At 48.2% G+C, this 72,089-nt stretch overlaps 1 protein-coding gene across 1 annotated transcript; it reads left to right on the forward strand.

Annotated features, from left to right (window-relative positions):
- The first annotated feature begins 8,183 nt into the window (after positions 1–8,183).
- On the forward strand, positions 8,184–45,982 carry LOC137419015 (uncharacterized). Its single transcript, XM_078769369.1, has 3 exons — positions 8,184–8,635; positions 23,212–23,348; positions 45,268–45,982. Exons 1-3 carry the CDS (start codon positions 8,191–8,193, stop codon positions 45,295–45,297), a joined length of 612 nt encoding a protein of 203 aa, XP_078625495.1. The 5' UTR covers positions 8,184–8,190; the 3' UTR covers positions 45,298–45,982.
- The last annotated feature ends 26,107 nt before the right edge of the window (positions 45,983–72,089 follow it).

Consider the following 72,089-nt stretch of genomic DNA (forward strand, 5'->3'; position numbering starts at 1 on the left):
CACACATATATCCACACAAACGCACATCCCCTTCCACACCACCCCCCTCCCCCACATACACACACACACACACACACACACACACACACACACAAACACACGCACACATCTCTACACCCCCCCCCCCCCCCACCCCAACACACACACACACATGCACACACAAATCCCCCCACCCCTAACACACACAAACACACGCACACATCCCCCCCTACCCCCACCACACCCCTCCCCCCATATGCACACCCCTCTAAACGCACACACACACACACACACACCAACCCCCCCCCCCCCCCCCCCCCTACACACACACACACACACACACACACACACACACACATCCCCCCCTACCCCCTACCCCCTCCCACACACACACACACACATGCACACACACATCCCCCCTACCCCCACCCACACCCCTCCCCCCAAACACACACACACACACACAACAACCCCCCCCCCCCCCCCCATCTACACACACACATCCCTCCACCCCCACACCCCCTCCCCCCACACGAACACCCCTCCACACATACACCCCCCCCCCACACACACACACACACACACACACACACACACACCCCTCCCCCCCCCCCCCCCCCACACCCACACACACATCCACACATGTCAATCCATGCACTGATTGCAGAAAAAGCCATTTAAAAAAGAAAATTAACCTGAAATTGCAGACAGAATTATTTATTTTATCTGAGAAGCTAAACGCTTCTTCTTCTTCTTCAGGCGCTCATAACTTTGAGTGAAATACGATCGAGTTAAAAATAGTCAGAATTGGAGCAAATCTGTTTCATTTGTTTGTTAATATGCCTTACCTATTGATAATTCTGCAATTGGAATTTCATTTGTTGTTGAAATGACCGCGGGAGATCGCGTTATCGTGAGCACGTTCTGGCAGGGACAAATTGGGGTGTTTCTTCTTCTTTCAACAATAAAGACATAGCTTCGCGACCGTACATCCAATCATCTTGAAATTTTGCACACTTATTACTCTTCATGACTTCTACTACAGTATGAAGTTTCACGTCGATCAATAAAGCGATTCAAGAGATATCCATTTTTTTAAAAAAAAATCGTTTAATTAACGATATCTGCCAAACCACGTGACCTATCGCAAATTCTAAAACGACATTTTAGTAGACTGACATGCTGAACAGACCTGTGAAGTTTCTCCTCGATTGGATCAAAAATGAGGGAGGAGCTACGTTTTAAAGGTTCATGCTTTAAACCATCATAACTCTGCAACCATGTGTCGGATGACGTCGCCCTCGCTGACTTTTTTGTTCGTCATGGGCATGCGATTCTGCTTGCAAAGTCTGGCCTCGATCTGTTCAGCCGTTGCAGAGAAAAATGGATTTTCGTGTTTTCACGAAAAACAAGATGGCGGCCGAACCACGTGACCTGCGACGTCATAATTACCATTAAAATATTCTACAGACCGAGTCCCTCCTATGGTGAAAATTTTATCTCAATCGGCCCTATTATTGCAGAGAAAATGTTTTTTAAAGGAAATTAAAACTGAAAATGGCAAAAGCACTGGGAGATGTGGCCTGGCAGGACAAAATGGTGTGTTTGTTCCTCTTTTTTTTTTTTTTTTTTTTTTTTTTTTTTTTTTTTTATACAAGATCGAGGCTCGTGAAAGAGCGAACATTAATTACACAGAAAGACAAACCGACACATAAAACATATAACATAGGGAGCGGTAGACAAGATGGGGAGAGAGGGGGAAGGACACAAACACAACATTTGAGAGCAGGGACCGAGAGACATGGAGACATCGAGAGATCTGAGAGAGGGCGAGGGCTTTGGGGGGGGGGGGGGAAGGGGGCAGTGGGAGAGGTATAAAACATATGGACACTGCCAGGACTTCCAGGAAAGAAGTTGGAATTTCAAACAAGGTGGATCTGGGGTGAATTAGCGGGGGTAGAAAAGATCAAGGTTTTGGATGGGGGAAGATAAGAGATGGTGGTGAACAGCTGTTTTAAAGACCTGGAGGGAGGAGTGGGATTGAAGGGAGTGAGGGAGTTTGTTCCAGAGGCGGGAGAAAAGAGGAATGAAAGAGTGAAGGTGAGCGGAGAGCCGAGATTTCGGCAGTTTAACCATCAGAGGGTTGCTGGCAGATCTTGTGCGACCTGTAGGAATATTTGGGGGACAGAGCACAGAGAGAGCTGGGGGTGCAAGGCCGGAGAGGAGTCGGTAGAAGACAGAAAGACCACCTACCTGCCTGCGGTGAGTGAGTGAAAGGCCCTCAGAGATAGCTTCATCGCGGGAGATTCCAATAATTCTGAAAGCTTTGGTTTCAACAGCGTGAAGCCGAGCTAGGTGTGAGGCAGGAGCACCGGCCCATAGGGGAGAACAGTATTCCATTGAGCTGCGGATGAAAGCCTTGTATGTGGTGAGGAGCTCAGGTGTGCCGAGGAAGGACTTCGCACGACGGAGGATGCCCAGTCGGCGACTGGCTTTGGAGGCCAGCTTGGAAATGTGGTTTTCCCAAGAAAGATCATGGCAGATAGTGAGACCCAAAATCTTGAGCGACAGAACTTCTTGGAGAGGATTGTTGAGAAAGTAGATGGGAGGGTTGTCCAGTCGATCTTTTCGGAGAGACATAGTAAGAGTGTGAGATTTGTCAGGATTGAAAGACATGTTCCACTTGTTTGACCAGTCTGTGATTTTGTCCAGGTCTTCAGAGAGTGAGGAGGCAGCAGACTGCCGATCTGAGGGAAGAGGAATGGAGCGGCAGAGAGTGGAGTCATCAGCAAAGAGATAGAGAGGATTTTCGAGAGAGTCAGAGAGATCATTGATGAAGACCAGAAAAAGCACGGGGCCCAGAACACTGCCTTGGGGAACTCCAGCCTGAACAGGAAGAGGAGATGAGAGAAACCCATTCAGGGCCACACGTTGACGACGACTAGAGAGGAAGTCCGCCAGCCATGCGTGGAGATTTCCATGGATACCAAAGGAGGAGAGTTTGGTGAGCAGAGCGGGGTGCCAGACCGTGTCGAAGGCACGTGATATGTCGAGGGAGACAGCTCTAATTTCCTGTTTGGCATTGAGGACCTCCATCCATTGTTGAGACAGCAGAAGCAGCATGTCCAGAGTAGAGTGACCTGGTCTGAAACCAAATTGATGATCAGAGATCAAGCCATTGGAGAAGAGGAAAGATTTCATATCAGAAGCAATGATGGATTCCATGACTTTGCTGATAATTGGGAGAAGGCTGATTGGTCTGTAGTTGCTAGGATCTGTTTTTGCACCTTTTTTGTGCAAAGCGGTGATGTTGGCTGATTTCCAAGCAGATGGCAGTTGACCTTGAGCAAAAGAGAGGGTGAAGAGAACAGAGAGAGGGTGAGATAGAGCAGCAGAGCAGGATTTTAGGACCCGTGGGCTGATGCCGTCGGGTCCAGTTGCAGAATCAGAGTCGAGGGTTGACAGAAACTTTTCCACCTTGTCAGGAGGAAAGGACACGGAGTCCAGGAGCAGCAGGGTACGACTGGGTATGGTGGGTACAGAGAGGGATGGGTTTGGGACACAAGATTTAGAGGCAAACACAGAGTTGAGGCATTCAGCTTTTTCACGTGCGGAGTCAGCTGTGTAGCCGTTTGAGGTAAGGGAGGGGATGGAGGGGGAACAAACACCAGAAACGGATTTGACCAGACGCCACCAGGATTTGGAAGAGGGAGACAGATAAGAGAGTTCGGTCTTGAGAATGGAGAGATATTGTTTCCTGGCTCTCCTGAGGGTGGACACACACTTGTTTCGGGCTTTGTGAAAGGAAATGAGATTTCCTTCCGTTGGATTTGCTTTCCAGGAGACGAAGGCAAGTTGTTTCTGGGCAACAGCCTCACCACAAGATTCCGTGTACCATGGACGGGAGGAAGGGTATGACAACTGAAGACGAGATGGGATAAATCTGTGCATGAGAGAGAGCAATTTACTTTGGAAGAATTCCCAGGATGAGTTGATGTCAGAGGTGGTAGAGATGGGAGACCAGTCCAGATGATTGATGGCTGCTTGAAGACCGTGCCAGTTGGCCTGAGTGAAATGCCAGACTCGTCGACGCTGAGCAGGCTCCCTGAGGATGGTCAGAGAGATGTCCACTTTAACAAGGACATGATCAGATGATCCGATCGGAGCAGAAGAAGAGCAGCAGACATTTTCAGGGAAGTTAGTCATAACCAAGTCCAGAAGAGAAGATGTTCCGTTGACTGAGATCCGGGTCGGGAAATTGACAGATTGTGTCAGTCCCAGTGAGTCGCAGAAGTCCTTTGCTGAGGAGCCATGGCTGGTGAGAGAGGTACCCACACCCAGCCAACTGGCATGATGACAGTTGAAATCACCACATATGAGGAAGAGAGAGTTGGGATGAGTAGTTAGAAGTTGGTCCATATCATCAGACAGCGAGATGTAGATGGAGTCATCACTGTTTGGTGGACGGTACAACACACATATGAACAAGAGGTGGGAGCGAAGGGGAAGCCGTAGCCAGAGGTATTCCTGGGGGTGAGGTGGAGAGAGTGCAGTGCAGGGCGAGTGAGGAAGAGAGTTTTTGATAAAGATAGCAACCCCGCCTCCAGGACGAGGCTCAGGTCTATCATACCGGAGGAGGGAGTAGCCCGGGAGAGATACTATGGAATCAGAGACATCATAAAGGAGGAAAGTTTCTGTTAAGCAGATCACGTCTGGTTCGACAGAAGCAACCTGTATGGAGAGATCAGTTAAGTTTGAACGAAGGCCCCGAATGTTTGAGGTCCATACCGTTAATGAAGAGGAAGGGGGAGCATCAGATACAGAACAGGGGGGAGGAGGGGTAGGGTAAGATGTGGAAGAGGTGGAAGAGGTAGGGAGAGCTGTTGAAGGTGTGTCAGAGATTTCAGAATAGCTCGGAGAAAGGGAAGGATGGGGCGGACAAAAGGTTTGATGGTGATTGGGTGAGCCACAATGAGGTGTTATTTGAGGAGGGGGAAGAGCGAGGCAGAAGGTTGGGGGAGATGGAGGTGAGAGTTTGAAGGGGGAAGAAGTGGGGAGGACGCTTTGAGGAGGGGGAGTGAGAGGGGGGAAATTGAGAAGCAATGAGGGTGGGGAGATTTGAAGGGGAGGGGTGAGGGGGGAGTTTGGGAGGGAAGGGACAAGGGGAGGGATTTGAAAGGGATGGGATATGGGGGAGATTTGGAGGGGAGGGGTGAGGCAGGAGTCTAGGAGGGGAGGGGCGAGGGGGCGTCTTGGCGGGGAGGGGTGAGGGGGTAGTTTAGGAGGGAGGGGGCAAGGGGGGAGATTTGAAAGGGATGGGTGATGGGGAAGATTTGGAGGGGAGGGGTGATGGGGAAGATTTGGAGGGGAGGAGTTATGGGGAAGATTTGGAGGGGAGGGGTGAGATTGGATTTTTGAAAGTGTACGATTTATGGGAAACGAACATTTATTGCAAAATGAGTTTCTTGTGACCTTCGAGTTAAAAATACGTTTAAGGACGCTGGATGGAGGATGGAGTGCAGGAGAGTTTAGGGAATGTAGAAAAAAGGCACTATAGGAGATGGATATTTTTTTTGGGATGAATTGATTTGGTGAGCAAGTCGAAAGCAGCCTTTTAAAGAAGAAGAAGAAAAAGGTGTTATAAAATATGACGGAATACATAACTTGAGGGGAAAGTGTAAACATTGAAGGTTAATGAGTGAAAACTATCTGGGGAAATGGGGGAGAAACACGTGGTCGAAGAACGAACGAACGAATAAGAATGAATAAACGAATGAGAACAGAGAAGGAAATGTTTTTTTTTTGTTTGTTTGTTTTTTTTGAGTTGAGATTTACACAAGGAAGTAGGCTATGGGTGAAAAGCCTGGGAATACAGAGAACGAAAGTTATTGGATCACAAACGACGGACCACTGAGAGAAAAACAAAGCCTCAAGGTTGTACAGTGCACACTGTACAAGGCCTTGCACGCGACACGGCAAACAGACGATCAATTTATGAAAGATAAACACCGAGAAACAACCAAAGTTGCACACAATAACTTCACACACCGAAAGATAAATACAGTTTCGACAAAATACAATTGTGAACAGACTTAACTTCGAAAAACGTGGAGACCGTGTGGAGCTTCGAAAATCCCTGCCGCCGTCTCCAAGATCTCGCGAGATCAAGATCAAGATCAAGATCTTCAAGATCTCTTTCAACAATAAAGACTTTAGCTTCGCGACCGTACATCCAATCATCTTGAAATTCTGCACACTTGTTCCACCCGATGAGAGCTACATTGTATTAAAAATTCAAGTCGATCCATGCAGTGGTTCAAGAGTTACAAGCTTTTTAAAATTTAACTTCCATTATTTATTGCGGCCAAACCATGCGACTTAAAAAAACATCTCAAGTAACGATTAAACATCCCCCCATGAGGAACACTTGTGTAAAGTTTCCACTCGATACCTCCACAAATTATGGAGGTGATTCCATTTCTAGTTTGAGATTTGAAAACGTCATAACTCTGAAACCACGTGTCGGATGACGTCGTGCTCGCTGACTTTTTTGTTTGTCATGGGTATCCGAATACGCATGCCAAGTTTGGGCTCGATCCGTTCAGCCGTTGCGGAGAAAAAGGGTTTTTTGTGTTTTTTCACGGAAAACAAGATGGCGGCCGAACCATGTGACGTATGACTTCGAAAATTTTCGCATTCTGAGTTTTTTTTAACTAAGCATCTGGGGGAAAAATCTCTTTTTCGGGGGAGAAAAACTGTGTTTGACGAATTCTAACCTCTTAACGTTAGCATTTTTGATATACTCGATACACATGTTTTTTGTTCCCATTGCAGAGTTCTTTAGAATGAGCCATTCCTCAAATTTTTCCATTGAGCCGTTTCGGAGATACAGAGGGGCAAAGTTGAAGGTGTTTTACAAGATGGCGCCCATACCACGTGACCTATGACGTCATCATTAGCATTAAAAAATTCTACGAGCCTAGACGATCATTTGATGAAAATTTCCTGTCAATCCGTCCTGCGGTTGCTGAGAAACTTAATTATGAAGTTTTCGGAGGTGCAAAATAGGGTGGAAGAATAATAATAATAATAAGAAAAACTCTAGCAGTAATAATAGGTTACTCTCCATTTCATGGAGAGTAAACCTAATAATGAGCGCCAATGCTTTGTTCACATTGTTTCTCCATATTCTGTTTGTTTACAATCACAATAATTGAATTATGACAAATGGGAATGAAGATGAACTTGAAACATTTTGCAACATGAAAAAACACCCCATCCTATGGAGGTGTGAATTACAATGCTTTTAACTTCCGTACCAAACTCCAAAAGTTTTTCACATTCATTGTTGATGCACCGACGAACGGGCAGCGACTGCATTTTGTCCTTTGTCAAAAATTTGGTTGCCCTCTCTGTCGTGTCTGATATTGATGCTATCTGGAAATATTTCTCCACAACCCTACTCTCAGCTGGTTAATCCCATCCCATTTTCAGCTATCCTTCTGCTGGCAGGATGGCCAAGAAGAGCCTGTGATCAAATGCAGACCCAGCTATAAACTGTCATCCTGGTGTTTGACAGGGAGGGTGATTAATAAATGTGTGTGCGCTGTCCCTCGGATAGATTTTCAACTGGGCGTGCTGTCTCCTGGCAATACCGTAGTTGGTGGATGTTAAAATATACCATAAGTGTTTGTCAAAAGTATGTGAGCTATCGCCAGAACCCTGAACAAATTCCAAATTCTGCCCTGACCTGCAGAGGGCATCACATCAGTGGCAAAGCCGTGCCCTCAGCTAATGTTGCTTCACGTGTTTTAATTCAACCTCTTTGTTCATGGAGAAAATGGTTCATCCGGCTGATGAGGGCATTCATTCTTCATGTCGAACACCAAAGCACAATGCAAGATACTTGAAGTAGGCTCAGAAATGGCAAAAAAAAATTTCAACATACAAGAGTTACTGATGAATAATATACAAATATAGCCCATTTTTGTTTGTTTGATTGATGTCTCTTGTGCCTTTTTATTTTTTTATCATTTTAATGTATTTGACTATTGTGCGGATCATATCCTGTTCATATAATTTATTTAATGCCCCATGTACATTTCGACTGAGGTGTTAAGTATTTTGGTTTTGAAGAACACAGGTTAAGATGCCATGTGGAACCTTTGTTTTGTTGGTGGAATTTTGTGTCTCCAACAGGTCATGACTGAAATGGAGACCTTCCCAGAATGGCTACAAACACAGGGCCTGACACCAGAAACTGCTCAAGCCGTAGTCACGCAGCTGGGTATTGAGAACCGTAAGGTGCTAAAAGCCTGCACAGAGTCGCATGCATTGAGAGCTGAGCTCCTCTCAAATGCACAGCAAAAGTTTCCTTTTGCAATGTATGAAGAGTTCCACCGATTTATGGAGTCTTATGTGAAGCCAGGAGTTATCCAGTCTGCAAGGTCTTCATCGGCACACATTTTCTGCTCGATGCTTGACCGAGTAGGTGACCAGCTTTCTGCATGTGCCCAGACGGTGCGCTCGTCGAAATCCTTTCCAAGTTCTGGAGTTACAATTGCTGAACTTGAAGACACTCGTGGTTTGCATGGGATCACGATACATAATGTCCACAGCCTCCAGCGTGACGTTTCCACGTTGAACCCCAAATCTGGTACGTGATCAAACGTTTTCTTTCCAATGTTTGCCTTCCAAAATTTTTATCAAAATAAATTAAGTTTTTTTTAAATCTTGTGCTGTTGGACATCCATGGTTTGAAGTTCAATGTTAATTTTTCATGAAACTCACCTCAATGCACCATTTATTGCTGTTATGTTTTTTTATGGCTGTCACTGCGGAGCGAAATATTTTCTTAATCAATTGGCTAATAGCATAACTAAACCACTAGTGCTTCATCCGAAGATGTATCGTTTAGAAATTTAATTAAATAAGTCATTAATAAAAATTAAATTATTAATTGATTCATCAATAAATAATTAATCGATTAATCAATAAATAATTAATCGATTAAATGATTAATCAATAAATCAAAAATATCCTTGATAGCCACATCACTTGGTCACTCATGTCCAAATATTAGCTTCCCAGCTCAAAAGGTGCCTGAGATATTGGCCAAATGAGAAAGAAAATAAATAAATGATTAATAATGAAAATAAATAAATAATAATCATTAAAAAAATTAATTATTAATAAATTCGGTCATAGAACACATAAACCACCAGGTTCAGGAGATTATTTATTTACCTTCACTAAAGGATTTCAATGGATATTTTTTTTCATTCAAAATAATAATGTTTTGTCATTAGTTGTAGTTGTTGGTCCTGTTGATGGATGAAATGTACAAGTCGGACCCCGCTATTTGCGATTTCGCTATTCGTGGGTTCTGCGTATTCTCATGGGTGATGAAATGCGACCTGTTTCTCTATTTGTGGAAAAGTGTTCTGTGAAATCGCGGGATTTTTTTTTCCTATCCGCGGCCGTGTTCCGCGAATTTGTGGTTTTTCAGGGGGCAAAAAAAAAAATTTCGCGAGGCGTTAGCTTGACATACGGTATTTATAAAACCCATCTTTCACCAGTCGTGCAAAAATCAGCTGGACATATGCAAAAAAACCTCTACGAGCCACGAGCATGACCTGCTTATACATTCATTGCTGTGGTTTGCGTTTTAATGGCTTTGTGTTTTTCGTGGCCGCAAATTTTAGCCGCACTATAAGCGAGCTTCGTGGGATATCCCACCAGATCTGTGAACAAGTCAACCCCACAAATTATAGAATGCAAACACTTCATAAAATCTATTATTGAAATTAGCAGAAAGGCTCAATACGGCATCATCCGATAACATCTCCCGCAAAAAATGACCAGGGCATTCACCCCTCCCGCAGCTACCCACAATGCTCGCATTCCTACATATACAGACTGTCCTGGATCTCGATCATTCTTTGCGTCCCGTTGCTTTGATCTGCGTTTTTGACTCTCGCTCTGCTCATCATTTAATCATGGCTCCCAAGCTTTAAGACCAGTGCCGGGGATGTCGACTATCAAGAGGAGAAGAAAGTGCAGCTGCTCGACTGGCTTTCGAGAGGAGAGAGTGCAGTCTCTGTGGGCAGGCATTATGGCGTCCACGAATCCACTGTTCACTACATATGGAAGAACGAGAAGGCGATTTGTGAGTTTCAGCGAGTGCTGTATCGAGTACGCAGGTGGTCACCCATGTCCGGAATGTCCACATGGAAAGGATGGAGAAGGCTCTCAGCATATGGATCGAGGACAACATGCAGAAGAATATGTCTGAGTGGATCTCTCATTCACTAAAAGGCCAAACAAATTTACGGTCATCTGTCTGGTGCGGGTGGTGCCAGCACGAGTGATGCACTGAGCGATGATGGTACAAGCAGTGCGACTTCTTTCACTGCAAGCAGGGGGTGGTTCCATCGTTTCAAGGAGCAGTACTGCCTGAAAAATGTGAGGCTCACAGAGGAGTGTGCCTCCGCGGACCACGAGGAGGCAAAAGTGTTCCATGCTCAACTCGCGAGGCTGATCGAAGCGAAGGGATACCTCCCAGAGCATGTGTTCAATGCTGACGAGACTGGCCTCAACTGGAAAAAAGATGCCCACGAGAACTTTCATCTCGAAGCGTGAGGAGACCTCATCGGGATTCAAGGCTGCCAAGGACCGGGTATCTCTTCTCTGGAAACGCAAAAGGGGACTTCATGCAAAAACCCATGATGTTGTACTGTTCCCTGAACCCGCGTGCTCTCAAAGGCAAGAACAAGCAAACTCTGGACAACGCTCCTAGCCACCCTGCAAACGTGGGTGTGGCTCACCCGAACGTCGAGGTGATCTTCCTGCCGCCCAACACCACCTCCATCATCCAGCCACTCGACAAAGGTGTTCTTTCAACATTTAAAACATATCACACACGTTGCACATTTCGCCGCATTTTGGATGCGATGGATTCCGACCCAGGGCTCACCGTCAGGCAGTGTTGGAAGGATTTCAACATTGCCCACTGCATTGGTGCCATCAAGGAGTCGCTGGATGAGGTGAGAGCCTCCACCATCAACGTGTGCTGGCACAACTTGTGGCCACAGGCAGACAAACTTTACTGGCTTTCCAGATAACACTGAGGAGAGGCATGTGATTGTCAGGTTGGCACGGCAGTTGGGAGGGGAAGGATTTGATGACATGCAGCCTGAGGAGTTGTAGGATCTCATTGCCTCACATGGTGACGACCTCACCGAGGAGTTGGAGACCATTATAATGGTTTCCGAGGTGGAGGAGGCGGGCAGTGAGGAGGAAGAGGTGCCGAGGTCTAACCTCACAGTCCAGTTCCTGGGCGAGTTGCTGCTTGACATGCGAGCGCTTGTCAACAGGTTGGAAGATGCAGACCCAGTCATGGAGAAGTACCTCAAGTTTAAGAGGAGCTTCGATGATTTGCTTCTCCCCTAAAAAGAGCTGCATCGAAACCTGCGGCATTGAATCCTTGCTTTTCTCGAATGGACTGATCTCAGGTCATCAATTAGGATTAAGACCAGGTCACGCTATCTTGGACATGCTGCTGGTACTCTCCCAACAATGGATGGATGCTTTCAATGTCAGACATGAGATCAGGGCTGTCTCTCTGGACATATCTTGAGCTTTCAATACAGTTTGGCACCCCAGCTTGCTCTTCAAATTACTGACTTTGGTGTTAGAGAATGTAATATCTCTACTATATTAAGATAACAGAGAGACAGAGACTATCACTTTCTGGTGAACGATTTAATCAAACTTGCTGGAACAAACTCTCCTGGTAGAACAAACTCTCCTCCTGGTTTGCAGTTAATAAAAATAAATTCCAGGTCGGGAGCACACGATTTGGATAGCAGAGTAAGTCATTACACAAGCCATGATTAATGGAGAAGCACACGACACCCCCTCCCGCATTACCGGAGAGATTACGAGACCGGTCCACTTTGTATTGGTGATATCCAGTCGGTTCCACAGCCGCGTCGGGGATAGAGCGATTTAGCCGTTTAGGTTTCCGCGAAACAGAATGCAGAAGTGAGGGAATAGTCCTTCGTTGTCACCAAAAGATTCAGCCTTTTTTTATTTTTATTTTTATTTTTTTCTCTTTTTTAACTCAACTGGACTACTGTCCAGTTGAGTTCGTCACGTACTGAACCTTCCGGCCTCCGGCGTCTGTCGTCCGTCATCTCGTCGTCGTCGTCTGTCTGTCGTCCGTTAACTTTTCGACGTTAGCACTCCAGCGTCCACAAATATCAACTGATTCTGATCAAACTTGACAGGCAGCATCCTTACCCCAAGGACCAGGTTGGTATTACATTTCAGCCCGATCCGTTGAAAAATGGCGGGGAGGGGGATGGGAGAAGGGGAGGGGGTAGGGTGGAGGGGGAAGGGAGGGGAGGATGGAGGGGGAAGGGGGAGGGCCAGTCAACAATGACGTTGCAGTTCTCATGGTCGGAGAGCAGCACAACAATCGTGACATCGTCCTGCATCTTCGCAACAGCACGAAGCGGATTTTGGAGACTCACCGATCCTGTGACGCCCTCCAGTACCGGCGTTGCCGGGCGGGGGAAGGGAGACCCGTACATTCCCAATCCGTACATTCGCCCTCTCGACTCAAGCTCACTCGGACAAAAGCCTCGCACAAATTACACCGTGAAGGCCCAATGGCCATGTCTATGCCACAAATCAAGTATGTGAGCGAGTCGGGCGCACTGAATTGAAAATATATAGAACGCTCATACTCCGTGAAAAGTGAAGCCGCCGTGTCGCCATCTTGGTTAGCACGACTCGACCAACCCGCTTCGCGGATCTCGTTTGTTTTGAACGTGTGAATTACGTGCGAACGCGTAACTGTGAGTTTATGGCGGCAAGGAACATCACGTGATCACTCTGAGTGAATCAGCGCGCTGCTCTGCCACCTGCTCAGATTCCGTGTATAATATTCCTCGCTGAAATGCGCTGAGGTAAATATGAATAAAAAATATGGATCTCGTAAAGATGAAAGAAAAAAAAAACCTATGTGGTGTAAATGGCAATGTTCCTCGCTGAAATGTGAAAAAACGCAATCGCTTTTCGCTCTGAAATACGTGCGAACACGTAACTGAGTTTATGGCGGCAAGGAACATCACGTGATCGCTCTGAGCGAATCAGCGCGCTGCTCTGCCACCGCCTCAGATTCCGTGCATAATATTCCTCCCTGAAATGCGCTGAGGTAAAAATATGGTAAAAAAATATTATGAAGTAATTTTTTTTAGGCCGGCCATGTTCTTCCCAGGCTCAATGGCCATGTCTATGCCAAATATCAAGCACGTGAGCCTCTCCGTTTAGGAGTCTATCGGTAACATTACACACACACACACACACACACACACACACACACACACACACACACACACACACACACACACACAAACTGTGTTTTATATATATAGATATATAGATACAACACAACAACAACAACATGCATTTTAAAGGCCATTTTCCCTGCTAGAGCGGGGGCTAGCCAACACACAACAACAACAATATGGAATATTTTTTTTGTGGGGGTGAACTTACTTTTCAAGATGACCTAGAACCAAAGGTTCATTGGAATTATGTTGAAATTATTCTAGATTTTGTTAATGTGACCTTTAAAAGAAACAAAAAGCACATTTGACATTTCGAAACAAATAAATTGATCCTTGAAAGTGATGTAAACTGATATCGAACTCAATTCACAGACAGAACTGGATTAAACTTCTGTGCGTTTTCCAGAAGTATCTCTTTATTTTGAACATTAGCCAAAAAAATCTTTTTTAACAAAAACAAAAGTTAAATTACGACTGGGATTACGGACAGTAAAATTACAGTTCAGTACTTCGTGTAACCCCCACGAGCATTCAGGAGAGCACGTACATGTTGAGGCATGCTGTTCATGAGATTTGCCAAGGTTTGGACAGGAATCGCTTGCCATACAGTGACAATAGCCTGCTGCAATTCACGCACAGAGGTCGGCTGCTGGTCCAAGTGGTCGATTTGACGCGTTAATTCTGCCCACAAGTTCTCTATCGGATTCATATCCGGGGACATGGCAGACCACTCCATATGCTCTACACCACGGTCAGCAAGAAAGTGTTGGATCATGCGAGCATGATGAGGCCATGCATTGTCATCTTGGAAGACAAAGTTTCCTCGAAAGGTTGCACGAACAAATGGAAGCAATGCTTCTTCCAGAATGGCCCTGTGCTTGAACTGGTTCAAGTTTCCATTCAGAACAACCAGGTCAGTTTTGCCCCCTGCATGAAAAGCAGCCCAAACGGTCACCCCACCACCTCCAGCTTGCACTCTTGGCACTATACAATCTTCGTTGTGGGCTTCATGCACTTGTCTGCGCACTCGGACGCGGTCATATTGACGATAGACCAGAAATCTAGACTTGTCACTGAAGATCACGTGATTCCAGTGTCCTGGCTGCCATTGACGGTGCTCTCTGTCCCACTGCAATCGTCGCTGGCGGTGTTGTCTGGTCAGACGTGGCTTTCTCAGGGGACGCCTGGCACGATAGCCTGCTGGAACCAGTCGTTGGTTGACTCGCCTTCTGGATACAGGCACATTTGTCAGTTGCTGCCACTCAGCCCGAAGCCGATTAGTTGACTTGGTATGGCCATTGCGGACTAACCGGTGCAGCTGGTGATCATCCCTCCTTGTGGTTCTGCAGGGACGTCCTGACCTTGGTATTGGAGTAGGGACACCCCTCTGAGCATTTCGTTTCAGGATCTTTGACACCTGACCTTGATTGATGCCATGCTGCCGAGCAATAGCACGCTGTTTCATGCCGGAATTTCGTAAAGCCACCACTAAATGACAAACAGCATTGTCGAGTTGATGGACCATCTCCAGGGGAAGCGGCAATAACTTTTGTAGACGTGCAGCAGTTGTTTTCCACTAATACCGAATGCAACAACCCTTATATACCCGATTGTGAAGCCAATCGTCAAATGTACCTGTCCGTACATTTTGCCACGCCACCTGTGATATAATCCTGTTATTGACTTCTTGCTGCGACAGACAATCAGTGACATGGTTCTTTCAACAAAGAAATCACCGAAGCGTAAAAGAAACTCACCAGATTGATATACCGAGTTCAGAAAGTAAACCTAAGTCAAGAAAAAAAAAAATTCCATATTAAATGCCAAGTCTGTATATATATATATATATATATATATATATATATATATATATATATATATATATATATATATATATATATATATATATACAGTGGAACCTTGACTTACGAGTGCCCCAACTTACGAGTTTTTCGAGATACGAGCCGTCGCTCGGGCGGTTTATTGCTTTGAGATGCGAGCCGAGATTTGAGTTACGAGCTTTCGCCACCCGGTCACGTGGTTATCTTTCCGTGAAAGTACAGTATCTGTCGTATATCGCTGCATTTTTGTTTTCGCATGTTTCTTTATTTTGAGTTTACGCCGCCAGGTGGGTTCCGGTCACGTGGTTATCTTGACGTGCACGTACAGTATCTCTGTCGTATAGCGCTGCATTTTTGTTTTCGCATGTTTCTTTATTTTGAGTTTACGCCGCCAGGTGGGTTCCGGTCACGTGGTTATCTTGACGTGCACGTACAGTATCTCTGTCGTATAGCGCTGCATTTTTGTTTTCGCATGTTTCTTTATTTTGAGTTTACGCCGCCAGGTGGGTTCCGGTCACGTGGTTATCTTGACGTGCACGTACAGTATCTCTGTCGTATAGCGCTGCATTTTTGTTTTCGCATGTTTCTTTATTTTGAGTTTACGCCGCCAGGTGGGTTCCGGTCACGTGGTTATCTTGACGTGCACGTACAGTATCTCTGTCGTATAGCGCTGCATTTTTGTTTTCGCATGTTTCTTTATTTTGAGTTACGCCGCCAGGTGGGTTCCGGTCACGTGGTTATCTTGACGTGCACGTACAGTATCTCTGCCATCAACTTGTTCAGAGTGCCGGCGATAGCTCGCCTTCTCTTTGTGGAAAACACGGTACTGAGAAGAAGAAGAGGATGATGTGCTTGGATATAAAACACGCAATCGTCGAAAAACATGAGCGAGGTGTCGAGGAGGACGTATATAACGGCAGAGGAGAAGACCATGCCAGGCCACAACTTGTTCAGAGTGCCGGCGATAGCTCGCCTTCTCTTTGTGGAAAACACGGTGAGATCCTTAACATCCAACAACTAATGGGACGCAAACGGGGCGCCCAGTTTAGCGGTACACACATTGATGAATCACCCTGCCTGTGATTCACCCATGACAGGTTATAGCTGGGTCGGGATTCAAACCCAGGCTGGACAGTTTAGACTTTAGAGTCAAGTGTGCGTACCTCCAGTCCAGGCCATCCTGCCAACTTGTATGCTGCATACAGGTGAAATATAAAGCGCGAGATATTTTTATATATACTGTATATTTAAAAAAAAATTGGTGTGGTTTTTGGCGGGCTGGAACGGATTAATAGCATTTCAATGCATTTCAATGGGGAAATTTGATTTGAGATACGAGCAATTTGAGTTACGAGCTCGGTCACAGAACGAATTAAACTCGTAAGTCAAGGTTCCACTGTATATGTATATATATATATATATATATATATATATATATATATATATATATATATAATATATATATGTATATTATTCATTATTATTATTTATTTTTTTTTATTCTTATTTTTACTATTATTTTTTTATTACTTTTTTTTTTTAATTTATTGGCGAGTCGATTTTGTTATTTAATGAGCGGACATTTGAGAGGAACAGTCCCGGGAGCGGGGGACGCAATCCTAATTTCTGGAAGCACACGAGTGCACCCGCTCGTTTCCCTCTCTTCCTCGAAGTTGTTCTCGTAGTGTGGTACAGCGGTCGCGGTGCCCCCAGGCAGTATTTCGGTGAATAATGAAAGAATTTCAGGACACAAACCAGTTGGCAATAGCTCAATAGCTCAATCCGAGTGAAAGTCACACGGATAGTGTCGCAGGTCACAAGATTAAACAAAGAAAAAACAAAAGCAGCAGCAGAGACAGCTGCTCAGGGGGCCATCTTTGTGACGAGTGACGTGACAACGTCAGAAAATAACAGCAAATAAAGGACGTATAGTTTTCTGACCTACTGGCCTATTCTACTCCTGGTTTTATTAAATCTATAGTTGCATAAGGCTTATCGTAAATATCGGTTTATAAGCCGTTCCGTAAATACCGGTGTATAAGCCGTTCCGTAAATACCGGTGTATAAGCCATTCCGTAAATACCGGTGTATAAGCCGTTCCGTAAATACCGGTGTATAAGCCGTTCCGTAAATACCGGTGTATAAGCCGTTCCGTAAATACCGGTGTATAAGCCGTTCCGTAAATACCGGTGTATAAGCCGTTCCGTAAATACCGGTGTATAAGCCGTTCCGTAAATACCGGTGTATAAGCCGTTCCGTAAATACCGGTGTATAAGCCGTTCCGTAAATACCGGTGTATAAGCCGTTCCGTAAATACCGGTGTATAAGCCGTTCCGTAAATACCGGTGTATAAGCCGTTCCGCCGTTCCGTAAATACCGGTGTATAAGCCGTTCCGTAAATACCGGTGTATTAGCCGTTCCGTAAATACCGGTGTATTAGCCGTTCCGTAAATACCGGTGTATTAGCCGTTCCGTAAATACCGGTGTATAAGCCGTTCCGTAAATACCGGTGTATAAAGCCGTTCCATAAATACCGGTGTATAAGCCAGTTGAGCTAGGAAGCTGATATTTGGACACGACAGTGACCAAGTGATGTGGCTATAAAGGATAATTTTGGTTTATTGATTAATCAATTAATTGTGTAATTTTTTCGATTAATTACTTATTTGATTAATTTTCAAAAAGTTACAGATTGGGATGAAACACTGGTATTTGAGGTATGGTATTAGCCAAATGATGAAAAAATTATTTTACGATTACTATCTATTGATTTTAATTTATGCAATTAATCAATTATTGTACACCTCTCTCTCCCAATACCATCTATATGTGCTGCATGGCAGTATCGCCGGGGCGCCTATCAATGCCACATTGGAGAATGTTATTTATTTATTTGGCATGGGGTTGGTGTACTTTGAATGTATCTGTACTTGTTTTATTATTTAGTTATCATTAATAATATTTATTCCAAATTAGAAATTTGTTACCTTCACCAAAGTCCGATCTTTTTTGTTAGACTTTAAGCCACAGAGCAAGTAAAATGTTTTAAAGTGAAATGGTTCTCGAGGTAGTCTTTGTCTTGTCGGTGGCAATGCAGCTTCTGGTTCGCCTGGCGCATGCAAAACCATGAAATGTGTTGAAGCAAATGACGAGTATCAGTTTTTATGTCATAGTAGATCAGGTTGTGGCTCGATGAATTAAAGTTCGTTATTGTCCCCCGTCGCTCCGCGGAGCGAAAGGGGGACTATGGTTTTCCCCTCCGTGCGTGCATGCGTAAGCGAAGGACCGAATTCTAATTTGGTGTGGGTTCAACCCATGTCAAAATCCAAGATGGCCGCCACCATGTATGTCTGAAGCCATGTATGTCTGAACCTTGTGAGCGGAATATCTTGAAAAATAAGCGAAGTACCAACTTCTAATCTGGTGTGTGGGTATATCTAGGCATAAGGAAGAACGCTATTGAAAATTGGGTTGCCACGTCAAAATACAAGATGGCTCCCACCATATATATGTCTGAACCTTGTGAGGGAAATATCTTGGAAAAATAAACGAACTACTAACTTCTAATCTGGCGTGTAGGTGTATCTACGCATAAGGAAGAACGCTATTGAAAATTGGGTCGTCACGTCAAAATCCAAGATGGCCACCTTGCGTCTTCCACTTTGTCAACTCATCACTTCAACGACGCTAGGCGTAACGCTTGTCTTTGATTTGTATCAACAATTCAAATCGATCATACTCGATGCATATTCTAGCATCATTCCTTATTTTGAGAGCAACAAGGAATAGTTTAAGTCCTTGGATCGAGCTGTGCCTCAGTTTCTGTTCATCTTCCTTTTGGCAGATGATGCATTTTCCTTTGTCTACAGTCACCTTCCACCTCTTTGGTTTCAATAACTTGAGTGGGCTGGAGTCAATTGCTGCTGAATTATATTACTTATTTACCTAGAAAGAGAGAGAGTAAAACATGCATTAGAATTCTATCAGAGTTATGAACCCTAAACAATATATTTTGGAGACTCAGATCCTACCCAATTTGTGACCTCCATACATGAGGTACTGCTACCATTGGTGATTGTGAAAAGCATTTGACCCTTGTGCAGGAGACTATTGTGCCAACTAGGTCATAAGTCAGTTGTCAGACAGTCACTTTATGCTTAGATGAAAGATTAAAATGTTACACATTTAGAAGAAAACATTTTTGCTGTATGTGACGTCATAATGATATGCAAATTAACCAAATGGTAATTGCTCATGTCAGAATTGTTTCGAGTAATCACAAAACTTTCATTCAGTGCAAGAAATGTGTTTATCGCATATTGTCGTGTTCCTGGCGATTAAAAATCTCTCCAAGGAACGGATAGCCAATAGCGAGCTTTTAACTCCGAGGCGATTGATCAAATGCGGACTTTTATATATATGCGGGGGAGGAAGAAGGAGAAAAGGGAAAACACTGAAGAGCCTTACCTGTCGATCGTGCCGGCAGTTCCAAAGCCTGCAAAGAATAACTCAAACAAACACGGATTTAGACATGTACAAAAATAACAAAAGGGCTTATTTAAAGAAATGCCGATAACAAGAAAACGCGACGGTAAAACTAAATTCCTAAACGGGATCCTCCACACCAGACTTGAACACAAAGGGATAAAAGAACATTGGAAAGGAATAGTGTAATTATTTATTGCACTTATCTGCGAGCGGCTTGAATATCGTCGGGAATCGTCAAGGCCCCGTGTGCGCAGTCTGGACCCGATGGCGTTCTTGGTGTGAAGAAGGCCGCAGTCTGCTCGTTCGTGCTCTGCTAGGCCTCGCCGGGCGTCGCTCACCCCGGCCTCGTCATGCTGCAGCGGCAAGCCGCGCTCTTCCTGTTGCTTCTGCACGTCTCCCAGTGGCATATGCGCCATGGTCGGTCCAAGCATAATCGTTTCCGAGGTCCAGAATGAGAAAGCCAAAAGGGAGAAGAGAGACAAAACGGCAAGAGGGAAATTGGAGCAAGAAGGAAAATGGAGCACGAGGCCGGTCAGACCTGGTTTTTACGTCCTCCCTCTCACGTCATTGGCGCTTCTTTTCCAATCGGCACAGGCCAACACCACAGGCTCAGCTCTCCACCACTCACACTCAGTCCCAGCTCTGATGTCGTCTGTCGTACTTTGCCAATCAACATGTCCCTTCTTACCTCGGCCTTCCTGTTGGTCAACTCCCACCCAATCACTGTCCTTCTGGGCGTGTCTTCGGCCTGCTCGGCCTTTGTGGTGATGTAGATGGTGGTGTCCATCGGCAGTGCTCAGAACTGGCTTCCGGTTGGTTTTATTGTTATTCAGTGTAGTTTATGGGCATTTCCTGCGCTACTGTCTATGGTGCGGTGCCAAAAGAGATGAAGGATAAATCATATCGGGAACGGGGAATTACTTAACCTAATCCCTGAGTTAAATAACATTCCCCGCCAAATTGAGCTAAACAAATAATAACAATCGTGACGGGGACAAAAATAAAACTTCATCCGACATTTGGGCTAAACAGGTCCCATACTTATTACATGGTGGTGGTTCTTTTTCTTCACGACAGTCGGAGCATGCTACCTACACAAATCTACCTGGTCTAAAGTCATCTCAACCCCACCGACATAACAATATGCAACAACAAAGTTATATACATTTGAACAATGGGAAGTGGTTTCTCCGCCACCAAAATCGCCATTACCACATTGCCATGAAAACTGAGGCTTAATCAATATTTTCCAGACCCCATACATGTACATTTTTGATAATCCAGATATATTTGCCACTAAATGGCACTGTAATAACCTGCAGAGATGCACCAGAAAATGCACAGTGAATATATAAAACGTGAAAATTAAAATAAAAAACACGATTTTGCATATTTGTGACATCGTAATTTGATGCAAATAAGCTCCACAACAGCAACTAGAACAACACTCGGCATACCTCCGCCAGGCTGAACAGTTTATGTTGTGTATCCCACTGATAGGCTCTTGCAGGGAAAATGGCCTTAAAATGCCTGTTGTTTGTTGTATCCCACTGATCGGCCAGATCTGGATTCGGACCTGAACCAAAATCTAATCGACTTGTTCTTGTCACTGAACCAACTCATCCCACATGTTTTGTTATAACTCGTCTACAACGTTTTATGCCTCCAACGACAAAGTCGCCAGAGGCATTATGTTTTCGGGTTGTCAGTCCATCCGTCCGTCCGTGATAGGTTTTCGTTCCCGCGATAACTTGAGAACGGCTGAAGGGATCTTCGTCAAACTTGGTGCATGTATGTATAATGAGGGATAGATTAACTGATTCGATTTTGGGGTCACGAAGTCAAAGGTCATGTTCGGTAAAATTCCTGTTACCGTGATAACTTGTGAACCAGTGATGGGATTTTGACCAAATTTGGTACAGTTATGTAGAATGATGTAAAGATAAACTGATTCGATTTTGAGGTTAAAAGGTCAACGGTCAAAGTTTGTAATATGTCTATAACTTGAAAACGGCTAAAGTGATCTAATTCAAACTTGGTACAGGTATATATAATGATGTAACGATTAACTGGTTAGATTTTGGGGTCAAAGGTCAAAGTTTGTAATAGATCTATAACTTGAGAATGGCTGAGGTGATAATTCAAGCTTGGTACAGGTATGTATAATGATGTAAAGATTAACTGATTATATTTTGGGGTAAACAGGTCAAAGTTCAAAGTCTGTATTAGGTTTACAACTTGAACGGCTAAATGGATCTAATTCAAACGTAGTACAGATATGTAAAAGGATGTAAAGATTAAGATTTTGGGGTCCCAAGGCCAAAGGTCAGAGGTCATGTCAGGTACAAATGTGATAACTTGAGAACAGCTGAATGGATTTAAATCAAACTTGGTACAAGTATTGTAATGATGTAATAATGTGGGTGGAGGCATATCAGTCGACGTCGTGACGTCGAAGAGTGTCGTTCTAGTTTAAATATCGTGTTATGTATTGCTTTTCACCAGATCTCTCAATGGTGAACAATCACTTAAAATTTTATCTTATCCAAATCTGGATCTTCAGCAAAATCAAATCATTTCGTCCTTGTCAAGCACCCAACCTTTCCACCAAGTTTCGTCCAAATCCGTCCACAACTTTTTGAGATATCTTGTTCACAGACAGACAGACAGACAATGGTGAAGACATAACCTCCATCCACCTTCAGTGGCGGAGATAATAAAGGACACCATTGTGTAGAGGATGGTTAGAGCTTTCATTAACATCGGAATTGTGTTTCTTGCTTCTATAATAAAGTTATACGAGTGAGAACAAATGTAGTAATTTTTGGTGGTTACCATGGAAACGATTCTGTAAAACATAATTGCACCACTTTTAGACCCTACATCCACCCTGGTGATGACCCCCACAGATCCCCCTTAACAGCTGGTATGATTGGCAATTTTCTACCTGATCACTTGTGCAAGTGTGCTGAATTCAGATGTAGCTGAAACACTTTGTGCTCTCAAGGCAAAGGTGGATTACCTGGGACTGTCACCCTACCTGATCTACCTGATCACTTGTGCAAGTGTGCTGAATTCAGATTTAGCTGATACACTATTTGCGCTCTCAAGGCAGAAGGTGGATTACAAGGGACTGTCAATCTCCCACCTGTGGCAAACATTTTTTTTTTACATCACTTGACATTGTTCATTGTCTCTTTAGACAACCAGTCCACACCTATGTCTGCCTTTCTCAAACTCCCCCTGGTCACAAGAAACCCTCGCCTGCTCACCCTCCCCACATCCAGGATTGAATTGCGCATCTGCATACATTTGTGCACTTGGGGTTTTAAGTCATCTCCTTGGGGTTTTAAGTAAATAAGAATGTGCAAATGCTGGGATGAGATAATTGCACATGTATACTTGATGACTCAAATACCTCTACCTGTTTCGCAAGTGTTGTTTAATCAAATCTAAGAACTGAATACATATACACTTGACTTTATTTCGATTTTGTAGCATTGTAAACTTGTCCCAGCATGCTATTGACAATGACTTGTCTGCAGGTGATATCGGTCTTGTGAAAGAGGAAGATGGACAAGACAATGATTCATCAGCCCTTCAAGTTTTGGAAGGTGTTTCAGGAAAGGAAAATCCAGTTGCTGTTCATATGACAAACTGCAATCCTGACGGTTCTGAAAAGGTGAGCATACCTGTGCAAAATATATAATCCTCGTTTAGGATAAACTGATATTTTGAAATTGTCTTGAATATTGTTACGGGTTTGGGGGGGGGGGGGGTGGAGGGAGGGAATGGCTCGGACCCCCACTGCTCAACCTCTGACCCTGAAGCTGACCAGCCACATGTAACTCCAATCCGATGAGTTGCTGAGCAACCACAACCACAGACTCTATTTGAGGAGGCTAATTCTGGCAGCGTCCCCACTCTGAGGCTTGCATTACCTTACTGGTGATGTAGCCCCTCCCAGATGGCGAACTGCGTTCTCGACTTCCCACCCTGTATCTATTTATTATATACTAGCAGAAGTACCCGGCATTGCCGGGAGGGGAGGGGAGGGGGAAGGGGAGGGGAGGGGAACGGGGGGAAGGGGAGGGGAGGGGAACGGGGGGGGAGGGGAGGAGAGGGGGGAGGGGAGAAGAGGGGGGGAGGGAAGAAGAGGGGAGAGGGGGGGAGGGGAGGAGAGGGGGTGGAGGGTGGGAGGGAGGGTGGGAGGGAGGGGGAGAGGGGTGGGAGGGAGGGGGAGAGGGTGGGAGGGAGAGGGGTGGGAGGGAGGGGGAGAGGGTGGGAGGGAGAGGGGTGGGAGGGAGGGGGAGAGGGTGGGAGGGAGAGGGGTGGGAGGGAGGGGGAGAGGGTGGGAGGGAGGGGGAGAGGGGTGGGAGGGAGGTGGGAGGGAGGGGGAGGGGGGTGGGAGGGGGAGAGGGGTGGGAGGGGGGGAGGGAGGAGGGAAGGGGAGGGGAGGGATATAGAGGGTTACTGGCAATTCATCACATCCACAAATGACGTAATCCACACAATTTATGTACTTTACATAACGTTAATAGGAATACATGGCCGTGTAGATGGGAAATACAGTTTGTTTGAAATAAATCACAAATATCAGATGAACGTTTTTAAAATTTAGAACTATTCTCACTCAGAGTTAAACAGCACCGCAACATTACGCGGTTGCTTCAGCGTTTTCTGTGAATTATATGTCATCATTGTGAGATTTTATTTTTTTTTGAAATGAGATTTTTATATTTAAAAAAACGGCAAAAAAGCATCAAAACAGCAGTAAAAAGCATCAAAACAGCAACAATTGTCCGGTGATTTTTCAATCACCGCAGCTAAATGTGTCGGAGTAATTAACTATTGCCCTCAGTTGACGTTGATGGAGCCGGATAAAGAGGAGTCTCTCACTTTCGATTTTGGCATACATGTCGACGATGAATTGGTGGAACAGATCACGGCACTGCAGGATATGATTCGTGGAATTCTTTCTGACCATGATGAGGAAGGCATAGAAGTCATTCGCCGATACTTTCTTTCCCCGGCCGCCAGCTTGTTCAACTTCAAAATGATAGCCATCTTGTCCTTTCCAGAAAATCAGAGGGTACTGGAGGGCGTCATAGAATCGGTGAGTCTCCGAAATCCGCTTCGTGCTGTTGTCACGAAGATGCAGGACGATGTCGCGATTGTTGTACTGCTCTCCTACCATGAGAACTGCAACGTCATTGTTGTTAACGATGTCACGATGGTTAAACCGACGTTCGTGCTCTCCGTGAGGACGTTTGTCAGCTCGAATTACGACCTTGTAATCAGGTGAAGGCATTCTCTCCAATGTCGACTTGAAGCTGTTGACCAGCGCATTATTTGAGTGGAGCATATCTTGTAAGGCGAGGATTAGTTCAGAGCGTAGGTTGGGGAAGTTCTGTCCTCATCGGGCAGCTTCTTCTCGGTGGTCACCCATAAAATAGATTTGTAAAAATTTCGGTTGCTCACCTGGTTGAGGGTGGATAGAGCCAATGAGGTTACCTGGCCTTGCACCTTGAATGTAGGCATGAATCCTTGCTCAGTGACGACGCGATCTGCTCCAAACGAAGTCATTTGGAACGAAGAGTTGTAATTACGGATTTCCTTCAGGAAGTGTCTGGATTGGGTCGTAGTTGATTGAAGTAGTTATTTCAAAGGTTCCGGTGGAGATTGGAGAGAAGGCAAAAGGACATTGCCTCCCCTGCAACATATTCCTGGTGTTTCTCCCTTCCATTTCAAGGCATGGCAAAACCGACAGGTGAACGACATGGAGCCAATATCAACGTTTGAGGAGTAGTCAGTGTTCGGATTGTAACTGAATGCAGCCTTCTCCCATGCAATGGCCGGCTGCCGTCTGCCTGATGGTTGCCAGTTGTTGTCGTTTTTGGCGCTGTTCTTCTGTCTCCTGCTGTCTGGCCCTCGCTACACTTTGTTGATTGGCGTTTAGACATGCCTCTGTCTAATCTTCTGTCTCTCGCTGTCTGGCCCTCGCCACACGTTGTTGATTAGCGTTCAGACGTGCCTCTGTCTCATCTTCTGTCTCTCGCTGTCTGGCCCTCGCCAGACATTGTTGATTGGCGTTTAGACGTGCTTCTGTCTCTCACTGTCTGAATCTAGAGACACGTTCTTGATTGGCTTGTCGATGGTGAAAAGTACCTTCATCGGCTTCATGGAGTCTCCGATCAGTGATTTTCCTTGCTCGGGAGGTTGAACGTGACAAATTTCTTTTCTTCGGTGCCATTGCCTTTATCACAGTCAGTCTTCCAGTCACTCACTCGTAGACAAATTCAAAATACCAAATTCAAAATACTCGTAGACAAAATACACGTGGTAAGAAACGACGCAAACGCACGATTGCAACTCTGCGTCGTGTCGTGGGCGTGGCCAACGTGGCCTCATGCTCCCAGGTGATTGGCTAACTCGAGCTCGAGAGAGCCATAATGCGCTATGTTATGGCAAAAAATCTATATATATAAAAAACACCGTTTGTGTGTGTGTGTGTGTGTGTGTGTGTGTGTGTGTGTGTGTGTGTGTGTGTGTGTGTGTGTGTGTGTGTGTGTGTGTGTGTGTGTGTGTGTGTGTGTGTGTGTGTGTGTGTGTGTAATGTTACCGATAGACTCCTAAACGGAGAGGCTCATGTACTTGATATTTGGCACAGACATGGCCATTGAGCCTGGTAAGAACATGGCCGACCTAAAAATTTATTTCATAATATTTTTTAACCATATTTTTACCTCAGCGCATTTCAGCGAGGAATATTATGCACGGAATCTGACCGGTCGCAGAGCAGCGCGCTGCGCGATCACGTGATGTTCCTTGCCGCCATTAACTCAGTTACGCGTTCGCATGTATTTCAGAGCGAAAAGCGATTGCCTTTTTTCACATTTCAGCGACGAACATTGCCATTCACACCACATAGGTTTTTTTCCCTTTCATTCATTCATTTCATTCATCTTTAGATCCATATTTTTTGCCATAACGTAGCGCATTATGGCTCTCTCGAGCTTGAGTTGGCCAATCACCTGGGAGCATGAGGCCACGTTGGCCACGCCCACGACACGACGCAGAGTTGCAATTGATTGCTCAGAGCGATCACGTGATGTTCCTTGCCGCGCGATTGCGTTTTTGCACATTTGAGCGAGGAACATTGCCATTCACACCACATAGGTTTTTTTTTCTTTCATCTTTAGATCCATATTTTTTGCCATAACGTAGCGCATTATGGCTCTGAAAGAAAAAAAAAACCTATGTGGTGTGAATGGCAATGTTCGTCGCTGAAATGTGAAAAAAGGCAATCGCTTTTCGCTCTGAAATACGTGCGAACGCGTAACTGAGTTAATGGCGGCAAGGAACATCACGTGCTCACTCTGAGCGAATCAGCGCGCTGCTCTGCGACCGGTCAGATTCCGTGCATAATATTCCTCGCTGAAATGCGCTGAGGTAAAAATATGGTTTAAAAATATTATGAAATAAATTTTTAGGTCGGCCATGTTCTTACCAGGCTCAATGGCCATGTCTGTGCCAAATATCAAGTACGTGAGCCTCTCCGTTTAGGAGTCTCGGTAACATTACACACACACACACACACACACACACACACACACACACACACACACACACACACACACACACACACACACAAACTGTGTTTTATATATATAGATGGCTGAGCGAAACCATATGTGGAAGGTTGGCTATCTCGCACAGCGTATCAATGTGGTACAACTTGCTGTCTACTTGTTAAGTATGCTAAGACTAACCAATGGGGAAACAGACAATCGAGTTGGTTAGAAACAGTTTATAATGGATTGAAGAAAGGCACATATTTACAGACAATATTCACAAGCAAGTCCAGAATGCAATGATGCAAAAACAAAACTTAACCCCTAAGCATGAATGAACCCCTGGCACATTCTTAACTTAACTGAAAACAAGACAGGCATGCCTCACCCACTCTGGGAAAATTGGAGAGGAAGAAGTTTGGAGTGTGGTTGCAGCCTCTTGCGTGCTTTCGTTGGTCCCAAAGTGGAGGGAAGGAAGGGAAAGTCGGGGCTTTTATGGGTCTTGTGCAAGGAGTGACTTCGTGGAGCAAAGGATAGAGCAATACCCTTTGATCTGCTTGCGTTGCTTTCCCATTGGCTCTCCTTTGCCACAGTTTGACGTTGCGTTTCTTACTTGCCATTACTTGTGGTGCCTGCATCTTAGCATCTTCGTGGATTAGGGATGGCAGCGCTCATCACAGCTTTGCATATGTGTTTTGTAACGGAATTTGTATACTGTAAAACATGTTGCTTTGTGTGCATGGTTGTGCTGTTGGAAAATGTGGGGAAGGAAAGGTTTCCTGGGGAGAAAGATTGGAAGGAATTGGTGATGTGCGGGATTACATAGGGAATCTGTAATGTGCAGGATTATGGAGGGAATCGGTAACGAGCGGGATTATGGAGGGAATCAGTGAAAAGTGGGATTACGAATGGGGGGGGAAGAACTACAACGGTGGGTACAACTCAGACCGTTGACACCACCATCCGCCATCTTTGTTCACCCAAAAAGGAATTATGCAAGTGCTTTCCACCACTGAATTCAATGCCTGCCACACACGCAAAGCCTGCTCATGACTGATCCAGAATGATATGAGCCCAGCATGTGTAAAATGAGCACATGCACCTACGTTTTCTCTTGAAAGTGAAATCTTTAATCGTTTGACCATGCTGAAACAAAATTACCAAATGAAAAAAATGATCAATACAAATAGTGAAATACTGCTCTTGCAGTAACAAACTAGAAAGAACAATCAGATTGTAGACCCTCGCCAGGACGTGTTCAGTGGTTTTCAGGGTTTGGTGTTAAAACAAATATGGCGGCCGAACCACGTGACCAATGACGTCATATATATATATATATTGTTGCGGTTCTCTCGCCGGCCTTCTCCCCTTATCAAGGGGGGATTAATCCCCTTGCCTTTACTGGGCCTGACGGAACCGGGGCTTGCAACGTCCCTTCCGGACAGCGCCAAATAGGGTTTCGGGACCAAATTCTCGCTCGTACCTAAGTGCTCGCGCTGCCCTGTAAGCGAGGAAACAAGCCTCGCACGAACCACGTGAGGTTGGAGTACGCCGAGCGGTTTGCGTACATGTGATCCACGCAGTCTTAATTAATGGAACCCGATTGGAGCGATCTTATTCGTGCGACGCTTAGTCAATTGGAGAAATCACGGGAACGATCGAATCAAGAAGAAAGGAAGAACAGATAGGTTTAATGATTATCACACGTATATACAGTTCAGGACGAAGAGACACAGAGAAATCCTTATACAGTCTTAATTATCCCAGAGACAACGGGCCCGTCTCACACACTCACACGGGGTATTGCAGATGGGCAGGTGTTTCCCAGCGCGTCCAAGGATGGTTCTCGTCCAGCTCTCCGCGGTCCCCGGCACGTCCGCGAAGATGGTGATCGGCGAAGCAGGGCCACGTAGCGCGTCTCTCGAGCAAAAGCGATATATCGGGGTGAACGGTAGAGAGGAATTTTTCGGCAAAGGGCGGGACGGCTTTTACGGCAAAGGGCGGTTACGCAGCCTTGTTCACTTGCTTGGCTGAAATGCGCAAGTTCGTTATAAACGCGCTTGGCTGCGCCCGTGTATATCTGGCGCCCAACTCTTCCTCAACGCCTTGGTGTTGGTTAGCGCGCGCGTTCTCATGTGGTAGTCAAGTTCATCAAGCGGCACAATGCGAGTTCTCTCATCAAGTCCCTATCACTCGATGGTGAAGAATCACTTTTAAAATTAGTATATCTGGATCTGTATTGGGATCTTCATGAAAATGGAATTGATTTGTGCTGGTCTCACACACACACTACCTGTCCACAAAGTTTTGTCCGAATCCATCAATTACTTTTTAGATATATCCTGATATACACTACTCACAATAAGTTGGGGATATTGTGGGAGTGAGTTTATGTTTTTTATAGGGGTTAGGGTTAGGGTATTGAAATCAAGAATGCTGTGTTTTTTCACATTCATTAATAACCATAGAATTAGGACCAACAACTTTTTTCAACATCATTAATACACAAAATCAACCACACCGAAGAACCTGCCAATATCCCTAACTTATTGTGAGTAGTGTATGTCTGTTTTAGCCCAATCACGCAATAGTGAAAAATAACTTTTAATATTCTCTAATCCAGATCTGAATCCGGATCTTCAGCAAAATCTAATCATTTCGTCCTTGTCACGTCCCCAACTTCTCCACCAAATTCCGTCCGATTCCGTCAACATTTTGAGATATCCTGTTCATAAACAGATAAACAAGCAGATAACCAGACAGGGGTGAAAACACAACCTCCATCCACCTTTCAGGAGCAGAGATTTTGAAATCGTCAAACCACCCAATGGAATAGACCGTGGACCGAGCCCCTGTTTTGTTTACTTTCGTGACCCACCTCGCATATCTACCTGCATTTATAATATGTTGTGTAAAAATATAACGTAATTGAAATCAGAAACTCGTCAAGCACAAAACTTGCACATATTTTCAAAATGTGGAAAACAACAACACACAACAGACATTTTAAGGCCATTTTCCCTGCAAGAGCGGGGGTTAGCCTTGTGGTCCCCATGACGATCTTCTCCATTTTGCTCTATTTTCTGCATCTCCCCTTGTTAACCCCCTTGCCCGCATTTCTTCTTCGACCATCTTTAGCCAAGTCTTTCTCGGTCTTCCCCGTCCTCGACTTCCTTCTACATTCATTTCCATCACTCTTCTCAACCAGTCACTTTCATCCTTCCTCAACACATGATAAAACCATCTCAAACTGTTTCTCTTCACAGCATCCATCACATGCTCTATTCCCATCATCTTTCGCAATTCATCATTTGTCTTCCTCTCTCTCAACGATACTTCACACATCCACCGAACCATTCGCATTTCCACCCTTTCCAGCCTTCGTTGCTGCTCTACGTTCATTACCCATGTCTCGCTCCCATAAATCATAACACTTCTCACACATGCAGCATACACCTTTCCCTTCAGATTCAACGACACCCTCCTCGTCAGCACGCCGCTCAGTTCCCGAAACTTCTTCCATGCACATCTCACTCTAGCAACCGTTGCAGAGTCTGATCCACCTTCTCCATTCAGCATGTCTCCTAGGTAGCAAAATGTTTTCACACCTTCCAGCTTCACGCCGTCTCCAAGATCCAACTCAACATTTCCTCCATCTGCAGCTCCCTCTGTGCACACCTTACACTTGAATGTAGCTGCCACACTGGTTAATGACCCTCTCAAACCACTACATTTTTGATGAACCCACTCAGCGCACATTGTACATTGAATGGAGTTCACTCCGACACCCTTCCTGTACACAGCACACAGCCACTTCATAGTTCTTTTCACCTCACCACATGCTTTACCACTTGCCATCACCTTCGTTTTTCCGATATTCACCTTCAGACCTTTTGTCTCCATACATGCCTTCCACTTGTTCATCTTCTCCTTCAGTCCATCCATACTTTCTGCAATCATCACCAGATCATCTGCATACAACAACTACCACGGTAAACCCTCCTTTACATTCTGAGCCAGCACCTCCATCACAGTTACAAATAGTAGTGGACTTTGTACTGACCCCTGATGCACTCCCACCTTCACCTCAAACTCACCACTGTTCCCGTCCTTCGTCCTTACAGCTGTGCACGCTCTCTCGTACATTGCCATCACTACTCTGATCAACCATTCCTCCACTCCTAATTTCCTCAATGCCCATGTCACTACTTCGCTTGGAACCCTATCGAATGCTTTCTCCAGATCAACAAACCCAAGAAACAACTTCTTCTTTTCAATGTACTTCTCCTGCAACTGCCTTACAATAAAAAGCACGTCTGTCGTTCCTCTTCCTGGCATAAATCCAAACTGCATTTCGTTGATCTTCCCTTTCTTCCTTGTCCTCCTCTCCAACACCCTTTCCAATACCTTCATTCCATGCTCCAATAACTTTATCGCTCGATACGAGCCACGGTCCAGAGGGTCACCTTTCCCCTTGTATAGAGGGGCGAGGGCCAGAATGTAAAGGAATATATTGTGCTTTATTCTGTTAAAAAATATATTGATTTTATTGAAGTGCAGTGGATTGTTTGCGAGATTCAGCTCCAACACATTGTGCATTGCATTACAACAACTTACAGTATCAAACTGAACTTTTATTTAAAAATGCAACTCATTTGCCTTGATTGCATATTTATTTCACTGATGTTTAAACCGAATCGGCTTTGATGTCTGCTTCCTGACTTTAGCTCTCCCATGATGGATTCCTGTTGTTGTTGTTGTTTTTGCTTTTGTTGTCGTTGTTGTTGTCGTCGTTGTTGTTGTTGTTGTTGTTGTGTAGCCCCGGACAGTTCTCTTGAACAAGCCCGCGGCACGGAGATGGCCGATTTATCTTCCAGCAGCGACCCAGACACCCCCTCACATCTAGGATTGTATACGCCCACCTTCACATTCGGTGGCCAAGAGAGAGTGGGAGACTTTTTTTTTTTTTTCTTTTTTTTTTTTTTGGGTATACAAGATCGAGGCTTCAGTCCCACTCGAGGAGAGTGAGGGAGTTTGTTCCAGAGGCGGGAGAAAAGTGGAATGAAAGAGTGAAAGTGAGCAGAGAGTCTTTATTTTGGCAATTTCACCAGAAGAGGGTTGCTGGAAGATCTTGTGCGAACTGTAGGAATAATTGGGGGGCAGAGCACAGCTGGGGGAGCAAGGCCGGATAGGAGTCGGTGGAAGACAAAGAACACCTACGTGCCTGTGGTGAGTGAGTGAAAGGCCCTCACAATCAGCTTCATCGCGGGAGATTCCAATGATTCTGAAAGCTTTGGTTTCAACAGCGTGAAGCCGAGGTAGGTGTGAGGTGAGGCAGGAGCACCAGCCCAGAGGGGAGAGCAGTATTCCATTGAGCTGCGGATGAAAGCTTTGTATGTGGTGAGGAGCTCAGGTGTGCCAAGGAAGGACTTTGCACGACTGAGGATGCTCAGTCGGCGACTGGCTTTGGAGGCCAGCTTGGAAATGTGGTTTTCCCAGGAAAGAACATGGCAGATAGTGAGACCCAAAAGCTTGAGTGATCGAACTTCTTGGAGAGGATTGTTGAGAAAGTCAGTGGGAGGGTTGTCCAGTCGGTCTTTTCAGAGAGACATCGTAAGAGTGTGAGATTTGTCAGGATTGAAAGACATGTTCCACTTGTTTGACCAGTCTGTGATTTTGTCCAGGTCTGCAGAGTGAGAGGAGGCTGCAGATTGCCGATCTGAGGGATGAGGAATGGAGCGGCAGAGAGTGGAGTCGTCAGCAAAAAGATAGAGAGGATTTTCCAGAGAGTCGGAGAGATCATTGATGAAGAACAGAAAAAGCACAGGGCCCAGAACACTGCCTTGGGGAACTCCAGCCTGAACAGGAAGGGGAGAGGAGATGAGATAAATCCATTCGGGGCCACACGTTGACTATGTATGACCAGGGAGGAAGTCCGCAAGCCATGCGTGGGCATTTCTATGGATACCATAGGAGGAGAGTTTGATGAGCAGAGCGGGGTGCCAGACCGTATCGAAGACATGTGATATTTCAAGGGAGACAGCTCTGACTTCCTATTTGGCATTGTGGACCTCCATCCATTGTTGAGACAGCAAAAGCAGCATGTCCAGAGTAGAGTGACCTGGTCTGAAACCCAAATGATGATCAGAGATAAAGCCATTGGAGAAGAGGAAGGATTCGATATCCGAAACAATGATGGATTCCATGACTTTGCTGATAATTGGGAGCAGGCTGATTGGTCTGCAGTTGCAAGGATCTGTTTTTGCACATTTTTTGTGTAAAGTGGGAATGTTGCCTGATTTCCAAGCTAATAGCAGATGACCTTGAGCAAAAGAGAGGGTGAAGAGAAAAGAGAGAGTGTGAAAGAGCGGCAAAGCAGGATTTTAGGACCCGTGGGCTGATGCCGTCTGGTCCAGTTGCAGAATCAGAGTCGAGGTTTGATAGAAACTTCTCCACCTTGTCAGGAGAGAAGGACACAGAGTCAATGAGCGGTTGGGTTTGACTGGGTAAGGTGGGTACAGAGAGAGATGGGTTTGGGACACAAGATTTTGAGGCAAACACAGGGTTGAGAATTCGGCTTTGTCACGTGCGGTGTCAACTGTGTAGCCATTTGAGGTAAGGAAGGGGATGGAGGGGGAACAAACGCCAGAGACAGGTTTGACCAAATGCCACCAGGATTTGGAGGAAGGAGACAGGTTTGAGAGTTCAGTCTTGAGAGTAGAGCGACAGTGCTTCCTGGCTCTCCTGGGGGTAGACACACACTTGTTCCGAGCTTGCTGGAAGGAACTAAGATTGCATTCAGTTGGATTAGCCTTCCAAGAGGCAAAGGCAAGTTGTTTCCGGGCAACTGCCTCGCCACAAGATTCAGTGTATCATGGACGGGAGGAAGGGTATGACAACTGAAGACGAGATGGGATAAATCTGTGCATGCATGATAAGGGCAATTTACTTTGGAAGAATTCCCAGGAAAAGTTCATGTCAGAGGCAGTAAAGATGGGAGACCAGTCCAGATGATTGATGGCTGCTTTGAAGACCATGCCAGTCAGCCTCAGTGAAATGCCAGACTTGTCGATGCTGAGGAGGCTCTCTGAGAATTGCCAGAGAGATGTCCACTTTAACAAGCACATTCAGAAGAACCGATTGGAGCAGAAGAAGAGCAGCAGATATTTGAAGGGAAGTTTGTCATAACCAAGTCGAGAAGAGAGGATGCTCCCTTGACTGAGATCTGGGTCGGGATATTGACGGATTGTGTCACTCCCAATGAGTCGCAGAAGTCCTTTGCTGAGATGCCATGGCTGGTGAGAGAGGTACACACACCCAGCCAGCTGGCATGATGACAGTTGAAGTCACCACATATGAGGAAGAGGGAGTTGGGATGAGTGGATAGAAGTTTGTCCATGTTGTCAGACAGCGAAATGTAAATGGGGTCATCACTGTTTGGAGGACGGTACAAAACACATATGAAGAAAAGGTGGGAGCGGAGATGAAGCCATAGCCAGAGGTACTCCTGGGGGTGGGGTGGAGAGAGGGCAATGCAAGGAGAGTGAGAAAGAGTTTTTGATAAAGATAGCCACCCAAACACCAGAACGAGGCTCAGGTCTATCGTACCGGAGGAGGAAGTAACCAGGAAGAGATATTAAGGAATCGGAGACATCTTGAAGGAGGAAAGTTTCTGTTAAGCAGATTACGTCTAGTTTGTCAGAAGCAACCTGCATGGAGATATCAATCGGGTTTGAGCGAAGGCCCCGTATGTTTGAGGTCCATACCGTTAAGGAAGAGGGAGGCGGAGCATCGGGTGCAGGACATTGGAGGGGAGGGGGAGGGGTAGGGTAAGATGAAGAGCGAGACGGGGAGGCAGGGAGAGCTGTTGATGGTGTGTCAGATTGCAGAAGAGTTAGGAGAAACAGAAGGATGAGGAGGACAAAAGGTTTGATGGTGATGGGATGAGGCACAGTGAGGAGTTGTTTGAGGGGGGGGGGGGAGGCAGAGCAAAGTAGAGGGATGGAGGAGGTGGAGGTATGAGATAGAAGAGAGACGAAGTGGGGAGGTGGCAGTTTTGAGGAGGAGGGGGGAGAATTGAAGAAAGATGGTGGGGGGTGGGGGGGAGATTTGAAGGGGAGGGGTTGGGGGGGAGTGTTGAAGGGGAGGGGCAGGGGGGAGTTTTGAAGGGGAGGGGCAGGGGGGAGTTTTGAAGGGGAGGGGCAGGGGGGAGTTTTGAAGGGGAAGGCAGGGGGGAGATTTGAAGGGGAGGGACAAGGGGGGAGATTTGAAGGGGAGGGGCAAGGGAGGAGAGTTAAAGGGGAGGGGGGAGATTTGAAAAGGAGGGGCAAGGGGGGAGATTTGTAGGGGAGGGGCAAGGGGGGAGATTTGAAGGGGAGGGGCAATGGGGGAGATTTGAAGGGGAGGGGCAAGGGGGGAGATTTCAAGGGGAGGGGAAAGGGGGAGATTTGAAGGGAAGGGGAGAGGTGAGGGGGGGAGTTTTGAACGGGAGGGGTAAGGGGGGAGATTTGGAGGGGAGGGGCAAGGGGGTACTTTAGGAGGAGAGGGGTGAGGGGGGAGTTTAGAAAGTGAATGATTAATGAAAAAGGAACATTTATTACAATTTATTGAGTTCGAGACAGACAGACAGGGAGAGCGATTTAGAGACAGACAGAGAGAGCGAGTTAGAGACAGACAGACAGGCGGGGAGAGAGAGACAGAGAGGGAGAGTCGGAGACAGAGCGGGAGAGTCGGAGACAGAGAGGGAGAGTCGGAGACAGAGGGAGAGTCGGAGTCGGAGAGGGACACGGAGAGTCGGAGTCGGAGACGGACACGGAGAGTCGGAGGCAGGGAGACGGAGACGGAGAGACGGAGACAGACACAGAGAGGGAGAGTGAGAGACGGAGACGGAGAGACGGAGACGGACACAGAGAGGGAGAGTGAGAGACGGAGACGGAGAGACGGAGACGGACACAGAGAGGGAGAGTCGGAGACGGACCCGGAGAGGGAGAGTCGGAGACGGACCCGGAGAGGGAGAGTCGGAGACGGACCCGGAGAGGGAGAGTCGGAGACGGACCCGGAGAGGGAGAGTCGGAGACGGACCCGGAGAGGGAGAGTCGGAGACGGGCGCGGAGAGGGAGAGTCGGAGACGGGCGCGGAGAGGGAGAGTCGGAGACGGGCGCGGAGAGGGAGAGTCGGAGACGGGCGCGGAGAGGGAGAGTCGGAGACGGGCGCGGAGAGGGAGAGTCGGAGACGGGCGCGGAGAGGGAGAGTCGGAGACGGGCGCGGAGAGGGAGAGGGAGAGTCGGAGACGGGCGCGGAGAGGGAGAGGGAGAGTCGGAGACGGGCGCGGAGAGGGAGAGTCGGAGACGGGCGCGGAGAGGGAGAGTCGGAGACGGGCGCGGAGAGGGAGAGTCGGAGACGGGCGCGGAGAGGGAGAGTCGGAGACGGGCGCGGAGAGGGAGAGTCGGAGACGGGCGCGGAGAGGGAGAGTCGGAGACGGGCGCGGAGAGGGAGAGTCGGAGACGGGCGCGGAGAGGGAGAGTCGGAGACGGGCGCGGAGAGGGAGAGTCGGAGACGGGCGCGGAGAGGGAGAGTCGGAGACGGGCGCGGAGAGGGAGAGTCGGAGACGGGCGCGGGGAGGGAGAGTCGGAGACGGGCGCGGGGAGGGAGAGTCGGAGACGGGCGCGGGGAGGGAGAGTCGGAGACGGGCGCGGGGAGGGAGAGTCGGAGACGGGCGCGGGGAGGGAGAGTCGGAGACGGGCGCGGGGAGGGAGAGTCGGAGACGGGCGCGGGGAGGGAGAGTCGGAGACGGGCGCGGGGAGGGAGAGTCGGAGACGGGCGCGGGGAGGGAGAGTCGGAGACGGGCGCGGGGAGGGAGAGTCGGAGACGGGCGCGGGGAGGGAGAGTCGGAGACGGGCGCGGGGAGGGAGAGTCGGAGACGGGCGCGGGGAGGGAGAGTCGGAGACGGGCGCGGGGAGGGAGAGTCGGAGACGGGCGCGGGGAGGGAGAGTCGGAGACGGGCGCGGGGAGGGAGAGTCGGAGACGGGCGCGGGGAGGGAGAGTCGGAGACGGGCGCGGGGAGGGAGAGTCGGAGACGGGCGCGGGGAGGGAGAGGGAGAGGGAGAGTCGGAGACGGGCGCGGGGAGGGAGAGGGAGATTCGGAGACGGGCGCGGGGAGGGAGAGGGAGAGTCTGACACGGGCGCGGGGAGGGAGAGGGAGAGTCGGAGACGGGCGCGGGGAGGGAGAGTCGGAGACGGGCGCGGGGAGGGAGAGTCGGAGACGGGCGCGGGGAGGGAGAGGGAGAGTCGGAGACGGGCGCGGGGAGGGAGAGGGAGAGTCGGAGACGGGCGCGGAGAGGGAGAGTCGGAGACGGGGGAGGGAGAGGGAGAGGGAGAGTCGGAGACGGGCGCAGGGAGAGGGAGAGTCGGGGACGGGCGCAGGGAGAGGGAGAGTCGGGGACGGGCGCAGGGAGAGGGAGAGGGAGAGTCGGAGACGGGCGCAGGGAGAGGGAGAGTCGGAGACGGGCGCAGGGAGAGGGAGAGTCGGAGACGGGCGCAGGGAGAGGGAGAGTCGGAGACGGGCGCAGGGAGAGGGAGAGGGAGAGTCGGAGACGGGCGCAGGGAGAGGGAGAGGGAGAGTCGGAGACGGGCGCAGGGAGAGGGAGAGTCGGAGACGGGCGCAGGGAGAGGGAGAGTCGGAGACGGGCGCAGGGAGAGGGAGAGTCGGAGACGGGCGCAGGGAGAGGGAGAGTCGGAGACGGGCACAGGGAGAGGGAGAGGGAGAGTCGGAGACGGGCGCAGGGAGAGGGAGAGGGGAAGACGGGCGCAGGGAGAGGGAGAGGGAGAGTCGGAGACGGGCGCAGGGAGAGGGAGAGTCGGAGACGGGCGGAGGGAGAGGGAGAGTCGGAGACGGGCGCAGGGAGAGGGAGAGGGAGAGTCGGAGACGGGCGCAGGGAGAGGGAGAGTCGGAGACGGGCGCAGGGAGAGGGAGAGGGAGAGGGAGAGTCGGAGACGGGCGCAGGGAGAGGGAGAGTCGGAGACGGGCGCAGGGAGAGGGAGAGGGAGAGTCGGAGACGGGCGCAGGGAGAGGGAGAGGGAGAGTCGGAGACGGGAGAGGGAGAGTCAGACGGGCGCAGGGAGAGGGAGAGGGAGAGTCGGAGACGGGCGCAGGGAGAGGGAGAGTCGGAGACGGGCGCAGGGAGAGGGAGAGGGAGAGTCGGAGACGGGCGCAGGGAGAGGGAGAGGGAGAGTCGGAGACGGGCGCAGGGAGAGGGAGAGTCGGAGACGGGCGCAGGGAGAGGGAGAGTCGGAGACGGGCGCAGGGAGAGGGAGAGTCGGAGACGGGCGCAGGGAGAGGGAGAGGGAGAGTCGGAGACGGGCGCAGGGAGAGGGAGAGTCGGAGACGGGCGCAGGGAGAGGGAGAGTCGGAGACGGGCGCAGGGAGCGGGAGAGGGAGAGTCGGAGACGGGCGCAGGGAGCGGGAGAGGGAGAGTCGGAGACGGGCGCAGGGAGAGGGAGAGGGAGAGTCGGAGACGGGCGCAGGGAGAGGGAGAGTCGGAGACGGGCGCAGGGAGAGGGAGAGGGAGAGTCGGAGACGGGCGCAGGGAGAGGGAGAGGGAGAGTCGGAGACGGGCGCAGGGAGAGGGAGAGGGAGAGTCGGAGACGGGCGCAGGGAGAGGGAGAGGGAGAGTCGGAGACGGGCGCAGGGAGAGGGAGAGTCGGAGACGGGCGCAGGGAGAGGGAGAGTCGGAGACGGGCGCAGGGAGAGTCGGAGACGGGCGCAGGGAGAGGGAGAGTCGGAGACGGGCGCAGGGAGAGGGAGAGTCGGAGACGGGCGCAGGGAGAGGGAGAGTCGGAGACGGGCGCAGGGAGAGGGAGAGTCGGAGACGGGCGCAGGGAGAGGGAGAGTCGGAGACGGGCGCAGGGAGAGGGAGAGTCGGAGACGGGCGCAGGGAGAGGGAGAGTCGGAGACGGGCGCAGGGAGAGTCGGAGGGAGAGTCGGAGACGGGCGCAGGGAGAGTCGGAGGGAGAGTCGGAGACGGGCGCAGGGAGAGTCGGAGGGAGAGTCGGAGACGGGCGCAGGGAGAGTCGGAGGGAGAGGGAGAGTCGGAGACGGGAGGGAGAGGGAGAGTCAGAGGGAGAGTCGGAGACGAGAGGGAGAGTCGGAGGGAGAGTCGGAGGGAGAGTCGGAGGGTGAGGGAGAGTCGGAGGGAGAGTCGGAGGGAGAGGGAGAGTCGGAGGGAGAGTCGGAGACGGGAGGGAGAGGGAGAGTCGGAGGGAGAGTCGGAGTCGGGAGGGAGAGTCGGAGGACGGGAGGGAGAGTCAGAGACGGGAGGGAGAGTCGGAGACGGGAGGGAGAGGGAGAGTCGGAGGGAGAGGGAGAGTCGGAGGGAGAGGGAGAGTCGGAGACGGGAGGGAGAGGGAGAGTCGGAGACGGGAGGGAGAGGGAGAGTCGGAGGGAGAGGGAGAGTCGGAGACGAGAGGGAGAGTCGGAGACGGGAGGGAGAGTCGGAGACGGGAGGGAGAGTCGGAGACGGGGGGAGAGTCGGAGGGAGAGGGAGAGTCGGAGGGAGAGGGAGAGTCGGAGACGGGAGGGAGAGTCGGAGACGGGAGGGAGAGTCGGAGACGGGAGGGAGAGTCGGAGGGAGAGGGAGAGTCGGAGACGGGAGGGAGAGTCGGAGGGAGAGGGAGAGTCGGAGACGAGAGGGAGAGTCGGAGGGAGAGGGAGAGTCGGGGAGGGAGAGTCGGGGAGGAGAGGGAGAGTCGGAGGGAGAGGGGGAGACGGGAGGGAGAGTCGGGGAGGGAGAGTCGGGGAGGGAGAGGGAGAGTCGGAGGGAGAGGGGGAGACGGGAGGGAGAGTCGGAGGGAGAGGGAGAGTCGGAGGGAGAGGGAGAGTCGGAGACGGGAGGGAGAGTCGGAGGGAGAGGGAGAGTCGGAGACGGGAGGGAGAGGGAGAGTCGGAGGGAGAGTCGGAGGGAGAGGGAGAGTCGGAGACGGGAGGGAGAGGGAGAGTCGGAGACGGGAGGGAGAGTCGGAGGGAGAGGGAGAGTCGGAGGGAGAGGGAGAGTCGGAGGGAGAGGGAGAGTCGGAGACGGGAGGGAGAGGGAGAGTCGGAGGGAGAGTCGGAGGGAGAGGGAGAGTCGGAGACGGGAGGGAGAGGGAGAGTCGGAGGGAGAGGGAGAGTCGGAGACGGGAGGGAGAGTCGGAGGGAGAGGGAGAGTCGGAGGGAGAGGGAGAGTCGGAGACGGAGGGAGAGGGAGAGTTGGAGGGAGAGGGAGAGTCGGAGACGGGAGGGAGAGGGAGAGGGAGAGTCGGAGGGAGAGGGAGAGTCGGAGACGGGAGGGAGAGGGAGAGTCGGAGACGGGAGGGAGAGGGAGAGTCGGAGACGGGAGGGAGAGGGAGAGTCGGAGACGGGAGGGAGAGGGAGAGTCGGAGGGAGAGTCGGAGTCGGAGGGAGAGTCGGAGACGGGAGGGAGAGGGAGAGTCGGAGGGAGAGGGAGAGGGAGAGTCGGAGACGGGAGGGAGAGTCGGAGGGAGAGGGAGAGACGGGAGGGAGAGTCGGAGGGAGAGGGAGAGTCGGAGGGAGAGTCGGAGACGGGAGGGAGAGGGAGAGTCGGAGGGAGAGGGAGAGTCGGAAGGGAGAGTCGGAGACGGGAGGGAGAGGAGAGTCGGAGGGAGAGTCGGAGACGGGAGGGAGAGGGAGAGTCGGAGGGAGAGGGAGAGTCGGAGACGGGAGGGAGAGTCGGAGGGAGAGGGAGAGACGGGAGGGAGAGTCGGAGGGAGAGGGAGAGACGGAGGGAGAGACGGAGGGAGAGTCGGAGACGGGAGGGAGAGGGAGAGTCGGAGGGAGAGGGAGAGTCGGAAGGGAGAGGGAGAGTCGGAGGGAGAGGGAGAGTCGGAGGGAGAGGGAGAGTCGGAAGGGAGAGGGAGAGTCGGAAGGGAGAGTCGGAGGGAGAGGGAGAGTCAGAGACGGGAGGGAGAGGGAGAGTCGGAGACGGGAGGGAGAGGGAGAGTCGGAGGGAGAGGGAGAGTCGGAGACGGGAGGGAGAGGGAGAGTCGGAGGGAGAGGGAGAGTCGGAGACGGGAGGGAGAGTCGGAGGGAGAGGGAGAGTCGGAGACGGAGGGAGAGGGAGAGTCAGAGGGAGAGTCGGAGACGGGAGGGAGAGGGAGAGTCGGAGGGAGAGTCGGAGGGAGAGGGAGAGTCGGAGGGAGAGGGAGAGTCGGAGGGAGAGTCGGAGACGGGAGGGAGAGGGAGAGTCGGAGGGAGAGGGAGAGTCAGAGACGGGAGGGAGAGGGAGAGTCGGAGACGAGAGGGAGAGTCAGAGACGGGAGGGAGAGGGAGAGTCGGAGACGGGAGGGAGAGGGAGAGTCGGAGACGGGAGGGAGAGGGAGAGTCGGAGAGGGAGAGTCGGAGACGGGAGGGAGAGTCGGAGACGGGAGGGAGAGGGAGAGTCGGAGAGGGTGAGTCGGAGACGGGAGGGAGAGTCGGAGAGGGAGAGTCGGAGTCGGGAGGGAGAGTCGGAGACGAGAGGGAGAGTCGGAGACGGGAGGGAGAGGGAGAGTCGGAGACGGGAGGGAGAGGGAGAGTCGGAGACGGGAGGGAGAGGGAGAGTCGGAGGGAGAGGGAGAGTCGGAGACGGGAGGGAGAGGGAGAGTCGGAGACGGGAGGGAGAGTCGGAGACGGGAGGGAGAGGGAGAGTCGGAGGGAGAGTCGGAGACGGGAGGGAGAGGGAGAGTCGGAGGGAGAGGGAGAGTCGGAGACGGGAGGGAGAGGGAGAGTCGGAGGGAGAGGGAGAGTCGGAGGGAGAGGGAGAGTCGGAGACGGGAGGGAGAGGGAGAGTCGGAGGGAGAGTCGGAGACGGGAGGGAGAGGGAGAGTCGGAGGGAGAGACGGGAGGGAGAGGGAGAGTCGGAGACGAGAGGGAGAGTCGGAGGGAGAGGGAGAGTCGGAGACGGGAGGGAGAGTCGGAGGGAGAGGGAGAGACGGGAGGGAGAGTCGGAGGGAGAGGGAGAGTCGGAGGGAGAGTCGGAGACGGGAGGGAGAGGGAGAGTCTGAGGGAGAGGGAGAGTCGGAGACGGGAGGGAGAGTCGGAGACGGGAGGGAGAGGGAGAGTCGGAGGGAGAGTCGGAGACGGGGGGGAGAGGGAGAGTCGGAGGGAGAGGGAGAGGGAGAGTCGGAGACGGGAGGGAGAGTCGGAGGGAGAGGGAGAGACGGGAGGGAGAGTCGGAGGGAGAGGGAGAGTCGGAGGGAGAGGGAGAGTCGGAAGGGAGAGTCGGAGGGAGAGGGAGAGTCGGAGGGGAGAGGGAGAGTCGGAAGGGAGAGTCGGAAGGGAGAGGGAGAGTCGGAAGGGAGAGGGAGAGTCGGAGGGAGAGGGAGAGTCGGAGACGGGAGGGAGAGGGAGAGTCGGAGGGAGAGGGAGAGTCGGAGACGGGAGGGAGAGGGAGAGTCGGAGGGAGAGGGAGAGTCGGAGGGAGAGGGAGAGTCGGAGACGGGAGGGAGAGTCGGAGGGAGAGGGAGAGTCGGAGACGGGAGGGAGAGGGAGAGTCGGAGGGAGAGGGAGAGTCGGAGGGAGAGGGAGAGGGAGAGTCGGAGGGAGAGTCGGAGACGGGAGGGAGAGGGAGAGTCGGAGGGAGAGGGAGAGTCAGAGATGGGAGGGAGAGGGAGAGTCGGAGACGAGAGGGAGAGTCGGAGACGGGAGGGAGAGTCGGAGACGGGAGGGAGAGGGAGAGTCGGAGACGGGAGGGAGAGGGAGAGTCGGAGAGGGAGAGTCGGAGACGGGAGGGAGAGTCGGAGAGGGAGAGTCGGAGACGGGAGGGAGAGTCGGAGACGGGAGGGAGAGGGAGAGTCGGAGACGGGAGGGAGAGGGAGAGTCGGAGACGGGAGGGAGAGGGAGAGTCGGAGACGGGAGGGAGAGGGAGAGTCGGAGACGGGAGGGAGGGGGAGAGTCGGAGACGGGAGGGAGGGGGAGAGTCGGAGACGGGCGCAGGGAGGGGGAGAGTCGGAGACGGGCGCAGGGAGGGGGAGAGTCGGAGACGGGCGCAGGGAGGGGGAGAGTCGGAGACGGGCGCAGGGAGGGGGAGAGTCGGAGACGGGCGCAGGGAGGGGGAGAGTCGGAGACGGGCGCAGGGAGGGGGAGAGTCGGAGACGGGCGCAGGGAGGGGGAGAGTCGGAGACGGGCGCAGGGAGGGGGAGAGTCGGAGACGGGCGCAGGGAGGGGGAGAGTCGGAGACGGGCGCAGGGAGGGGGAGAGTCGGAGACGGGCGCAGGGAGGGGGAGAGTCGGAGACGGGCGCAGGGAGGGGGAGAGTCGGAGACGGGCGCAGGGAGGGGGAGAGTCGGAGACGGGCGCAGGGAGGGGGAGAGTCGGAGACGGGCGCAGGGAGGGGGAGAGTCGGAGACGGGCGCAGGGAGGGGGAGAGTCGGAGACGGGCGCAGGGAGGGGGAGAGTCGGAGACGGGCGCAGGGAGGGGGAGAGTCGGAGACGGGCGCAGGGAGGGGGAGAGTCGGAGACGGGCGCAGGGAGGGGGAGAGTCGGAGACGGGCGCAGGGAGGGAGAGGGAGAGTCGGAGCCGGGCGCAGGGAGGGAGAGGGAGAGTCGGAGCCGGGCGCAGGGAGGGAGAGTCGGAGCCGGGCGCAGGGAGGGAGAGTCGGAGCCGGGCGCAGGGAGGGAGAGTCGGAGACGGGGAGATGGGGACGGAAGACAGACTCGGAGAGAGACAGAGGCAAACAAACAAACAGCACCAAAGGTCACAAACCCGGACATCACTGAGACTGCCACATTCATAAGCAGGGGCACACAATATATGCTGGCATTGGGGAGACGGTGCACCTCGATGGTACCCAAAATATCCAATGGTTGGTCGGTCACTGCAGAACTACATGGGACTCAAAGGCATAACTTCAGCACCGAACCATGCAATACAGGCAGTTCAGGGGTCCAGGACAGTCATTATGTATCCATTTTGAAGCATTGAAGCTTCCTCGTTTGCTAAATTTATATATGAATTTGAATAAACTTAAAACAGAACTGCAAAACTTAAACACCTTTCACCATGAGACATGCACGACGCCACACCCACGTATCCGGGTTCAACTTTTATTATGGATGTCAAGTTGTACAATAAAAGACTGTCAGAGAATTTTGAACTTTAACATTTTGTTGAAAAATCAGCAGTTTTAATGGTCCCATTGAGAACGGGGTACACTTTCTCAAATTGACTCGTATCTCAAGGTCAGATGTCATCATTTTTACCACCAATATTCTTCAGATGATTTCAAAACATTGAAATCAATTTTGAGAGGGGGAAAGTCCCCGAATGTGTCCCATACATAATGCAGGTGCTATCTTGGACCTGCCCAAAACCAATTAAATCAAAGAAAAGAACAGCTACAACTTTACACTTCTGTTTACACATTCAGTGCATGTATTGGGGAAACAAAATTGCCGCCACTACACTTCTGGTGTCATAAATAAATAGGCATATCAGCCTTGGGCCTCTAATCCAATTGGTATAAGAGATCAGTGCGTAGAACCTGCTGGACACTCACAATGCATTTTCCCCATCCCTGATATGAGGGGAAAGGTAACCTAACTAGGCACAATTGCTATGCAAATATCTAATGAGGGACCCTCTTGTGTATTGTGTGATCACCCCGGGGACTTTTAAAACCGTAACACTAACCCCCTCCTCCATATCGGACTCTGCACGAGTGTCAGCTCCTTCTGATATAACCGTGCTGAAGGGTGACGTGGATGAGAGGTATCAAGTTAATTTTTTAATAGCACATTAAATATGTTCCCAATTGTGCTGTTCACCTTTTAAGAGTGCTTTAAATGCGTGTTTCCCAATTGTGCTGTTCATCTTTTAAGAGTGCTTTAAATGCGTGTTTCCCAATTGTGCTGTTCACCTTTTAAGAGTGCTTTAAATGCGTGTTTCCCAATTGTGCTGTTCACCTTTTAAGAGTGCTTTAAATGCGTGTTTTGCAATTGGCCCGTCACTGGATTTTGTCGCAGGTTGTGACCACAGTGCGGTCATTCTCGTTACAGAACATTCAGGAAGCAATATTGGACAAATAATGTCAAAGCACTCTTTGAGAACATGATTGGTGTTTTGGTGGAACAAGATTGGTGTTTTGAAGAAACAGTCACAAGATCAAGACTTGTCACCTTTACAACACCAATTCAGCTTTCATCAACAAAATGCAAAGGTTATGATAAAACATTCAAAGTATAATGTTCTCAAAGGGAAAAAGCATAGTTTGCAGTAAGAATTTTGCTTTACTGACCACAGTTAAAAGACACACTGGTGTTGAAACACGAGAACGCCTGCACAAATGCTCCGTTTGTGGGAAAGATTTTGTGTCAAAATAATTTGAAAATACATATGAGGATCCATACAGGAGAGCGTCCTTAAAAGTGCTCCACTGTAATAATTGTTACTCTCAAAAAGTTTGTTTGAATGTGCATGTGAGGGTCCACATTGGAGAGCATCCATACACGTGCTATGTTTGTGGTAAAGATTGTTTGAAGAAAGGTAGTTTGAAGTCACATATGAGGGTCCATACAGGAGAGGTCCACCCGTGCTGTTTGTGTTAAAGGGTTCTCGATGAAAAAGTTTTAAATCTCGATGAAAGAAATTACTTTAACCCTGGGATGCATTTGTGGGTCTTCTTTGTCCGGCATGGTTTTTTTTGTGTTAACTTTGTTATAAAAACCCTTTTACCCATGAACTTTCATATTTGCTTAAAATAAAGACCAATACATATTTGTGTTTGTGGTTTTTTTTTTTTGTTCAGGATGGGGGGGGGGGGGGGGGGGGATTGAGCTCAACTGGGTGCACAGGGGGGGATTTTATTTATTTCTTTATTTTGCCAGCTTGCAGTTTGCAAAAAAGCACCTAAAGGACTCTCAGACTGTGAGAAATAAGATTCTGTGGGCTTTCATGTGTCTTTCACTGAGGAGAGGCTTCCGTCTGGCCACTCTGCCATAAAGCCCAGATCGGTGGAGTGTTGCAGTGATGGTTGTCCTTCTGGAAGTTTCTCCCATCTCCACACAGGATCTCTGGAGCTCAGCCAGTGTGACCATCGGGTTCTTGGTCACCTCTCGTACCAAGGCCCTTCTCCCCTGATTGCTCACTTTGGCCGGGCGGCCAGCCCAAGGAAGAGTCCTGGTTGTTCCAAACTTCTTCCATTTAAGAATTATGGAGGCCACTGTGCTCTTGGGAACCTTCAATGCAGCAGAAATTTTTTGTCGGCTTCCCATGTCATGGGGACCACAAGGCTAACCCCTGCTCCAGCATGGAAAATGGCCTGAAAATGCATGTTGTTGTTGTTGTTGTTGTTGTTGTTGTTGTTGTTGTTGTTGTCTTCCCCAGATCTGTGCCTCGACACAATCCTGTCTCTGAGCTCTGCAGGCAGTTCCTTCGACCTCATGGCTTGGTTTTTGCTCTGATATGCATTGTCAGCTGTGAGACCTTATATAGACAGGTGTGTGCCTTTCCAAATCATGTCCAATCAATTTAATTTACCACAGGTGGACTCCAATCAAGGTGTAGAAACATCTCAAAGATGATCAAGAGAAATCGGAGGAACCTGAGCTAAATTTCAAGTGTCATAGCAAAGGGTCTGAATACTTATGTCAATGTGATATTTCAGTTTTTTCTTTTTTAATAAATTTGCAAAACTTTCTAAAATCCTGTTTTCTCTTTGTCATTATGGGGTATTGAGTGTAGATTAATGAGGGAAAAAATGAATTTAAACGATTTCAGCATCAGGCTGCAACATAAAATGTGAAAAAAGTGAAGGGGTCTGAATACTTTCTGAATGCACTGTCTAAGAGAGCCGTTGGTCTGTCTGTGTCACCATTTTTATAAGAGATGGCTGAACAGATCTTCGTCAAACTTTCAGATGTTCAATGGTGACTGCTTGGGGGTGTTTTCGGCAAAAAAAAAAATTGCTGAAAAAATAAAGTTCGTTTTTTGGGATTAAAAAAAAATCGCTCTATCGTGCCTAAGCCTTTTTGATTAATGACAGTTATATACAAGTACACATTCCCATTAATAAATACAAAACAATTACCAGACATTTGAACACAAATAGACAAACAAATACCGGAAGCTGTCGAAGTTGGTGGTAAGATTTCTTCTTCTGCTGCCTGAACGTCATCATACATAACTCAGAAACGTGATCAATAGTATATTCAACAGCATATATTCAACGAAAAGGTAAAATGATGATTTGACATTTGTGATGGATTCTGATTAGGATGTAATTGTTTTTCCCTTATATTTGCCCTCATTTCGAATATATTAATGTTTCTTTTTCGCTTGAGCAACGCCGGGTACTCTATCTATAAACACCTATATACTTTACTCGGGGTGCAAGTACAACTTTGACTGGGGGGTAGCATAGGCTTTGTGGCCGCAGCCTCATGCGGGGGTGTGGGGAGCCGTGAGAGGGGCGTACAATCTCTATGTAAATGTGTACCGTGTTGCGCCACCTGGTGATGGTGGCAGAGGGTATTACAATTTCCTTTTTTCACCTGGGCAACACTGAAGTTAAAGCACTTTTTGCACTAATAAAATTTTCCTCCTTCCCTTCCCGCCCCCCCCCCCCAAAAACGGAGGGGCCTGTCAAACCCACCCCCCTCCCCCTTCCCAAAAATATGTATATTTAGTATATATTTTCTGTCCCTCTCCCCTCACCACCTCCCCTCCCCCTTCCACTCCCCCACTCCCTTCCTCACCCCTCCCTCTCCTGCCTTCTGCCTTCCCTGCCTCTCCACCCGACCAGAAACGCCGGGTACTCCTGCTAGTTTATGATGAGCAATTAGAAATTGGATAACAAACTATTCTCTATAAAGAATAAAAAGGTTATTTGAAAGTTTAAAGATGAATTGGGTGGAAAGATAATGAGTGAATTTGTGGGATTGAGAGCAAAGGCTTATGCTTATAAATATATTGATAATAATATTTAAACGAGTGATAAAAAGTTAAAGGGGGATGGGGGTAAATGGAAATGTAATCAAAGAAACAATAAAGTTATAAACATCAATTATATACAGAGGAGGTAAATAAGAAAGCATTGGCGGTTTTTGATGAGAAGAGGTTTATTTTAGACAACTAGTAACCCGCTCACTATGGGAGCGGCAGGAAGGGTCATTCCTCTTTGGGGTATATATATTAGTCAATCTATGGTCGGGTCTCAAGAACATTGGGTGTGTGTTCATTTACCAAGTTTCTTGTGGAGAGATAATTGTTTATCCAAGTGGTTTAACCCAAGTGGAACAAGGTTCAAGCCAAGTGGTTTAAGCATTCGAGCAAGCACTCCATTCAAAACCGTTAAGGAATGGCTGGCCAGTTGCTTGGTAAATGAGCACACCCCCAGCTTCCTACCTTTCAGTTTGGTGTTAAACAGCAGGAGCGAGTTTCAAAAGGCCGCCATGAAAAATGCCACGTCAGCAGCAGGAAAAGTGTCATTTTATGAACCTAACTCTTGTGGGTATAGAGAGTACAGTAGATCTTCGCTCAGTTCTGCAAGTAAAACCTTCCTTAATGGATGTTGGGATTCCTCCAACTTTCTTTATTTAGTGTTATAAACAGCATTAACAACGGTTTAAAAAGCTAATCATACATGTTTGTGGTTTATAATATTTTCACTTCTGGTAGAGGCCGTTGGGCCGTTGCTTTTATGAAAACGCCATGATAAGCCATTTATAAACATTGACTCGACATTTGTTCAAGGAGGAAAACCCCTTGGGGAGGTGGGATATTAATGGTATTAATATTGTTTTGTAATAACATTAATATTATGCTACTAGTACCCGACTGCAAAGCCGCAATGAGCCGGCGAAGCCAAAGCCTCTTGCCACTATTTTACCCATCACGATGGCATCAGTAGGTTAGGTAGTTGGTAGTAGGTAGGTGTAGTAGGTACCGTACCTGGTAAGACTTGGTAAAAGAGAAGAGCAGACAGTCCTCCCCAATGGCAATACCTGCATACAATAAATGTCACAAGAAGCTTAAGGAAGTAACTATACGATGTGCTAGCTTAAGGCCTATTTTAAGAAATTTTAACTGGGCTTAACATACGTTTTCACAGTAAGTGTGTAGTCTTCTAACGTCAGGCGCCAGGGCTGGTTCTCTGACTCTCCGGGCATGGCAGCTTCCTCCACCAGAGGAAGTTAGCTTGCAGTGATTAATTCGGTGAATTCCGTCTCAACTTCAGATATTTCCGGCCGTGAAAAACTATCCGTATTTCTAAACTAAATATGTAAACCGCTTATACCATATTTCTGGCCGTGAAAAACTATCCCATACGTCTGTGAGATTTCTAAAAAATAATTCTTCGTCAATGTTAGAATATTTGACGCCGTTTTCACCTTCCGAAACGCGTAATAAGCTTTAAAAAATTTTTTTTTCAAATGCTCGAATCTCATTGGTTCTGGTGTTTGGTGACGATTTCCGTTGAAGATAACGAGGTTGGTCTTAACGTATTTTAATTACTAATTAGAGGTTTCATTAGATTGTGAATCAAAGAACAACTGGTGAAACAAACTCCTATTGAACTTTTTCGCAATTGTTTTATGCAAACTTCCGCATCCGGTCGATGGCGGCCACCATTGTGATTTCATTTTAGAAATATTTTTGCAAATGCTCGACTGTCATTGGGTCCGGTGTTTGGTGACGTGTTTCGTTGAAGATAACCAGGCCCGTGCGGGCTGATGTTGGTCTTAAATTATTTTATTAATACATTGGAGGTGCATAAGATTGTGAATCAAACGATGACGGGTGAAAGAAACTCCTAATGAACGTTTTAAATTTGTTATGCATACTTCCGCATCCGCAAGATGGCTGCCTCCACTGCGCTTCGGATTCTCGAGCCAAGGCATAATCAGGTTTTCAACATAATACGTACTCGTTTATTGACAACACCGGCTTCGCCGGCTATTATCGTTAATTTGGTTATGAGAAGCAGCCTTGGAAAAACGCCACGAAAAAGCTAACAACATGGCTATACACCTCAACACGTGTTGACCTTCATTGTGTAACTTCAACAATGAAGGTTGTGCTACAACCTTCATTGTGTAACCCTTAGTCATCCTGTCAAGTTTGGTTGAGATTGGATAAGTAACGACGGAATGTATCGCGGTCAAAACATCATCAGACAGACACCAAATTGCGTATTTTAGTATGATGGAATTGACAGCCTCCCTTATGGATATATAGATTGTCGTGAAAATCAAGCGCAGACACGACGACCTCTGGGTAGGCTTTAATATCATTTAGATCGGCAATACATCCTGTAACAATACATGCAGCAATAGGCATTAAATCAGAGCATTTCAAGAACAGCAATGGAAGTTTCAATATAACAATGGTTAGCGCAGCGCATCATCAGCGCAGCATTTGGGGGCGTACATACCATTCAAACTACTGGATAATGTCACAGTGAGTCCCGCCGAAGTGTCAGCACGCCCCGGTTGTCCCGGGTCTTATAGACGGCCCCTTCCGTGGCGAGCACCCCTGGGTTCACCTTGGTATAATTTCACTACATTCTCCCCGTCGTTAAAACTACACTACCGCTCGGCAGTTTGCAAGCAAGCATCAGCAATAAACCAAAGGGTTACGTCAATCCACGTCAGTCGGTCCACCCGTAGCGGTCGGGGCGGCGAACCTCCCTGCCAGTTCGTGTTCGGAAACTACCGGGCACGGCGTCCCCTAGCCCGGAGTCCCCCGCGTCGGAATAGCCGCCGGAGGTTGGAGTCGGAGGGGGCGCCCCTGCGCCGTCGGGCACGGGGGTGGGGGACGACGGGAGTAACAGCGGTAGTTCCATAGGGGAAGCTTCGATAGAGTCCATAGACTCGTAGACGGGTTCGTCGATATCCCTGTCGTCGTCCCCACAAGGGGCGAGATGGCGTACGGAGACAGTAGACTCGCGGCCATCCGCCGTTAACACGCGGGCATGCTCGGGATTAGCCTGGAGGACCTGCACCTTGTCAACAAGGGGGTCGTACTTGCTAGTGCGAACCGCTCGTTTGAGATAGGCGGGCCCCGGTTCAGCGAGCCAGCTGGGTAAAGACTGGATACTGCCGGAGCTTCTAGGGTGGTGGAACAGTCGTTCGTGAGGAGTCTGGTTGGTGGTAGTACATAGGAGAGCCCGGATCGAGTTTAGAGCGGCAGGCAGCGACCACGCCCATTTATCGAGGCCTCGGCCGAGGGTCCGAAGGCTTAGCATGACGGCCCGCCATATAATCCCATTAAAGCGTTCGATCTGTCCATTTGCTTGGGGCCGGTACGGGGTGGTGTAGCTCGAAGCGACATTATGTTGGAGCAAGTAGCCCCTCACTTCCTGGGACAGGAACACCGCACCCCGATCGGTATGCACGTAGGCCGGATACCCGAACATAGAAAACAAATTCTGCAGGCACCGAATAACCGTGGCAGCCGACATATCCCCGCACGTGTAAGCAAAGGGGAATCGGGAATACTCATCGACGATAGTGAGCAGATAGCGAGAGTTGCTCGACATTGGCAGCGGCCCTTTGAAGTCCATCGCCAAGCGCTCCCACGGTCTAGTAGCCCTAACGAGTGTCCCCAGAGGGGGGCTATAAAAACGCGGTTTGAGTTCCGCACAGATCGCGCAATCACGGCAGATGCGGCGGATGTCCTCCATCGAGTACGGCAGATTGCCCGCGCGCACAAAATGCGCGAAGCGCGTTACCCCGGGATGACACATAGTGCTGTGCAAAGTGCGCAGCCCCTCCAAAGATACGACCCCCGCGCAAGTGGCCGGCCTCGATAAGGCGTCAGCGACCAGGTTATCCTTCCCCGGGCGGTATTTGATGGTGTAGCAGAAGTCGGCGAGTTCGATACGCCAACGGGTGATTTTCTCATTCTTAATGCGCTGAGCATGTAAGGTGTCGTACATAAACGCAACACTCTGTTGATCCGTGATGATCTGGAAACTCCGCCCAAGCAGATACGAACGCCATCGCTGAATTGATTCGACGATCGCGTACGCTTCCTTTTCGACAGACGAATGCCTCCGCTCGGCGGAGGTGAGAGTCCGCGAGAAGAAAGCCACAGGGCGTCCTCCTTGGGAGAGAGTCGCCGCTATCGCATGATCCGAGGCATCACTCTCCAAAACGAAAGAGGCACTCTCGTCAATCGTTGCGACAGCGGCGCCAGCAACGTCGACTTTAAGGCCCTCGAAGGCCGCCAGGGCGGCCGGGCCCATGGGGAAAGTGTCGCAGGCCACGAGGGGGCGGAGCTTAGCGGAGAAATTTTGCACCCACTTTGAGTAGTGGGCGAACAGCCCTAGAGCGCGTTTCAGCGAAGCCCGATCGCTAGGCGGAGCCATATCGAGCAAAGGGCGCAGACGCTCCTTATCCGGAGAGACGGAGCCATGGGTCACGGTGTACCCCAAAAGGTCTACCGTGCGTAGAGAGTATTGACACTTCGCCGCGTTCATGGTTAAGCGATATTTCCGCGCGACCTCGAGGAAGCGTTTTAGATTAGCGTCGTGATGCGCCTGGTCATACCCACAAACCGTAAGATTGTCCAGATAGACAAAGACATCGGTCAAATGCTCCTTCGCAACGAGGTCATCCATAGCTCTCTGAAAACAAGCAACGCCGTTCGTTACCCCAAAGGGAAGTCTCGTGAACTGGTACAACCGCTGACCCGATTCAAAGGCTGTAAAGACGCGATCAGCCCTAGAGATGGGGACTTGATGATACGCACTACGTAGATCGAGAGTGCTATAAACGGAATACAGGGCCACCTGGCGTACCAGGGCGTCCATCCCCGGTAATGGGTAGGCATCCAGCTGTGTAAAACGATTAATCGTTTGCGAATAGTCGATTACCATTCGCCTGCGGTGGGCCTCACTCCGCACCACTAAGACTTGGGCCCGCCACGGTGACCTACTGTGTTCTATGATACCGTCCTTCAAGAGCAGGGCCGTCTCTTCCGCAATGAATTGCGCGGCCGCGCGAGAGTAGCGCCGCGATTTGATGGCTACAGGGGTACAATCAGTGGTCAGGTTGGGGAACAGTGAGAGTGGCTCCATGTCCATTTGAGCGAGGGCACACACAGCGAGCGTGTCCGGCCCTCCGAAGTCAATTTCCAAACGACCATGCCGCTTAAGGAAATCAAGTCCTAACAGAACGTCAGCGCATAAGGCCGGTAATACCATGAGATACACGTCCGGGAACGTGCGTCCATTTATCACAAGTTTCAATCGACACGCCCCTTTTGTGCTCAACCGAAGTCCCTGAGATGCCATGAAGATCCGGCGGGTTGTCCCGAGAACCGGCCACCCATGTTGATGCACGAGTCGCTGATCAATAAAACTATCCGTGGATCCCGTATCAATCAAAGCTTGCGCAAAAACGCCCGCGACTGTGAGCGGAACGAAGGCCTGCGCTAGGCCGGCAGACCCGGCAGGTATAGTTCCGGCCGGGCGAGAAGATCGCGCCTCGCGGGTGGATCCCACGCCGGCGGCAATCCTTCGGGCCTCAGCAGGAGCATTGAAGTCAGTTGGCTCATCGGTAGTTTCATTTGCCAGAGTGGGTGTGGGGTGGTCGTGAGAGCAGCCGCCAGATGGCGCTCGAGCCACGGGAGAAAGATCTCTGCCATCTGCAGAGTCATATGCCACAGCGGGTGCATGTAATCCATAAAAGCTGCCGTCAGATGGCGCTCGAGCCACGTGAGAAAGAGTCCTGCCATCTGCAGAGTCATATGCCAAAGCGGGTGCAAGTAATTCGCAAAAGCTGCCGTCAGATGGCGCTCGAGCCACGTGAGAAAGATTTCTGCCATCTGCAGATTGACATGCCAGAGGGGAAGCATGTAATTCGCAAAAGCTGTCATCAGATGGCGCTCGAGTCACGTGCTGCGTTTGCCGCACTTCGAGAGGCATTTCCAAAGTAGGTGCATGTCGCTTGTTTGAAGTAGGCGTTTGAAAGCCAGTCAAGGTTGGATGCTCTGTGACCGGTCGCGTTCGCGCCATTTGTTTCGGCGGCCCGACGTATCTCACCAAGGTCGGGCGAGAAGCCAGAGGCCCGCGAGGAGGAGAGCGGCTCATCAAAGCTGTGCAAGGCGCCCCGTCCGGTGCTCGATCCGTTGGCTCCACGATGAGCCCATTCAAGGTCGCTCGGGAATGCGTGCCCCGAGCGGCCTTTCTGCAGACTTTTGCAAAATGGCCTTTGGTGGAGCAGAGGTGACATGTCGCCTCTCGGGCCGGGCATTCAGAGCGGGGATGCTGCCGATTGCCACAAAAATAACATTTTGCATACCGGGCAGGCCGTGGCCTGGCAGCGGCGGCCGCAGTGAGGCCGGATGCGGAGTCCGCTTCCGGAGCACCCAGAGACTCGGCCGTCGTGGGGGTCGGGTCCTCCTCCGTCTCCTCGGCGGTAGCCCTCTCGGGTCGCGCGAGTTGCGAGGTCCCCGCCACGACTCGTGGGTGATCATATGCGGTCATTTGTTCTCGAGCATCTGTGTATACGCGTGCCAGCCGTAGTGCTTCTGTAAATGTCAGCTCCGCGACCTCCAAGAGACGGAGCCGCAAGACTCCAGAACTAATTCCGGATATGAATGAATCTCGGAGCAAATCGTCCTGCACTTGCTCGTGAGTCCGGACGTCCTGCACGCAGTCTGCCAATAAGTAGCGCAGCTCCTGCGCGAAGCGATCGATCGATTCAGACGGTTGTTGCCGTCGCTGAGAGAGTTGATGCCGGCCGTGCACAGCGCTCCGTTTCTTTACGTAGAGGCACTTCAGCTCGGCTGGCTAGGGCCGTAGCATACGTCCCAAATCGAGAAATGGTCTTGTAAACAGTGTGATGGACCTTGGACTGTAACACGGACAGCTTTATCGCAGCGGTTGGCTCTGTCTCGTGAGCAGCGAAGTAATTCTGCAGCGTGTTGAGCCAGTGAGCAAACTCCGATGCAGATCCTTCAGCTTGAGTGTCGGCTCCGAGAATCGGAACCACGATCATCTTGTGGTCAGCCATTCGGCGAACTAAATGATATTAAATGTCGTGAAAATCAAGCGCAGACACGACTTGACCTCTGGGTAGGCTTTAATATCATTTAGATCGGCAATATCTCCTGTAACAATACATGCAGCAATAGGCATTAAATCAGAGCATTTCAAGAACAGCAATGGAAGTTTCAATATAACAATGGTTAGCGCAGCGCATCATCAGCGCAGCATTTGGGGGCGTACATACCATTCAAACTACTGGATAATGTCACAGTGAGTCCCGCCGAAGTGTCAGCACGCCCCGGTTGTCCCGGGTCTTATAGACGGCCCCTTCCGTGGCGAGCACCCCTGGGTTCACCTTGGTATAATTTCACTACATAGATATTTAAAGGATAAGTATGAGAGTCAAGATAAGCATAAGTGTTAAGATAAACATAAGAGTTAAGATATTTAAAAGATATGTGTAAGTATAAGAATAAATAAATAAAAAATATTGGCTTGGGGGGGTTTTAATGGGCTACGCCGCCTTTTTACTGGTATATAAATGATAGAATCAAGCAATAACCAAACTAAAGAGTGGAAAAATCGCAGCCTTGGTATAAAACTGGAAAACATCACGAATGTGAGGAATATCAAATAAGTCTTATTGAAGATTTAAATAACTAAAACAAAAGTAGATAAAACAAGTAAGTAGATACATTTAAATACAAATAAGTTCGAGGATGTAAAGAATATGATTGTCAAGAGATCAATGAAAATATAATTTACGATAATCTCAAAATGATATGTGGCTCAGGAGGTGGTCAGACAAGAGCATTAAGAGAGGTTTGTCATTTCATCTCTGCTCAACAAAGATACTTAAACCAAGAACCAAGTTTCAACATACTATTTTTCAATATACTCTATGGTGATGAGTGCAATAAGAAAATTAAGTTATTCCCTAAAATAGAACATAAACAAATATTCATTGGCTCTCCATATCATTTCAAAGAAAATATGGGAGAAACAGGAGGGGTATGAGTGTTTTAGAATCAACAAAAGGCTTGTGGAAATAGGATACTTTCTGTACTTGGTCTATTGAGGATTTAACCTTTGTTAATGGCTTAGATGGGGTGGGAATAAAATCGACGGATTTTTAAGGGTTATGGGGTGTTGGTCAAATAGTTTTCCCTTTTCCCCCATTCACTTCAATGTAAAATTAGGTGTGTTTTAGAACCCCCATTTCTCTACTACTTATGACTTCATAGGTCACATGGTTTGGCGGCTATGATTTTTTGAAGAACATAACTTTAAAAAGCCACGCCTCCAGAACTGCTGAACAGATTGAATGGAAACTTCACACACATGTTCCCCATGCCTTGCATATACCATGCTGTTCTTGAAGAATTCATAGGTCAGATGGTTTGGTGGCCATATTTGATTGAACAAACATCTTTAAACAATTATATCTCTTGAACCTCTTCATTGATCATTGTGCAACTTCAAAGTAATGTAGTAGTCATAAAGCGTAATACGTGTTTAAAATTTCAACATGATTGATCTTACGGTGTAGCAGCCAGAACTTGTCATTGTTTGAAGAAGAAGATGCTCAACTATATTATCTTCTCCAGCCATGTGAATTTTCAATACATCTATTAATGATGTACTGTTTGAAGTCAGTGGCATCCTGTCTATTAATTACGAAAATCTATTAATTATGCACTATCGGAATGTACCTTTCGACATTTGTTGAATACCCTCGTCCCTCTATACAAGTGGAAAGGTGACCCTCTGGACTGTGGCTCGTATTGAGCGATAAAGTTATTGGAGCATGGAATGAAGGTATTGGAAAGGGTGTTGGAGAGGAGGACAAGGAAGAAAGGGAAGATTGACGAAATGCAGTTTGGATTTATGCCAGGAAGAGGAACGACAGACGTACTTTTTATTGTTAGGCAGTTGCAGGAGAAGTACATGGAGAAGAGGAAGAAGTTGTTTCTTCGGTTTGTTGATCTGGAGAAAGCATTCGATGGGGTTCCACGCGAAGTAGTGACATGGGCATTGAGGAAGTTAGGAGTGGAGGAATGGTTGATCAGTGTCGTGATGGCAATGTACAAAAGAGCACGCACAGCTGTAAGGACGAAGGATGGGAACAGTGGTGAGTTTGAGGTGAAGGTGGGAGTGCATCAGGGGTCGGTACAAAGTCCACTACTATTTGTAGCTGTGATGGAGGTGCAGGCTCGGAACGTAAAGGAGGATTTACCGTGGGAGTTGTTGTATGCAGATGATCTGGTGTTGATTGCAGAAAGTATGGATGGACTGAAGGAGAAGATGAACAAGTGGAAGGAATGTATGGAGACAAAAGGTCTGAAGGTGAATATTGGAAAAACGAAGGTAATGGCAAGTGGTGAGGTGGAAAGAACTGGGAAGTGGCCGTGTGTTGTGTGCAGGAAGGGTGTCGGAGTGAACTCCATTCAATGTACAATGTGCGCTGAGTGGGTTCATCAAAAATGTAGTGGTTTGAGAGGGTCATTAACCAGTGTGGCAGCTACATTCAAGTGTAAGGTGTGCACAGAGGGAGCTGCAGATGGAGGAAATGTTGAGTTGTATCGTGGAGATGGCATGAAGCTGGAAGGTGTGAAAACATTTTGCTACCTAGGAGACATGCTGAATGGAGAAGGTGGATCAGACGCTGCAATGGTTGCTGGAGTGAGATGTGCATGGAAGAAGTTTCGTGAACTGAGTGGCGTGCTGACGAGAAGGGGAGTGTCGTTGAAGCTGAAGGGAAAGGTGTTTGCTGCATGTGTGAGAAGTGTTATGATTTATGGGAGCGAAACATGGGTAATGAATGTAGAGCAGCAACGAAGGCTGGAAAGGGTGGAAATGCGAATGGTTCGGTGGATGTGTGGAGTATCGTTGAGAGAGAGGAAGACAAATGATGAATTGCAAAAGAGGATGGGAATAGAGCCTGTGATGGATGCTGTGAAGAGAAACAGGTTGAGATGGTTTGGTCATGTGTTGACGAAGCATGAAAGTGACTGGTTGAGAAGAGTGATGGAAATGAATGTAGAAGGAAGTAAAGGACGGGGAAGACCGAGAAAGACTTGGCTGAAGATGGTGAAAGAAGAAATGCGGGCAAGGGGTTAACAAGCGGAGATGCAGAAAATAGGGCAAAATGGAGAAGATTGTCATGTGGACCGCAAGGCTAACCTTTCGCTCTAGCAGAGAAAATGGCCTGAAAATGCCTGTTGGAATATACCTTTCGACACTTTGGACTGCTGAGACCCATTGGACCTTTGAAGAACCTTTAAGACCCCTTAGGACTACCAAGACCCCCAACGTACCCTGAAGATCCTGAAATACCATGGAGAACCAGCGGACCCCAAGGATCCAAAAGACCCTGAGGACTCAGAAGACCGAAAAAACCACGAGGACACAAAAATACCCAAAAGACCCTGAAGATGGATGGAGGTCCTCAATGCCAAACAGGAAATCAGAGCCGTCTCCTTTGACATATCTCGTGCCTTTGATACGGTCTGGCACCCCGCCCTGCTCACCAAACTCTCCTCTTATGATATCCATACAAATCTCCAAGCATGGCTCACAGACTTCCTCTCCTGTCGCAGTTATCATGTGGCACTAAATGGAATTCTCACATCTCCTCTTCCTGTCCAGGCTGGAGTGGCTCAAGGCAGTGTACTGGGCCCTGTGCTTTTTCGGGTCTTCATTAATGATCTCTGAGACTCTAAAAAATCCTCTCTATATTTTTGCTGATTACTCCACCCTCTTCCGTTCCATATCTCAACTTTAAGATTGGCAAGCAGCAACCTCTTCACTCTCAGCAGGCCTGGATAAAATCACAAACTGATCAAGCAAGTGGAACATGTCTTTCAGTCCTAACAAATCTCACATTCTCACTATGTCTCTCGGAAAAGACTGTCTGGAAAACCCTCCCATCTACTTTCTGAACAAGCCTCTCGAAGAACTTCTGTCACTAAAGCTTTTGGGTATCACTATCTGCCATGATCTTTCTTGTGAAAACTACATTTTTAAAGTCGCTGTTTGGGCATGTTCCATTACGTGAAGTCCTTCCTTGGCACAACTGAGCTTCTCCCCACATACAAAGCTTTCCTCTGCATCTTGACGGAGTACTACATTCCCATCGGGACTGGTGCTCCTGCCTCACACCGACCTTGGCTTCACGCTGTAGAAACCAAGGCTTTTAGAATCATTGGAATCTCCCGTGATGAAGCTGATTCTGAGGGCCCTTCACTCTCTCACGGCAGGCAGGTTGTGGTCTTTCTGTCTTCTACGGACTCCTGTCTGGCCTCAACCCCGTGCTCTGTCTGTGCTCTGTCCCCCAAATATTACTGCAGAACACACAAGATCTGTCAACAACCCTCTTCTGGTGAAACTGCCAAAATCAACACTCTCTGCTCACCTTCACTCTTTCATTCCTCTTTTCCCCACCTCTGAAACAAACTCCCAAACTCTCTTCAATCTCACTCCTCCCTCCAGGTCTTCCAAAAAGCTGTTCACCACCATTTCTTATCTTCCCCCATCCAAAACCTTGATCTTTTCTATCCCTGTTAATACACCCATAGTGGGGCGGCTTAGCCCAAATATTCAAAAGAATTGTGCATTTTGTGATACAAGCACCAAATTTGGCACAAATGTACATTAATATGTTGCGAACATTTTCAGTTATTGGGCCACTTGAAATTCCGTAATTTTTTTTTTCAAATTTTTTCAAATTTCGTAATTTCAAATTTTTCGGGTGACACCGTCACAATTTCGGTCTTCGAGGCCGGCCGATAGGCAAAGTGTGACCGGAAGGGACGAGGTTCTCCTGACCACGTGGCCCTCGATCTGGGAAGCGAGAGGCGTTCCATTAGTGGACGCGCCCCTCACGCCCGACTTTTGGGCGGCCCCGGCAGGCCGTTTGTTTTGACGTTCCGTGACAGGCCCCGCACCCCCACCTCCGGGCCGACCGGAAGCTTGTGCTGAGTACATCATACCTGAACAACTCAGTGAGGCAGAACACAGCAGTGCACACCAGGGTGACCCCTTCAGTGCATAAACCAATTAACCTGTCCACTGCAGGGCATATAGAAATGAAGTTATTTTCTGCATATAATAATAATATAAGTTCAGTTCTATATAACAATTTCTGTTATCACCACTACCACTACAACTACCACTACTACAAGCTTTGTCTGGAATTTTGTGGACTAACAGACATACAGACAAGCTGGGATCAAAACATTACCTCCTTCCACCATTGAGTGTAGAGGTAAACATCATGGAAATTATATCATGCCCTAGATTTAATTCATGCTTACCCGTGTATTTGCTTCACTGGTTCACAAGGTCTTTTGCATACATGTAATTCAGACTCTCGTCTTCATTGCTGACCACACAATGTTCGCAACATATTAATGTACATTTGTGCCAAATTTGGTGCTTGTATCACAAAATGCACAATTCTTTTGAATATTTGGGCTAAGCCGCCCCACTATATCGGCCGGCCTCGAAGACCGAAATTGTCACGGTGTCACCCGAAAAATTTGAAATTACGAAATTTGAAAAAATGTGGAAAAAAAAATTACGGAATTATAAGTGGCCCAATATCTGAAAATGTTCGCAACATATTAATGTACATTTGTGCCAAATTTGGTGCTTGTATCACAAAATGCACAACAGGTTTGCTATGCTGCTACACTACCAACCTCCACCTCAACCAAAAATAAAACCAAGAAATATGTCGTGCATAGCACTATAATTGCGAGATCCCTAAAATAAGTTTTGATCATGACCTCAAAAATAATTGGTGGTTGGATTCAGTGATTTGGTATGCAGATCATCTTAAAATCTTAAGTCAATCAGATGAAAATTGACGATTTTAGAAACTTGGCCTCAAAATGTTGTTGACCTCAAAAATACTTGGTGGCTAAATCCAATGACCAGATATGCAAATACTCTTGAAATTTCAAGTCAATCGGATGAAAATTGAGGATTTTAGAAATTTGACAAAGTTCGTGACCTTTGGCGTATATTGACCTTTTGCCCCCAAAAAACAATAGGCTTCTTGCTTATGACCAACTCTACCATTTGGTGAAGTTTTGTGAAGATCGGTTGAAAATTGTGACCTGTAGGCGACTGACATACAGACAGACAAACAGACAGACAAACAACAAACAGATAGAATAACGCACAAGACCAACAAATATACTTGAAAAATATTCGATTTTCGCAAGTTAAAAAGCAGCTACTGAGACCTGTAATTCCATCCAAATTCGATGCTTACCTCGTGTTGCTTGACTACACAAACACCCCATCTCAGGACAAAAGTTACAGTCCGGCCCAACGCCTCATGGGTTGCCGGACACGAACGTTGCTTCCAACCACCATTGCGCCTTTGTCTCCATCTTTTCTTCAGCACTTACCAGAGAAGATAGCAGCCAGTCAGAGTCGCCAAGGGCACTACTACAACCACTCTGCCATTGATCTGCCTCCTTTGGTGCACAGTCAGTCCGTGTGCATCTACCCAGCAGGTCGTTACAGAGAGTGGAGGCTAGTCACTGTTATGTGCCTTGTTTCGGAACGGTCATATGAAGTCAGAACACCCAATGACAGCATGTCCGGCAATCGAGGGGGTGATTGATGACATTAATGTGGCTAATGACACCTCTGAGGTTTGTGAGGCCCCTGCAGATGGGGTTTGAAGGGCCCCTACAGATGGTTGTATGTCTGATGGTCTGTCAAGCATTAAGCCACCCCTGAGGGGCATGGGTAAATGTGAGGCCTCGCTCTCCCTGGACTCAGTGATGTATAATAATGAACCCGAGATGCAGACACGGTCCGACAGACTTATCCGCAGGTCCGCCAGGCTGAATGATTTTGTCTGTGATCAGTGACATGGGGAACTTTGAACTGTTCATTAGATATACTAGGGCATGCCCGTACTATATATATATATCAAAAATTATATCCCCCCCCTCTATTTACATGAAATGGTTCGGTCCAAAGCGAACGGCTTCCGGAGTTTGGTAAAGAAATCGCCATCGCGTACACAAACGCGCAGGAAAGCGAATGAATCGCAAATTCGTTTTTATTAGTTTTAAAACATCGTTTAACGCCAACATAGCGCCAACATAGTTTGCAAACGTGAAATAAATGAATACGCTCTCAAATGTGCCATCCGAGGCAGAGTGTGTCCTCCACGTTCGGCACACGCGATCGTTCGCTGCTCTCTGATTGGTTGAATCGTTTTTTGGACATAGCTCGGTAAGTAATTGTCCGATTAATATGAAACCTTGAAAAGGCACATCCTCGGGTCCCCAGCAATATACCTGGCAAGTTTCAAGTATATCGGACCGGTAGTTGTCGAGAAACAGCGGTCACAGACAAACAAACAAACGTACAGACGTACAGACAGACAGACAGAGATTACTGGAATTATAGATAGATTGTTACGGTTTGGAACCTTTTTCTTCTTCCTTCCCCCACACCCCCCTGTGAGTTAGACCAAGTGGTTTGGCCCATGGGTATAAAGCCTATGATTGGCTGTGGGGCAGGGGAGTGGCCAGGAAGGTGATTCAGAGGTGTGAGTGGCCATTTTGGGAGAGGGCTTATGGCAGAGTGCTTTTCGGGGGTTGTCGAGTGTCCAGTTGCAATCTCTCTACCGGAAGGGTGACATTGATCGAACTCTTGTTGCCTACTCCTACCCTCTCATGCTGGCCTGCACTGGGGCCTACCACTAGGTCTGCACTGGGGCCTACTCGTGGACTTGCCTACTCCTACCCTCTCGTGCTGGGCCTGCACTGGGGCCTACCACTAGGCCTGCCTTGGGGCCTACTCGTGGACTTGCCTACTCCTAACCTCTCGTGCTGGGCCTGCCCTGGAGCCTACTGTTGTGCCTACTCTTGGACCGGCCTACTCTTGGACCGGCCTACTCTTGGACCGGCCTACTCTTGGACCTGCCTACTCTTGGACCTGCCTACTCTTGGACCTGCCTACTCTTGGACCTGCCTACTCTTGGACCTGCCTACTCTTGGACCTGCCTACTCTTGGACCTGCCTACTCTTGGACCTGCCTACTCTTGGACCTGCCTACTCTTGGACCTGCCTACTCTTGACTGGCCTATTCAGGTTTTTCCCTCTTTTCTCCCCTTTGTTTTATGTGTAGGAAGAGATTTTTCGTGTGATAATCTATAAATAAAGACAGTGTGATTGAAGGCTTGGTTTGGTCTGCTTCAGGCCGTAACAAATTGGGGGCTCGTCCGGGAGACTGGATTACATGATACCTGTGTTGGATTTTTGTTTTTTCATAATAGTAAGTTTTCTCATTGGCAAATAATTTGACTTTTGTTTACGGTGCTGATACTTCCATATTTACTACCGTCGTAAACCATGGCTGAGGAGATGGATTTTGAAGTGAAGGAATTTTTGGAGAAGAAGGGGCTATAGGTGCAAGATGTAGAACTGTTACGTAAGGTAGTTACGAGCTGTAGCTGATCATCTTGGGGTTAGTGGGACATCTCGTATGAAAAAGGTGGAGATTGTTTCGGCTATTGTCAGTCACATGGGTTTAGAACCATGGGTAAGATTGAGGAGTGAAGCCTTGGAATTGGCCCGGATAGAATCAGAGGAAAGACAGCTCAGACTAAAGTGAGAAGACAAGGAACGGCAAAGAGTTTGAAAGAGAAAAGGAAGAAAAGCAAAGAGTTTGAAAGAGAAAAGGAAGAAAAGCGAAGAGTTTGAAAGAGGAAAAGAAGAACCACAACGAGAGTTTGAGTTAAGAAAATTAGAAATGCAGGTGGGACAGGCCCCACCGGTTTCCATCGATTCAGGTGGGGGTCAAAATGATCTCCCCTGTTCCTTTGATGTGGCTCGGAACATTCGGCTTGTTCCCAAGTTTAACGAGGAGGAGGTGGAAACGTTTTTTCTGTCTTTTGAAAAGATAGCAAAACGTCTTCAGTGGCCCGAACAATACTGGACCCTGCTACTACAAAGTGGGTTAATAGGGAGAGCCCAGGAAGTTTATTCAGCTCTGTCGGAGGATCAGTCAGAGAATTATGAGGCTGTTAAAAATGCTGTGTTGTCAGCCTATGAGCAAGTTCCGGAAGCGTACGGGCAGAAGTTCCGAACCCTGAAAAGACGGGCTGGGCAGACATTTGTGGAATTTGCGAGGGGGAAGGAAATGAGTTTTGATCGGTGGTATCGTTCTCTACAAGTGGATAGGACCTATGGTAATCTAAGGGAGGTTATCTTGATGGAAGAGTTTAGGAACAGTATCCCCTTGGACATTAGGACACACCTTACGGATCATAAGGTTGGCGAGTTGAAAAAAGCTGCTGTTGGTGCAGATGATTATGAACTTACCCATAAGAGAGGCCTTGGTTTTCCTCATTACGGTACTACCTGGGATAACAAGAAGGGGGTTAGTGAGGACCAGTCAGAGGGGGAGTGGACCGGCCATAGGGGTCCATTGGTGCAGCCGTCTCCGAGTAGACAGTTGGAGTGGTCGAGTCAGGCATCTCGCCGGGGAACGGCCCCAACGTGTTATTACTGCAAACAGCGGGGACATCTAAAGTCCAATTGTTGGAAATTGCAAAGGGAGGAGAAGCAGGGAGGCTCCGCTAGACCTATTGCATTGGTTCAAACCAAAGTGGGCAATCACCATGACTGTGCCCTTCCAGTTAAAGCTGAGGATATAGACTGGTTCAATTTCCAGCAAATGTGATTGCATGAGGCATTTTTGAGGAAAAGCAAACAAATAGGTTTTTCTTAAAGGGAATTTTGTGCTGAATATGAATATCTTGTTTGTGTTTCCCAAAATTGCCTAATTAGGTCATTAATTAAGGTCAAAGGTCAATAAGTGCAAAATTCAAGTTTTCACAAAAATTGTTCTATTTTTAATATTCAATACAGTGGTAAAAAAGATTTTCCAATATCTATCATATTAAGCCATACATTGCATGTCAAAGATTTAAATTCAATGGAAAATGTGAAAAATTTTCACTTCTATGGAGAATATCTCCGTAACGGTTGACCTTTCTATGGAGTGCCATGTCAGTCGATTTCCCTTTGATGTTTCATGTCAAAATGCACCGGTGAAAAGAATATATGGCATATCATCATTGTCTAGGTTCAGGGGAATGAGACTTTGTTGTTTGTTTTGCGAAATTTGCATAATTAGCCACCAATTAGGGTCAAGGGTTAATTAGTACAAAATGCGAATTTTAATGAAATTTTCGTAAGGTCCTATTTGACATCCCCGAGATGAATTTACAAGAATTTTCTACACTAGGGCATTGCCCGTACGTGGGTGCCCGTTCCGTGGCCAAAAAAAAAAAAAAACGCTACCCGTACGCTCTACCCCGCCCGTACGCCCGTAAACAAAAAAAGCAACGCTCTTCGCTTCCGCCCTTCGCTCTGACTGAATTGGGAGAAATAATGCGCATAAGAAATCGAATTACGTACCGTAATGGCGGTCAGCTCGTAACGCGCTCAGCTCCGCTCGTCTCACATCGGCCACGCCTACGCAACAGAGCGTTCTGTGATTGGCTGCCGGAAGATAAGTCGTCACTGTCCGGAAGTTCGCAAATCGCAGTTAGGATGAATCGTTTTAATTTAATCGCAGTTTGAATTCGTTTTAAAACATAGTTTAACGGCAACATAGTTGAAAAGCCTTGCCTTGCTGCAAACAGCTGCTGCAAACAACAACAACATGGAAGGCTGCACTGTCCGGAAGTTGGCATATCGCAGTTACGATTATTTTAGTGTTAATGGCCAATTATTCAATTAGCGCCAACGTATTTTGGCTGTTTGCAATTTAATCGCAAGGAAAAGTAGAAAGAGAAGAGGGAAAAAAAGAAAAGCCTTGCATTAACGCATTAACGCTTGCATTGCATTAACGGTTCGGCACACGTGATAGCTCGCTGCTCTCTGATTGGTTGAAGCGTTTTTTGGACATAGCTCGGTAGGTACTTGTCCGATTAATTACAAACCTTGAAAAGGCACATCCTCGGGTCCCCAGCAATATACCTGGCAAGTTTCAAGTATATCGGACCCGTGGTTGTCGAGAAACAGCGGTCACAGACAAACACACAGACACACAGACAGACACACAGAGATTACTGGCATTATAGATAGATATCATTCAAATTAAACGTCATATTATGTGCCGAATATTCAAATTAAACGTCATATTATGTGCCGAATATTCAAATTAAACGAAAAATATGATAGGAATTCTTGATTCTATCGCCAATATCTCGATAATGGTTCAATTGCCAATATCTCGATAACAGTTCAATTTTGGTCGCATGGATTTGTCTCTTTTCTAACGTAGACCACCAAAACTGATTTTGGTTTCCTCTCTATATATGACAACAATATATCTAACAATATATTCGAAAGGAATATGTCACCTTTTTTATATTTCTATATTTTATATTTATATTTCACCCCCTTAAACCAACACTGATGAAGTGTCAAATACCAGATTGTGGCAATATCCTAGCATTGGCGTTATTTAGTCTTGTTTTTGCATGTTACAGTCTCCGAGTCACTGCATTTGCATGCGTCCGTACACTTCAAATCCCATTTCTTGCACGAACACCTATCACTGGTGCAACCCTTGGTACAGCCACACTGTGCAATGTCCTTGCATGCTTTTGGGATAGGGGGTAAAGATGTGAGCACCGGTGAGAGAAGACCATCGGCCAGCTTCCATCCAGCAGAGTCCATTGGGGAAGGAATTACTGGGTTTGGATTGCACGCTTCTCTCCATATGAAGCTCTGGTAATTTGCACGCTGTATATGGTGATGTGCAGCATCACTGGATGGTGGCATTGATTCTGGTGCCTGACATTTACTGAACAGCTTTACACGGACGGGCCTGGTCACAGTTTTTTTTTTTTTTTTTTTTTTTTTGGGATACTGAATCGAGGCTCGTGAAAGAGCTAACATTTATTTCACAAACAAATCAACCAGACAAACAAAATATACAAAAAGAGGGAGTGGAAGACAAGATGGGGAGAGAAGGGGAAGCACACAACCACAACATTTGAGAGCAGGGAGAAGTGTGGGAGGGAGAGGGCTTGGGGGCAGGAGGCGTGGGATGGGGAGGGGTGGGGGGAGGGGAGAGGTATAAAACACAAGGGGACCGAAAATAGCGGATAATTCGTTCTCGAGAAAGTTCTTGGATAATATCTTATATATGCGACATATAAATCTCTCGGCATCATTGGACACTTCATTGGACAGACTCAGACTTGCCAAGACCCCTTGGTAGATGATGGTGTTCCAAGAATACATCCCATGTTGACTTCTTTGAGTGTCCAGAGAAGTATGACACCGTATCACACCCTGTGATTGCATGGAATGCTGGGATTGTTTCAAACTAGGGCATTGCCCGTACTATATCTATATCTAAAATTATATCCCCCCCCTCTATTTACATGAAATGGTTTGGTCCAAAGCGAACGGCTTGCGAGTACGGTGACAATCCCCCCCCTCTATTTACATGCAATGGTTTGGTCCAAAGCGAACGGCTTCCGGAGTTTGGTAAAGAAATCGCCATCGCGTGCACAAACGCGCAGGAAAGCGAATGAATCGCAAATTCGGTTTTATTAGTTTTAAAACATAGTTTAACGCCAACATAGTTTGCAAACGTGAAATAAATGAATACGCTGTCAAATGTGCCATCCGAGGCAGAGTGTGTCCTCCACGTTCGGCACACGCGATCGTTCGCTGCTCTCTGATTGGTTGAATCGTTTTTTGGACATAGCTCGGTAAGTAATTGTCCGATTAATATGAAACCTTGAAAAGGCACATCCTCGGGTCCCCAGCAATATACCTGGCAAGTTAAAAGTATATCGGACCCGTGGTTGTCGAGAAACAGCGGTCACAGACAAACGTACAGACGTACAGAGATTACTGGAATTATAGATAGATGTGTGGTCATCGAGGGCGAGTTGTTTCCTGATATCATGAACTGGAACATACTTCGGTTTCTTAGAAGTGCCAGCCTTGAGCCATAACTGTGAGCAAACCATCTTGTCAAAATGCGCTAGAAGTAGAACAAGGATATCCGTATCATGGGCTGACACCACAATAGTTGGTGCATCACTTTGAATACAGTGGAGTATAATTCGGGTATCCGCTTCTTCATGATTACCTTCCAACAACTCCATGTTCATGTCAGGATCAGTACTTTGCACATCTGTCTCGCTAACGAACCCTCCACCCACAACAACTGTCTTCTCACTTGGAGCTGATGCAATAGTCAGGGCCCCTAGGGATATTTTGGGGCCGTTTGGTTCAAATTCTTCCAAAAGCACCAAATTTCCCAGATGTTGCCCATGCCATACTCTTTCAATTTTTGACGTGCGCCAAGGGGCCCCATATTGGCGAAATACTAAATGGCCACCACCTGGATTAGAGGAAAATCAGTTAAATGACCAAAAGGGTTGGAATCATGTATGATACCACTTTTCAGGGGTTTTCGAGGTCGAGGAATCCAATTATGATATTTTGATGATTCGAGGTCAAGGTCAACCCTCAAGGTCATCTTAAAGGTCATTTTTGAGTCAAACATGTCGGTTTTTGGTCAAGATTTACACGAGGTTCACCATTTTATGTTTCTGGGTTGGGTAATCGAACTCTGACCTTATTTTTTACAATTAGAGGAAATATTTACATGTCTATTTCCTAATTATCAGGCATCAGGCATCAAGCGTCTTTGGGCTTCCTGAAAAGCGCTATATAAAATAAATGCATTATTATTATATGCAGTTCATCAGTCTAATTACAAAGGTACGGATTTTGATGTTTTATGAACTGTATGCCATATCCTTGTGTTTAATTTTTGTGCGATCATGATCCGGGTTCATGTATACATGATTGTATACATGATTGTATACATGTCATAAATATGACGTCATAGGTCATGTGACCTGGGGGCCATATTGGATTTTATGAAAACCTTAAAAATGGATCCCTGCCTTCATTTTTCGATCGATTCATTTTGAACTTTGACCACTTATAGTACGCCACGTGATTGGATGCATATCCTAATTATGACGTCATAGGTCAGGTGACATGGCGGGATGGACCGGTATGGTCCCCGGATCATACCGCCGCCCTTGGTGCTCATCAAAAATCGAAAGAGTATGGCATGGGCAACATCTGTGCCAAATTTGATGCTTTTGGAAGAATTTGAACCAAAATATCCCTAAGGGCCCTGACTACAATGAGTGCATTGGACAGAAAAAGAGAAAGGTCTCTCCTGTTGTCAGTGGATGCCAGGAAGTCTGTCCATTTGCTTGGGAGGGGGACATCTCGATTTTCAATCAATCGTCGAATTGGCCTGGACTTTTTTGTCCGTTTTTCCGGACAAAAACGTTTTCCGTTTTTCCTGGAGAATAAAATAAGAAGCCAGAATTTAGAAGCCAGAAAAACCATTTCACTAGTGCATTGACATATCAAAAGTGGAAGGGGTTAAGCCCATATGGTAATGCATGAAAAGTCCAACCGTTACGGAGATATTCTCTTCAGAAGCAAACATTTCTTTCACATTTTCCATTAAATTCAAATCTTTGACATACGATATATGGCTTAATATGATAGATACTCGATAAACTTTTTCGCCACTGTATTGGATATTAAAATTAAAATAATTTCTGTGAAAACTTGAATTTTGCACTTATTGACCTTTGACCTTAATTAATGACCTAATTAAGCAATTTTGGGAAACACAAACAAGATATTCATATTCAGCACGAAAATCCCTTTCAGAAAAACCTATTTGTTTGCTTTTCCTCAAAAATGCCTCATGCAGCTTAAATAAGCACATTTTTGAATTTCTTGCCTAGACTAATACTGCTGACTTTACGAGCCCTGGACAGGACCGTTATAAACCTTTTCTGTCCAAGGGCCAAGTGTCTTGGGACGGGGAAGTCAAGTCAGTCGTTGTTTTGAGGGATACTGGGGCAGCTCAGTCATTGATGTTGTCCAATATTTTACCATTGACTTTGAGTAGTTCGGTGAAAGCGAGTGCCTTAATCCAGGGCATTGCAGGTCGTTATGTCCCAGTCCCCTTACATCGGGTGAACTTGAAGTCTGATTTGGTCACAGGACCCGTGACAGTAGGAATAGTCCCCACTCTCCCCATACATCGGGTGAACTTGAAGTCTGATTTGGTCACAGGACCCGTGACAGTAGGAATAGTCCCCACTCTCCCCATAGAAGGTATTGGTTTCCTATTGGGAAATGATTTGGCTGGGGATAGGGTTGGTGTTTCCCCAGTAGTTTCCATACATCCTATAGTTCAGCAAGAGACTGAGGATTTGCAAGAGGAGTTCCCTGGTATTTTCCTTGCTTGTGTAGTGACGAGATCCCAAATGCAGACTGGCAATAGAGTTGACAACTGTACCAGATTCTGAGGTGTGGTTGGTGGAGACGTTTTTCAATGATTTAACCAGCAATGAAGGCATAGGGAATGGGGCTTCTTGTGTGCCCGTGTTGAATCATTATTCACTAGTTAAGGACCAGCAGGCAGATCCTGTACTAAGAGACCTCAGACAAAAGGCTATGACAGAGTTGGAAGCTAAGGAAGTCTCAGACTATTACTATGTGAAATCTGATATGTTAATGAGAAAGTGGAGACCACCTTGTGCTCCCACCAGTGGCGATTGGTCTGTGGTACACCAGGTAGTGGTACCACCCCGTTATCGTCTTGAAATTCTATGGCTGGCCCATGAAATTCCCATGGCTGGACATGTGGGAATCAGGAAAACTCAGGCTAGGATCCTGGCGCATTTTTATTGGCCTAAGTTGCACCAGGACATAGTGGCGCACTGTAAGACCTGCCATACCTGTCAAATGAAAGGGAAACCCCAGCCCTCGATGAAACCAGCTCCCCTTGTACCCCTGCCCGTTTTTGAGGAGCCTTTCAGTAGAGTACTGATTGATTGTGTTGGTCCATTACCAAGAACTAAATCGGGGCATCGGTATTTATTAACCATAATGGATATGCCAACTAGATTCCCTGAGGCTGTCCCCTTAAAAAGGATTACTGCTAAGGTGGTGGTGGATGCCTTGTTTCAGTTTTTCACCAGATATGGTTTGCCAAAGGAGGTGCAGTCTGACCAAGGTTCGAATTTTATGTCTGGTCTATTTCAAGAAGTCAGACACCAGCTAGGGATCAGGCAGTTAAAGTCGGCGGCCTACCACCCCCAGTCCCAGGGAGCCCTTGAGAGATACCACCAGACCATGAAAACTATGTTGAAGGCATATTGTATGGAGTATCCTGAAGAATGGGACAAGGGAATCTGTTTTGTTTTGTTTGCCACTAGGGATACCCCGAACGAATCTACGGGTTTCAGCCCATTTGAGTTGGTGTACGGCCATGAGGTTAGGGGCCCTCTAAAAGTAGTAAAAGAGAGATTCATCAAAGAGACTGAGAACCCTAACCTTCTGGACTACGTATGTGCTTTCCGGGAAAGACTTACCACCGCCTGCAAGGTCGCCCAGGAGCATTTGAAAGTATCTCAGCGAGTGATGAAGGCCCGTTTTGACCAGAGGGCGATAGCTCGTAATTTTAGGCCTGGAGACAAGGTGCTAGTTTTACTACCTCTGCCTGGGGAGCCACTATCGGCGAAGTTTAGCAGTCCCTACGTGGTTGAAAGGAAGCTGAGTGAGGTGAACTACGTGGTGTGGACACATGACAGACGGAAACCCCGCCGGGTGTGCCATGTTAATATGATTAAAAGGTACTATGAGCGTGAGGCCGACCTCCGTCGGCCAGTGGGGCTAGCTAAGTTGGTAGGTCACATAAACCATCCAGATATTGACTCCAGCGAATCTGACCATCGCTCTACACGAACCTGAGATAACCCTTGGG

Source organism: Myxine glutinosa, unplaced genomic scaffold, assembly GCF_964187855.1.
Source record: "Myxine glutinosa unplaced genomic scaffold, kmMyxGlut1.1 SCAFFOLD_2282, whole genome shotgun sequence".
Classification (NCBI taxonomy): Eukaryota; Metazoa; Chordata; class Myxini; order Myxiniformes; family Myxinidae; genus Myxine; species Myxine glutinosa.

What these genes read in the sequence shown, in the direction of transcription:
- LOC137419015 (XM_078769369.1), top strand. Translation starts at nt 8,191, where the DNA reads ATGGAGACCTTCCCAGAATGGCTACAAACACAGGGCCTGACACCAGAA. An exon ending in CACGTTGAACCCCAAATCTG is followed by an intron (nt 8,636 to 23,211) that starts GTACGTGATCAA and finishes ACTTGTCTGCAG; the next exon opens with GTGATATCGGTCTTGTGAAA. An exon ending in ATCCTGACGGTTCTGAAAAG is followed by an intron (nt 23,349 to 45,267) that starts GTGAGCATACCT and finishes TTCTCGTTACAG; the next exon opens with AACATTCAGGAAGCAATATT.